The following is a 72,089-nucleotide window of genomic DNA, read 5'->3' on the forward strand; positions in this document are numbered from 1 at the left end:
GTTTTACTCCTAGGAGGCAGGTGAAAAACTGCTCGATCTCCTCCTGACTTAGAGTGAAGCACGCGGGAGGGTAGTCATTTCCGGTCTTCTTGGCCTTTTTGCCTTTGCGACGACTTTCTGTGTCCTGCTTCGCCTCATCATCATCATCATCATCATCATCATCATCATATATAGCGTGAAGCTCCTGCCTGATGCCCATTGATTTCAAGTCTGCCCTTGCTTTTGGCCCATCTTTGGTCCTCTCTGGCATGTTGAGCAGGGTACCAAGCAGACTCTCGCACACGTTCTTCGTGATATGCATGACATCAAGGCTGTGAGGCACACGGTGGATCTTCCAGTACGGCAAGTCCCAGAAAACAGACCTCGTTTTCCATACCTTCAGCAGCGGCTCTGGCGCCTTTCGCTTCTTTCCCGGCTCTGGCGCCTTTTGCTTCTTTCCCGGCAGTGGGCAGTCTTTCCAATTTTGAACAGCTTGTCTATTTCCTCCCTGGACTACCTGCCCCGCAAGATATCCGTAACCGAGATAGTCGTGCACTGTCGTGAGCAGTGCGGCTCTCATAGGGAAATATTCTTTCTCTGCGGCGCCCACATATTGGCTGGCGTTTTCCACAGCGTGTCAAGCTCCTCTTTCAGCAGCCCCAGATACAGATTGATGTCGTTCCCTGGTTGTTTCGGCCCTTCAATTAGCATACTCATGTGAATGTACTTCCTCTTCATGCACAACCAGGGGGGAAGGTTGTACATCCACACAAACACATGCCAGGTGCTATGTTTGCTTCTCTGGCTGCCAAACGGATTGACTCCATCGGTGCTCGCGCCCAGCACGATGTTCCTTGGATCGTTCCCAAATTCTGGGTATTCGAAGTTCAATGCTTGCCACTGGCTCGCATCCTTAGGGTGACTCAGCATCTTGTCTTTTTTATCTATCTCCGGATCATTTGCGTCATCTTCTCGCTTCTTCTCCTCCCTATCCGCGTGCCAACGCAGGAGCTTTGCTACCTTAGGATCCGCGAAATACCGCTGCAAACGAGGAGTGATCGGAAAGAACCACACCACTTTTCGAGGAGCTTTCTTCCTCTTCTTGTATCGAGTGACACCGCACACCGGACATATTGTAGACTCCGCGTGCTCGTCCCGATAAATGATGCAAATTTCATGCACACATGGTATTTCACGTGCGGTAAATCCAGAGGACACACGATTTTCTTCGCCTCCTCCAAACTGGTCGGGCACTTGTTCCCCTTGGGAAGACGTTCTGCCAGAATGACATGTTCTCGTCGAAGCATGCGTCGGTCATTTTGTGTTTTACCTTCATCTCCAGAGCCATGAGCGTTACTTTCAGGCGGGTATCCTCGGGCCTGCATCCTTCATACAACGGAGTAACCGCGTCTAACTCAAGTTGATCCATCTTGGCTTCCTCTCGGGCGGCAGCTCTTGCGTTATCCGTCTGCTTGAGAAGCAGCTCTTGAATATGAGGGTCCTGCACCCAGCCCATCGATGGTCCAACGTCGTCTGCTCCGCCGGCATCATCATCATGTCCTGCATCTTCTACATGATGACTGTGTACAGCATCACCGTCGTGATCATCTCCTAGGGATTCTTCGTCTTCTCGCCCCCCCGAGCCGCGGTGGTTGTCTTGCTGCCCTTCCTCATTTCTTGCCCGGCCCCCATGGACGACTTCGTAGTCATCTTCATCACCTTGCCACCGATAGCCATCCATGAAACCACGCAAGAGCAGGTGGTCCCGCACCTGCCCGGAATCCGGGTCCGCAATAAGGCTATTCAGCTTGCATCTTCGACACGGACATCTTATCTCCGTCTCGTTCTTTTGAAGCATCTCGGCCTTCACGGACCTCAAAAACCTATTCACGATGCCTTCGGTCATCGTGCGGACCATGGTCGCCTGCGGGGTAGAGCAAAACGATATTTTAGAACCAAGAAAAAATTTGGCATGACTTTCCCTAAAAATAGGACCAAAAAGAATGCTTAATGCCAAAATTCTCGCCGAAACGGAAATGAATCAACATTCCGGCAAAATATTGGCAACTATCGCATTTCAAATATCGGTACACCTCCAAACACAAACACATATGCAACACCACAAACATATGCAACACCACGAACATACATAGATCTAGCTAGGCCATAAAAAGTGCATGTGCACATTGTTTGTAGGGAGAACAACATAAATATAGCTTCCCCCCTTACTTACCTAGCAAAACAAGGTAACTTAACCACTTAATTTGAATGAATCTATGGTGGAAATGAGGTGAAAAAGAGGAGGCACCCGAGACAAGGAGGAGGCGGTGGAGAGAATGAAGTGGGGAGAAAGTGAGTGTGGGAGGAGAGGCTGTCCAAAATATCTTGTTGCTGCCCACTTACTAATGGCGCACCAGCAACAAATGCGCCATTAGTAATCCAGGGTACTAATGGCGCACCCCCTGGCGGTGCGCCATTAGAACTTTTGCAAAAAAAGGAATAAAAGCAATAATAAAAAAATAACATTAGTGGCGCACCTCCTGGATGGTGCGCCATTACTAGTTACAACTAGTAATGGCGCACCACCAGGGGATGCGCCATTAGTATGTTTGGACAGGCGCACTAGTTAAAAAAAAAATTTGGTACTAATGGCGCACCGTGGTCAGGGTGCGCCATTAGTAGTTTCAACACTAATGGCGCATCAGAGGGTGGTGCGCCATTAGTATATACTAATGGCGCACCACTTGTCTGGTGCGCCATTAGTGTTATTTCCATCTATAGCCCTTTTCCTAGTAGTGTTTAGACAACTTCTGCCCCCGAAAAACATCATACCATAACAACCCTACATGCTGTTTGTGGCTAGGTCTCATTATCACCACGATGGAGTAGCCGTATATTCGGCTCTCCTAGTTGTCTCTAACCTTAAAGATTATTCAACCTCTCCCTCTTGCGGTATCCTGCCCCTCCTTATATAAGTTAGAGGGGAGGGTTATATGTAGAGTCCTAGTCGGATTAAGACTTAGACTATTTTGACTTCTCATCACGTGCTTCTCTTCATGGGCTTCTTAACGTCTTGGGCTTTTTAACGTCTCGGGCTTACCATCTGGCTTATAATCTGTCGGCTTACAATCTGGCTTACAATCTGTCGGCTTACAATCTGACTTATAATCTGCCGGCTAATAATCTGGCTTATAACTGTTTGCCGACTTACCACTGTCTGCCGGGTTATGACTATATGCTGGCTTACCAATGAAATATCAAGTCCCAGCCGGGTCATAACTCCGACAGGGTCATACCGGGGTATATCCTCGACAGTTTTGGTATGATTTGAATGGAACTAACCGGGACTGACGCTGTTTTCAGCAGAACTACAGTGGTGTTGTTTTTTATGCAGAAATAAAAGTTCCCAGAATTGGACGAATTTTTTTGACTATTTTAATTGGAAGAAAAGAGACATAATGGAGCAAAGAACCACCAGAGGGGGCCCGCTGCTGCCCAGAAGACACCAGGGCACGCCAACCCCCCTAGCGCGCCCTGGTGGGTGGTGGACCCCCCGAGGCCCATCTTCACGTGATTCCCACGCTGAAAAATCCTATATATTCAGAAACCTCCGAAAGTTAACCAAGATCAGAAGTTCCGCCGCCGCAAGCCTCTATAGCCACGAAAAACGAATCTGGACCCTGTTTCGGCACCCTGCCGAAGGGCGAAATCATCACCGGAGACCATCTTCATCATTCCGGCAGCCACCATGATAAGGAGGGGGTAGTCCACCCTCGGAGCTGAGGGTTTGTACTAGTAGCTATGTGTTTAATCTCTCTTTTTCTCGTGTTCTTGATTTGGCATGATCTTGATGCATCGTGAGCTTTTTTAATATAGCTGGATCATATGGTGTTTCTCCCTCTCTATCTTGTTGTCATGAATTGAGTTTTCCCTTTAAGATTTCATTTTATCGGATTGAATACTTTTATGGATTTGAGAGCACTTGATGTATGTCTTGCTATGAATACCCATGGTGACAGTGGGGTATCGTATTGATTAACTCGATATATGTTTTGGCACTGAACTCGTGGATTCCCGAGGTGACACTAGGGTAATCTATGCATCGGGGTTGATGCACGTTTTCATCATTGTTTCTCCGGTAGAAATCTTGGGGCATTCTTTAAGGTTCTTTGTGTTGGATTGAGTATTATGATTCTGAAATTGTTTGATGCATATTGTATAATCAACTCATGGATACTTGGTGATATTGGAGTATCTAGGTGACATTAGAGTTGGCTGATGTGTATCATATTGTCGTGGAATTGTCACAGCAGATGTCCTAGTGAAAGGACTTAGTCATGGAGCCATCACAACTAGGAAGCTTAAAGGGGTTAATCGGGACGAAGGACACGAGGGTTTATACTGGTTCGGCCCCTTACGATTAAGGTAAAAGCCTAATCCAGTTCTTGGTGATATTGCTAGGGTTTCGATGACCAGGGAGCAAATACGCTAAGCCTGGCTCTTGATTTGATGTTACCTGCCCTAAGCCACCGCTGGGTCATCCCCTTATATACACGGGTTGACCTCCTGCGGCCTACAGAGTCCCGACCGGCTCATACAACGTGTCCGGCTCGGTGACTGATGTCTACTACACAACCTTCTTGTAGACGTTGTTGGGCCTCCAAGTGCAGAGGTTTGTAGGACAGTAGCAAATTTCCCTCAAGTGGACGACCTAAGGTTTATCAATCCGTAGGAGGCGTAGGATGAAGATGGTCTCTCTCAAGCAACCCTGCAACCAAATAACATAGAGTCTCTTGTGTCCCCAACACACCCAATACAATGGTAAATTGTATAGGTGCACTAGTTCGACGAAGAGATGGTGATACAAGTGCAATATGGATAGTAGATAATGGTTTTTGTAATCTGAAAATATAAAAACAGCAAGGTAACTAATGATAAAAGTGAGCACAAACGGTATTGCAATGCGTTGAAACAAGGCCTAGGGTTCATACTTTCACCAGTGCAAGTTCTCTCAACAATAATAACATAATTGGATCATATAACTATACCTCAACATGCAACAAAGAGTCACTCAAAAGACACTAATAGCAGAGAACAAATGAAAAGATTATTGTAGGGTACGAAATCACCTCAAAGTTATCCTTTCTGATCGGTCTATTCAAGAGTCCGTAGTAAAATAACACGAAGCTATTCTTTCCGTTCACTATCATAGAGTTCGTACTAGAATAACACCTTAAGACACAAATCAACCAAAACCCTAATGTCACCTAGATACTCTAATGTCACCTCAAGTATCCGTGGGTATGATTATACGATATGCATCACACAATCTCAGAAACATCTATTCAAACCAACACAAAGTACTTCAAAGAGTGCCCCAAAGTTTCTAGCAGAGAGTCAAGACGAAAACGTGTGCCAACCCCTATGGATAGGTTCATGGGTGGAACCCGCAAGTTGATCACCAAAACATACATCAAGTGGATCAATATAATACCCCATTGTCACCACGGGTATCCCACGCAAGACATACATCAAGTGTTCTCAAATCCTTAAAGACTCAATCCGATAAGATAACTTCAAAGGGAAAACTCAATCCATTACAAGAGAGTAGAGGGGGAGAAACATCATAAGATCCTGCTATAATAGCAAAGCTCGCGATACATCAATATCGTATCACCTCGAGAACACGAGAGAGAGAGAGAGAGAGATCAAACACATAGCTACTGGTACATACCCTCAGCCCCGAGGGAGAACTACACCCGATGGCCATCGGAGAGGGATTCCCCCTCTGGCAGGGTGCCGGAACGGGTCTAGATTGGTTTTTGGTGGCTACGAAGGCTTCTGGTGGCGGAACTCCCGATCTATACTGCTCCCCGAAGTTTTTAGGGTATATGGGTATATATGGGAGGTAGAAGTACGTCGGTGGATCTCCGGGCTGTCCACGAGGTAGGGGGGCGCGCCCAGGGGGGGTGGGCGCGCCCCCACCCTCGTGGGCAGCCCGGGACTCTCCTGGTCCATCTCCGATACTCTGTGGGCTTCTTCTGGTCCAAAAATAAGTTCCATGAAGTTTCAGGTCAATTGGAGTCCGTTTGATTTTCCTTTTCTGTGATACTCTAAAACAAGGAAAAAATAGAAACTGGCACTAGGCTCTAGGTTAATAAGTTAGTCCCAAAAATCATATAAAATAGCATATAAATGCATATAAAACATCCAAAGTTGATAATATAATAGGGAATAATCAACAATTATAGATACGTTGGAGACGTATCAACATCCCCAAGCTTATTTCCTACTCGTCCTCGAGTAGGTAAATGATAAAAACAGAATTTTTGATGTGGAATGCTACCTAACATATTTATCCACGTAGTTCTTTTTATTGTGGCAAGAATATTCAGATCCATAAGATTCAAGACAAAAGTTTAATATTGACATAAAAATAATAATACTTCAAGCATACTAACAAAGCAATTATGTCTTCTCAAAATAACATGGCCAAAGAAAGCTATCCCTACAAAATCATATAGTCTGGCTATGCTCCATCTTCACCACACAAAATATTTAAATCATGCACAACCCCGATGACAAGCCAAGAAATTGTTTCATACTTTTGATGTTCTCAAACTTTTCCAATCTTCACGCAATACATGAGCGTGAGCCATGGACATAGCACTATAGGTGGAATAGAATGGTGGTTGTGGAGAAAACAAAAAGGGAGAAGATGGTCTGACACCAACTAGGCGTATCAACGGGCTATGGAGATGCCCATCAATAGATATCAATGTGAGTGAGTAGGGATTGCCATGCAACGGATGCACTAGAGCTATAAGTGTATGGAAGCTCAAAAAGAAACTAAGTGGGTGTGCATCCAACTCGCGTGCTCACGAAGACCTAGGGCATTTTGAGGAAGCCCATCGTTGGAATATACAATCCAAGTTCTATAATGAAAATTTCCCACTAGTATATGAAAGTAACAACATAAGAGACTCTCTATCATGAAGATCATGGTGCTACTTTGAAGCACAAGTGTGGTAGAAGGATAGTAGCATTGTCCCTTCGCTCTTTTTCTCTCATTTTTAGGCCTTTTCTCTTTTTTTATGGCCTCTTTTTTTTAGTCTGGAGTCTCATCCCGACTTGTGGGGGAATCATAGTCTCCATCATCCTTTCCTCACTGGGGACAATACTCTAAAAATGATGATCATCACACTTTTATTTACTTACAACTCAATACTTAGAACAAAATATGACTCTATATGAATGCCTCCGGCGGTGTACCGGGATGTGCAATGACTCATGAGTGACATGTATGAAAGAATTATGAACAGTGTCCTTGCCACAAATACGATGTCATCTACATGATCATACAAAGCAATATGATAATGATGAAGCGTGTCATAATAACGGAATGGTGGAAAGTTGCATGGCAATATATCTTGAAATGGCTATGGAAATGCCATAATAGGTAGGTATGGTGGCTGTTTTGAGGAAGGTATATGGTGGGTTTAAGTTACCGATGAAAGTTGCGCGATACTAGAGAGGCTAGCAATGGTGGAAGGGTGAGAGTGCGTATAATCCATGGACTCAACATTAGTCATAAAGAACTCACATACTTATTGCAAAAATCTATTAGTTATCGACACAAAGTACTACACGCATGCTCCTAGGGGGATAGATTGGTAGGAAAATACCATCGCTCGTCCCCGACCGCCACTCATAAGGAAGACAATCAAGAAATAAATCATGCCTCGACTTCATCACATAACGATTCACCATACGTGCATGCTACGGGAATCACAAACTTCAACACAAGTATTTCTCAAATTAACAACTACTCAACTAGCATGACTCTAATATCACCATCTCCATATCTCCAAATAATTATCAAGTATCAAACTTCTCATAGTATTCAATGCACTTTATATGAAAGTTTTTATTATACCCATCTTGGATGCCCATCATATTAGGACTAAATTCATAACCAAAGCAAACTACCATGCTGTTTAGGACTCTCAAAATAATATAAGTGACGCATGAGAGTTCATCTATTTCTATAAAATAAAACCACCACCGTGCTCTAAAAATATATAAGTGAAGCACTAGAGCAAATGACAAAGTACTCCAAAAGATATAAGTGAAGCTCAATGAGTAGTCGAATAATTATGCAACTATGTGAAGACTCTCTAACATTTAATAATTTCAGATCTTGGTATTTTATTCAAACAGCAAGCAAAACTAAATAAAATAAAATGACGCTCCAAGCAAAACACATATCATGTGGTAAATAAAAATATAGCTCCAAGTAAAGTTACCGATGAACGAAGACGAAAGAGGGGATGCCTTCCGGGGCATCCCCAAGATTAGGCTCTTGGTTGTCCTTTAATATTACCTTGGGGTGCCTTGGGCATCCCCAAGCTTAGGCTCTTGCCACTCCTTATTCCATAATCCATCGAATCTTTACCCAAAACTTGAAAACTTCACAACACAAAACTTGACAGAAAACTCGTAAGCTCCGTTAGCGAAAGAAAACAAAACACCACTTCAAGGTACTATAATGAACTCATTATTGATTTATATTGGTGTTAAACCTACTGTATTCCAATTTCTCTATGGTTTATAAACTCTTTGACTACTCATAGATTCATCAAAATAAGCAAACAACATATAGAAAACAGAATCTGTCAAAAACAGAATAGTCTATAGTATTCTGGATCAAACGTATACTTCTGGAACTTCCAAAATTCTAAAATAAATTTATGGACGTGAGTAATTTATCTATTAATCATCTGAAAAAATAATTAACTAAATAGCACTTTCCAAATAAAAATGGCAGCAATTCTCGTGAGCGCTAAAGTTTCTATTTTTTACAGCAAGATTAAAAAGACTTTCCCCAAGTCTTCCCAATGGTTCTACTTGGCACAAGCACTAATTAAACACAAAAAACACAACCAAAACAGAGTCTAGATAATTTATTTATTACTAAACAGGAACAAAAATAAAATAACAAAAATAAAGTTGGGTTGCCTCCCAACAAGCGCTATTGTTTAACGCCCCTAGCTAGGCATGATGATTTCAATGATGCTCACATAAAAGATAAGAATTGTAACATAAAGAGAGCATCATAAAGAATATGACTAGCACATTTAAGTCTAACCCACTTCCTATGCATAGGGATTTTGTGAGCAAACAACTTGTGGGAACCATAATCAACTAGCATAGGAGGGCAAAACAAGGATAACTTCAAAACTTTAATCACATAGAGAGGAAACTTGATATTATTGCAATTCCTACAAGCATATGTTCCCCCCTCATAGTAAGTTTCAGTAGAATCATGAATGAATTTAACAATATAACCAGCACCTAAAGCATTCTTTTCATGATCTACAAGCATAGAAAATTTACTACTCTCCACATAGGCAAATCTATTCTCATCAATAGTAGTGGGAGCAAACTCAACGAAATAACTATCATACGAGGCATAATCCAATTGAAAATTAAAATCATGATGAAAAGTTTCATCGATATAATTATTCTTTATAGCATACAAGTCATCACAATAATCATCATAGATAGCAACTTTGTTCTGATAATCAATTGGAACCTCTTCAGAAATAGTGGATTCATCACAAAATAAAGTCATGACCTCTCCAAATCCACTTTCATCAATATAATCATCATAAATAGGAGGCATACTTTCATCATATTAAATTTTCTCATCAAAACTTGGGGGACAAAAAATATCATCTTCATCAAACATAGCATCCCCAAGCTTGTGGCTTTGCATATAATTAGCATCATGGATATTCAAGGAATTCATACTAACAACATTGCAATCATGCTCATCATTCAAATATTTAGTGCCAAACATTCTAATGCATTCTTCTTCTAGCACTTGAGCACAATTATCAGAATCCTTATTTTCATGATAGATACTAAAAATATGAAGCATATGAGGTACTCTCAATTCCATTTTTTGTAGTTTTCTTATATAGACTAAACTAGTGATAAAACAAGAAACAAAAAGATTCGATTGCAAGATCTAAAGATATACCTTCAAGCGCTAACCTCCCCGGCAACGGTGCCAGAAAAGAGCTTGATGTCTACTACACAACTTTGTTCTTGTAGATTTTTTTGGGCCTCCAAGTGCAGAGGTTCATAGGAAAATAGCAAATTTCCCTCAAGTGGATGACCTAAGGTTTATCAATCCACAGGAGGCGTAGGATGAAGATGGTCTCTCTCAAGAAACCTTGCAACCAAATAACAAAGAGTCTCTTGTGTCCCCAACACACCCAATACAATGGTAAATTGTATAGGTGCACTAGTTCGGTGAAGAGATGGTGATACAAGTGCAATATGGATAGTAGATAATGGTTTTTGTAATCTGAAAATATAAAAACAGCAAGGTAACTAATGATAAAAGTGAGCACAAACGGTATTGCAATGCGTTGAAACAAGGCGTAGGGTTCATACTTTCACTAGTGCAAGTTCTCTCAACAATAATAACATAATTGGATCATATAACTATCCCTCAACATGCAACAAAGAGTGACTCCAAAGACACTAATAGCGGAGAACAAACGAAAAGATAATGGTAGGGTACGAAACCACCACAAAGTTATCCTTTCTGATCGATCTATTCAAGAGTCCGTAGTAAAATAACACGAAGCTATTCTTTCCGTTCAATCTATCAAAGAGTTCGTACTAGAATAACACCTTAAGAAACAAATCAACCAAAACCCTAATGTCACCTAGATACTCCAATGTCACCTCAAGTATCCGTGGGTATGATTATACGATATGCATCACACAATCACAGATTCATCTATTCAAACCAACACAAAGTACTTCAAAGAGTGCCCCAAAGTTTCTACCGGAGAGTCAAGACGAAAATGTCTGCCAACCCCTATGCATAGGTTCATGGGCGGAACCCACAAGTTGATCACCAAAACATACATCAAGTGGATCAATAGAATACCCCATTGTCACCACGGGTATCCCACGCAAGACATACATCAAGTGTTCTCAAATCCTTAAAGACTCAATCCGATAAGATAACTTCAAAGGGAAAACTCAATCCATTACAAGAGAGTAGAGGGGGAGAAACATTATAAGATCCAACTATAATAGCAAAGCTCGCGATACATCAAGATCGTATCACCTCGAGAACACGAGAGAGAGAGAGAGAGATCAAACACATAGCTACTGGTACATACCCTCAGCCCCGAGGGAGAACTACGCCCTCCTCGTCATGGAGAGCACCGGGATGATGAAGATGGCCACCGTAGAGGGATTCCCCCTCTGGCAGGGTGCCAGAACGGGTCTAGATTGGTTTTCGGTGGCTACGGAGGCTTTTGGCGGCGGAACTCCCGATCTATTCTGCTCCCCGATGTTTTTAGGGTATATGGGTATATATGGGAGGAAGAAGTACGTCGGTGGATCTTTGGGCTGTCCACGAGGCAGGGGGGCACGCCCAGGGGGGTGGGCATGCTCCCACCCTCGTGGGCAGCCCAGGACTCTCCTGGTCCATCTCCGATACTCTGTGGGCTTCTTCTGGTCCAAAAATAAGTTCCGTGAAGTTTCAGGTCAATTGGACTCCATTTGATTTTCCTTTTGTGCGATACTCTAAAACAAGGAAAAAACAGAAACTGGCACTGGGCTCTAGGTTAATAGGTTAGTCCCAAAAATCATATAAAATAGCATGTAAATGCATATAAAACATCCAAAGTTGATAATATAATAGCATGGAACAATCAAAAATTATAGATACGTTGGAGACGTATCAGTGACATCTTTTACATGCCTTACTTTACAAGTCTTATTCATACATGGCGGTTTATAATTACGGGCCTTAAACCGCCTCTGGGCTTGGGCCTATTATAAGCCTAATCGTAAACCGTCAACTTGTATATTCTTTTAAACCGCCATTATAGTTGACCCGGCCCCTCCTGGGCGGGTCATTCCTGGTAGTCATATCCTCAACATTAGGCCCCAGGTTGATTTGAATTTTGTTCATGTCAATCTTCAACACTTAGAAATAATCCATCTACCACTGCTGTGAAAACCTTGTAACCCGCCATGACGTCACCTCCGAAATTTTTGGAATCTCGCCACGACGTCATCTCAATGGATCTTTATCTTAATGTCTTTCTGATAATCGAGGCGTCCATCTAGCTGGATAGCTTTCATTTGCGTTCCTCGTTTTTCACGCCTGCCTGTTCGCCTATCTCCTTATAAATAGGCACAACTGGTCTTCCTCCTTCCTCTTCTTCCTTCTCTCGCAACCCCTCTGTCGCTCGAACTCCTCCGCCACCGTAGCGCTCACCGTCGTCCTCAACCTTGGCCGCTGCATCACCCTGAGCTTGTCCAGAGAATGGCGGCGACCCTCTGCAGTAGATTTGCATCCGTAAGTTTTTGCCTTTCCGCACCTTAGATCTGCATTAGGGTTTGCAAATTCGTCTGTATTCTTCGCTGTTCATCATGGATTCTTCGTAGTTTCTCCACCGCATCCTCTTTTGATCCAAAAGAAGTATGGAACTCCTGTTGTAGCTGTTTCGCATCCATTTCGGATGCTAGTAGATCCCCTTTTCTTGCACAAGGGCCTCCTTAGAACTGATGAACTCTTATGCACTTGTTTTTTAGGTCTAGATTTATTTTCCTTTTTTGAACAATCTTGATCCAAAATAGTAGCAGCAGCCTGTGAAACTTGTTTATCTCAGTACTTAGCCATTTTTTTGTCGTTGGCCTCTTTTGAATATCTTTAGTCATGGCGGCTTATCCTGCCGGCTCATTTTTCCTTCATATATCATTAGCCCTTATTTAAGCCGCCATTATGCATCTGTATTGCAAACATTAACCTGTGATTCCACCATTTAATTTAAGCCGACAAATTACTTCCTTTTTAGCTTGTCCTCTCACCATGCCGCCAAAGACGACGACCGTTTGCAATTGGGTCCCTTCCACAGTCACTGACGCCACTCTGAAGGATTTCGTTACCATTGGATATTTACTAGAGAATAACATTATGTCTTACCGCGCTCCTGACCCGGCCGAAGAAATACCTTAGTCCAAGGATGGCGAAGTCATCGTTTTTACTGATCATATGAACCGGGGTTTTTCACCACCCGGCTCAAAATTCTTCAAAGATGTTCTGCATTTCTTCAAGCTTCATCCACAAGACCTTAGACCCAATTCCATATCAAACATCTGCAATTTTCAAGTTCTCTATGAGGTTTATCTTCAAGAAGAACCTACTGTTGAACTCTTCAGAGAGTATTTCTATTTGAACCACCAGAATGAATGTACCAACGACCCCAGTTTGGAACTTGGTGGAATCTCGATTCAGCGCCGACAGGGTGCTGTCTTTCCCTTAGTAGTCTTACCAAGCCATCCGAAGGATTGGAACCAAACTTGGTTTTATTACAAAGACACGTCGCCAGCTGATGAAAAACCAATGCCGGGTTATTGCACGTAGCGTGTTAACTCTATGTTTTTACTCCCTGACAAGCTTACTGCCGCTGAACGTAAGAAGCTCATCCCAACCATCAAAAGGATTCAAGCTTTGTTGGGAAACAACTTAACTGGAGTTGACTTGATCCGTTGTTGGATCGCATGGCGGGTCATCCCTCTGAGCTGCCCCTATGACTTGATGTATAACTATGCCGGAGGACCAGATGACCCTCTGCGTCATAGTTCTATACAACTGACTGAAGAGGCCATTGTTGAAATGTCAACCACCCTCGTAAACAGTAAATACAAGGACTGCAGTAAAGTTGGATTGAATCCATTCTGCAAACTTAACCCGGCATCAGAGGTAAATCCTCTTGACCCCCTTTTTTCTTCAATAGTTAAGTACTTGCATAACTTTTAACCTGCTATTTGCCTACAAGCCAAATCTGACTTTTGGAAGGCCAAATATGACCATGAAGCTGCCAAGAAGGCTAGAGCCGCCGCTAGAGCCACCAAGAAGACAACCCAAAAATCCAAGAAGAAAATAATTGATTCTAATATGTTCAAGCTGGATGATGTTTCTGAGCCGGAGGTAGCCCTTGACTCTCTTGGCCTGCTTTTTAACAACCTTATTGACACTGACTATTGCCAGGATGACACGGGGTCCAGCGAGGTAATAGAAGAAGATGTAACTATTTCCTCCGACACAGAACCTTTGCCAAGACAGAAACCTTGAATGGTAACCCGGAAAGTAAGGTTTTCACACCCTTTGGCTTATTTGGATCCTCATTTTCTTTTGAAAAAACAGCAACATGAGAGCCGCCATCAGGCCCGGACTAGTGACAACAATGAACTGCCCTCCGGCTTACCGAAAACTCCTCGGAAACGCCAGAATGAGGTTTCTTTCACTTTTGACTTTTGCTTTTGTCAATGAATCTACTTCCTTGCTCTTTTAAATTGTGATTTCACTTTTGCAGGAGGTCTCTCATTCTTCTAGTCATTCCTCACAAACCCAACTTCCGACTTTCAGGACTACCCCTGGGTAAAGATAATTATCCTTCTTCTGTATCTTTATGTCCATATCATTATATTGACTCATCAAATTCCTCTTAGCGGTCAAGCAAAACCCAAGAAAACTAGGGTGATTAAGCCGATTGAAAACCCGGACGCTACTGAACCGGCACTGCCAACTCCTGCATCGGGACAACCTGAAGCACCAGAAGACCCTGCTGTCAACATTCAAATAGATTCTCCTGAGCCGTTTGTTGACGAAACTGTTCTCAACCCATCTATTGTTGAACCGTCAAGCTCAGCTATCCCGCCGGTGACTTACGACAGTGATGTTTTAATCACTGGTAGTAGATTTGTTGAACCAGGCAATCCAACGGTACTGGCCAGACACTCCGCCAAGCAAGAGGCTTTGGAACAGCAGAAAGTTTGCTTTGACATCTCTCACTATGCTCACCTGAGCATTAGTGATGTGCTATCCGGCTATCTTAGTCACGTGCATTCTAGCCGTGACTCTGAAATTGAGATGGTCAAATAGCTGCAATTGAAATATGAGGTATGATCTCTGGCTTTCATTAACTTATATGCTCTGCTAGCCCCCCAAGTCTCCTGATTATGATAAATTTGAATGATCTATAGACTTGTGATATATGTTGACGTTCTGACCTAGATTTTTCCATGTCCGATTTAGAATGTTTAACCAGAGTTATCTGATTAACATAATTTCACCTGTAGTCCCCAAGGGCCGGCTTAATTCATCATGAATGAGCCGACACTTAACTTTATAACTGTCTTGAATCAGCCCAAACTAATATTGTTATTCGGCTCAAGATGAAAAACTTTCTGAATATCATGCATTAGCCCCCAAGTGCCAAGCGTTGTTACTTGTAAAACACTTGGGACTTTAATCACAGAAGAGTCATTTTTGCATTTAAAAATTGCTTTGGCAGACATTAGCCCCCAAGTGCCGAGTGGTGTTGTGTTGCAAAGCACTTGGGACTTTAATCATTATGACCTTTATTAGAAAATTTTTGACACACCTACGCATGTCTGTAGACCACCATAATTGAATTGGATTCTCAACTGACTGATGCGAAAACCCGGTTGGCGGCTCAAGAGACTGAGATAAAGAATGATGACTCCAAACTCCAGTTGAGCCTATCTGAAGCAGAGAAACTGAAGACCAATTTTGATGTAGAGAAAAAATCTTGGGCCGATGAAAAAACCTTGCTGATACAGCGTGCTGAGACAGCCGAAGCGGCTCTCAAGGAAGTTACCACGGAGCTCACCGGTTCAAAGAACCGTGTGTCTCAGATGGTCTCTGCGATCTTTGGTGAGTCTTTGTATTATTTACTTAAACTCTATTTTTGCCATAAGTATAAGCCACCTGCTTAACCTTTTTAAAATACTCATAGGTCCATGGAGCAGCAATCTAAGCCAAAACAGCTTGATAAAACTCAAGGCGGTTTACACCCTGGTGGAGCAACTGTACACTGGAGCTCAACGGGTGCTTGCCATTATTTCTCCAGCCAACCAAGGACCAAACCTCTTGAGTGATGTCTTGAAGAAGGTATCTATCTTACCCTCCAGATTCCAAGAGGTCAAGCGGGGTCTTGTGCAAGAGCCGGAGCTCCAACTGCTCTAAGCCGCTCCAAAGCCTGGGTGCCGGAGCTAGACCTGGCGGATGTAGCCAAGGGGTATCCCAGCTTTAAGGAAGACGGGACTCCGTTTGATCTAGAAGATTTTGCTGCTTGTGTGAGGGGAATCCATCCTCATGCTACCATCCTTGGCGACGAGACCAATATTTATAAGTATCAGCCGGGTTTTGATGTTGAGAATAAAAAGATGGCGACTCCTTCGTATAAAGTGACAGATCTCATCCCGCCGGTTCGCCAACACACCTTTGCCCCAGAAATTGACCTGGCTGGTCTAATTGATGATGAAGCTGAGTTTGTTGCTCTTTCTTGGCTTTGATTGGTCCAAGCCCAGTTTCCAACTAGTTGAGGAAGATGAACGGGCAAGGGACACTACAAAAAAATACACTTCCGTGATGATACGTGTTTGTCATAGTAGGTCGCTTTTTTATCATGCATGTACATCCATGACAAATTTATGACAGAATCAAGATAGTCATACCTGTGTTGTCGTAGAAGTGTTCCATGACATTACCAAAATTATCATCACAGAAGTGTCCACTTCCATGACGATAAATCGCGCATCACAGAAGTGCTTTCGTCAAGGGTGACCGACACGTGGCATCCACCTTAACGGAACGCCGTTAAGCTATCGGGTCGGGTTTTGGATCCGATAACCCGTTAATAGCCCCGACCAATGGGGATTTTCCACGTGTAAAATCATCATTGGCTGGAGGAAACACATGTCGGCTCATCGTTGGGACAGATGTCAACCACTCATTGGACGGAAGGCGCCTATGATACGTCGACACGTGGCACAGCCCAATAGAGGCCCATTCCTGTGAAAAGGCCGACCCGTTTGACTTGGTCAAAAGCTGGCAGGCCGGCCCATGGAAAGCCTGTTAACGGCCTGTTCAAATATAGCCCATTTACAACCCACTAACCCAAGGCTCGTTACGCCCTATCCGAATTAGGCCCAGTAGCGTCATCTGGGCCATCCAATATGGTTCCAGCCCGTTTTCACTTCTGGCCCATGTATGGCCCATGACGTCTTTCGGCCCATATGAGGCCCTATGTAACTCTTGGCCTACTAACGGCCCGTAATGAACAGTGTATCGCTTTACACCCATTAACGGCCCGTAATGAACAGTGTATCGCTTTACACCCATTATCGATGTCTTTCAACTTGAAGTTGAGACTCAAGAAGACGATCTGATTCAGGCAGCGAGTTCGAAGAGCTTGTGCCAGCAGTAGTGGCCAGTAACTCGAACACTACATCAAGACAGGACTTTTGGGTTCCCTCACTGTCGTCAAGATAGCTTTTATCAGCTTTCTTGGAGACCAACAGTGACGTCTCACTATCTTGAACCTTATCTGCATTACTTCCTTTACCATTGGATAATGCGGTACTGTTCTCCAATATTTTGTCCGCATTCTAAAAGAGAAACAAGCATACACATCACATGTTTACCATGTAGTATATGAAACTCATTTTGGTAAATGAGTTCAGTAGTAAAGTGGACAGGATAACAACATGAAACAAACATATATCTATGTACCATGGTCACTTTATGGTCTATATCATTCTAGTTTTTGTTGCCAAATCAAGATAGAGACATAGTTCAAATAATATTTGTTCAAGACAAAGCAGAATAGACATAATATAAGTGTGGGTAACTATAGAGCAATAACAACACTTGTAATGTGCATGACATGAGAACATAACTATTTATTCAATTGAAACTGAAATCAACATAGAGCAGGTTACAATAGCAAACCAGTTAAAGAAACAGGTTTAAAACTTACCTGTTGCGCCATTGGAGTTTCAATTCCATCCTTCAAATTTGAAAATAGTTGGTATGAGTAAATACAGTCATGCAAGGGCAAAGGAGTATGAACCATAGCTACAGAACTTGACCTGAGAACAAATCTTCTTCTCCTTTCAGCGTTGAGTTGGGATTCAGAGTGGTGGTCCTCGTGCTTTGGGCACTGCAGTTCCCTTACTAACTGCTCGTGTTTGGGTGCTCTGTGGTGGAGACGGTGCTGTGTCAACTGGAACTGGGTTACTATCTGCCGGGGTTGGGGTTAGAAGGGGTGTAGCTGGTTCTCTGTCCAACTGGGTAGGGGTACAATCTGCGAGAGTCTGGGTTATGTGTGGTGGATCTGGTCCTTGGGCAAGTACAACTGTGGTGCTATCTACATCAACTGGTAGCACTATCTTTTCTGAAGACCGTGTTGTTACTCCCTTAGATACTGCCATCACACTCTCCAATTCAAATGGCTGATAAACAAGAAAAGTAACTGAAAGTATAGACATTGCATGATAGACAGGTGCAATGGATAGCGGGGAATAAAAGTGGGCATGAAATAATTCATATTTATGTTGTCTAACCAAACAGGATAGCATGACACAATTTCACATATATGATGGCTAACTAAACAGGATAGCATGACACAATTTCACATTATGATGGCTAACTAAAAAAGATGGAAAGACATAGTTCAAAATATGAGACTATGTAAACAGGATGACATGACATAACTAGATAATGTGTTTATTAAATAGGTTGGCATGCCATAATTCACATACATTCACGGATAGAATGCCATAATTCAAAATATGATGGCTGTAAACACTAAACAGGATGAGATGATATAACTATATGATGTCTTTATTAAATGGGTTGCCATGCCATAATTCAGATAGATGATGTGTATGTACTATGTAAACATGATGGCATGATATAATTCAAATATATGATTTATATAGTAAGCAAGTAAGCAGATGGAAATCCATATATGATGTAGAAACTAAGCAATGCAAGACAACATGCATGACATGGGTAATATAACCCTGCCAAGTTTGAGCATAGACCTCAGGGGGAAAATAGGATTGGTCATCAGTCTCTAATCCTCCTCTGAGGAGCTCTCTGTAACCAGCAAGATGTCTACTTCAGCAGGTAGCATTGTCTGCTCTGAATACCTTGTTTTCACTCCAGATACTTCCATCACTGCTTCAAATGGCTGATGCACAGGAAGAGTAGTTGAATATACAAACGTTGTCGCCAAATGGAACACGTAATACAAAAAAATGATAGCATGATATAATTCACATACATGATGATTGGCTAAACAACATGGCATTGCATAATTCACATATATAATGCCTTTGCAACAAGATAGCATTGTATAATTCACATATATAATGTCTTACAACAAGATGGCAATGCATAATTCACATATATGGTAATTAGACACTGAAGAGGTGGCATTCACACAAAGCATGTCTAAACTAATCAAATGACATAGCAATGTGAGACACCATACGCACGATATGAGCAACATAACCCTGCCAAGTTAGAGCATACACCTCGGGGGGGGGGATAGGACTGGTCATCTGTCTCTGAATCCTCCTCTGAGGAGCTATCCGTAATCAGTGAGATATGCACTTCGTCAAATAGCATAGTCTGCTCTGAAGACCTTGTTTTCACTCCAGAATTTGCCATCACTGTGTCAAATGGCTGATGCACACGAAGAGCAGTTGAATGTAATAACATTGTTGACAAATGTAATATGTAACGAAAAAAAGGATGGCCTGATTTAATTTACATATAAGATGACTGGCTAAGCAGGATGGCATTGCAAAATTCACATATATGATGCCTGGCTAAAGAAGATGGCGTTGCATAATTCACATAAACGATGAATAAACTAAACAGATGGAATTCGCACAAAGGATGTATAAACTAAGAAGATGACATATTTGATGTATAAAGTAAGCAATGCAAGACACCATATGCATGATATAACCAACATCAGCATGCCAAGTTAGAGCGAAGACCTCAGGGGGTAAATAGGAGTTGTCTTCTCCTTCTGAATCCCCCTCAGAACAGATATCTTCCTCTCGATTACAATCCGAAATGCGTGGAGGGAGGGCTGCCTTTGCGCCTACCATGGAGCGACGTCTACATGAAATTTTATTGCCACACAAGGCTCGTCTCTTTTGCTCTACATGTTCAGTTCCATTGTTTACAATAATTGTCATGCATAGGAATAAAACATAGTGAGATTATGTAAGGAGTGCATGTAGAAATCCAGAGTGATGGTAGCAACCTGTGGATAGACCCCAAACCAATAATAGCAGGCAGATAATGGCTTTAGTTAAAAAATACAAATAATGGCTTCTTTACTGTTTGTTTCCCACCCAACATGAAACTCATAGTAGACACCGGAGATTAACCAGATAGTAGATAGATACTATTGATAGCGGCCCCGATATGTACCCCACAACCATTTAAAAACTCAAGTTTGACCATTAGTTTGGAGCTGACTCAGAGTCTAATCGGTGAACAGGACGATAAAGTAGCATGTAATATTAAGCGATGCATAACGTAAGCAGACATGAAAGAGTGCGACCTCTCTTGCGGACCCGTGTAGTCCTCAAGGTCATCTGCTTGGTTGATGATGGTAGTGCAGTTTTCATGGCTGCCAGCAGTGGGGAAGAAGATCTGTGGTGGCGAAAGACAGTCTGGAGGCCGGATCCCTGCTGTGTTGGACCCTTCTGTCGTTGGAGCAGCTGAGTTGGGGTGGACAATGGCGCAGCAAGAGCGGGACAAACCACACAAGGTTTTCTTGGACAACTATCTGTAAGAGAAGTAATTCTGTAAGGGCTCATTTGAATTGGAGGATTCCAACAATGCAGGGATAGGAAATAGACAGGAATAAGATAGGAATGCATGTGCAAAACAGAGAATTTAAAAACACAGGATTTCTGCCAATCTGGGTGTGTGATTCACAACAATTGGAAGATCACAGGATGCAAAGAAGCATGGTGAGATTAAGTCAAACCACAAGAAAATGTACGGTTATAATGCTATCATGCTACTATCTCTTAGTCTTGTGCTTCATGAATAGGAATTTGAAAAGGAGGACAAGTGAAAATTAAAATTCCTACGTTTTTTCTTTCAAGGAGACACTAAAGGAACAAATCCGTGTGCTCAGTGGACAATATACATAACATGTAGAGTAAAAAAGAGATGCAACAAGTGTACAACCTCTTTGGCGAAGCCATGTCGATATCAGCATGATTGGGTTGGCCGGTGAGGATGCTCCGGCTGACTTGGCTGTCGGAGGAGGGGAAGAAGATATTAGGCGTCTGGAGATGGAGCCCGGGGTACTGCTCCGCTGTGATGGAGGGTTTCGTCGTTGGAGCAGCTCCGGTGAGTTGTACGACGCCGAGGCTGAAGCAGGACAAGAGAGACAACGAACAACGTTAACCTGAGTGGAATTCTAATAGCACCTCCAATACATGACGTAAAATACATAACCACAAAGTGGTAGATGTAAAATACATCAGCCGCTCATCTCTGAACTTAACTGTCGAAACTGAATTTAACTGTTGAAACTGAACTTAACTGTCGAAATTGAACTTAACAGTCGAAACTAAATTTTGCTGTTGAAACTGAATTTTGCTGTCGAAACTGAACGCACTAGCAAGGTGAGGCTACACGTCGGTCGACTGACTTTTTCATCTCTGGTCAGTCGATTTTGCAGCCGTTGGATACGAAATCAAGGGCCTGCGGTTCATCTTCAACCTCCACCCCCTAGCTGGCCAAACAGCAGCCCCCGCCACCCGCGGCCGGCAGTGCGCCGCCCCGCCCACCCCGAAAACACTCCCCACCGCCGGTCCGCCGCCGCCCCGGCCATCCCTCTAGGCCCCCCCGTGCCGAGCTTTTTCTCTGGCGATCCCCACGCCACTGCCCCGCCAACGCCCCGCCACTGCCGGCGACCACCGCCCCCATCCTGAACCCTAAGATAGATACTGGGGTACCTCTCCGGTGAGCCCCCTCCCCGCTGTTGCTGGTTCTTCCTTCACCCCGGCGGCATCGGAGTGAAGTGTAGCTAAATCAGAGCAGCATCACAAGAAAGAGCAAGAGCGAGAGCAGCAGCGTGAGCAAGAGCAATAGCAAGAGCAGACCAGGCAGGGGACCGAGAGCAAGAGTAGAGCAGCAGCGCGAGCGAGAGCTAAAGCAGTAGCAGGTCCTACTGATGTGGACGTCGCCGCCGAGGGAGCGACACCGTGGAGGAAGTGGTCGGTGACGCCGCCATGGATGGAGCCGCACCGTGTCGGCTCGGGACCGAGCGCCGGCAGCACCGTGAGATCGAATCAAGAAGAAAATGCGGTGATTAGTGTACAACCTCTTTGGTGGCGCCGATTAGGCCGCAACTTCATCTGAGGAAACGGTGATGATGATGCTCTTCCGATGGTGCAGGTGAAGACGGTGGTGTGGGAATGGAGGTGGTGCGAAAGACGAGGGGAACGTCGGGGCAGCTCCTTAGAGGTGGAGGACAGGGTGGCTGAACCGGCGGGACGATGAGATCGACGACGGGTCCTCATTCGGTGAACCGTTCGGAGCAGGGTGTGGGGTTTCGTCGCGGGTTTTCGCGGCCTCAGTGTACGAATGGGTGGGCGGATGGGATGGCAGTGGGGAACCATGGCTTAGAGATGCGCTTGTCCGAAATGTGGGGTAAGTTACGAAAGTACCCCCACCGATTTGAGGCGGTTCTTTCGGTTCAGGGGTACCACGGGCATTTCACGTGTCGGGATTTCACAGGAGGTGGGAGTTTTCGCGCGTGTTGTAATTTCGGAATAGCAAGGCGCGGGTTGAGATGGAGGGAGTTGTCGGAGCACAATGAGACAAAGATATATCTTAAATATTTCAGGCTAACAAGGCACGGGTTGAAATTTCCGGACAAACCTAACGGGTACTGTACCAAATCAATGCGCCCTACAAATGCCATTCAAACCATTGAATTCATGTTATGTTCAATTAAAATATTTCGCTACGTGTATAATGCATGCAACCTACTACTCAAATGAATGTTTTAGTGGATTCCAAACGTATATACTACCGCTTCAATATGAACTAAATTTGAATTCGTTTCTCTATTTGAATACGATCTACAGTAATGATTGTTGTGAAGTCAAAGCATTTGAATTCGTTTCTCTGTTTTAATAAGATCTACAATCATCATTATTGTCAAGTTAAACCATCGTTTGTGTATTATCTTCACATCCACCACATGATTAGTCTTGAGTTACATATGAACTATGTGTACTATATGAACTCGAACTAGATTTTTTGAATCCACTTTATTTTGATTTCAAATCACATTACATTTCTAGCTCTAGCTAGATCTTCATAATCTAAACCATGTCTCATATGTATAATGTGTTTATCACATTATGTATGGTGCCCCGCCCCTACGCCTACAAGTATTTTCATGTGAGTTGCAAACACCACACATTACCACAAATTCAAATAAAATGTGAGAATGTTCGATATATAGTATTGTTTAGATTGTTCTATATTTAGTTGTAAGCTGCAAACGCCACACATTATCACAAATTCAAATAAAATGTGAGATTGTTTGATGTATAGTATGGTTTAGATTGTTCGACATTTAGCTGTGAGTTGCAAACACAATGCATTATCACATTATGGTATAACATGTGCACAACATGTGTATCACCGCTATATTCATGCATGCAATGTTTAAAACACTATGATCTCCTATTCAAATATATGAATCCGCTTTCATACCAAATTATGTTCTTTCTTAGTCTCTTACACCCACACAATCCTCTAACCTTTGTAGCTACCACTAACTTTCTCTCGTGCATGGACACGCCCTCCTCGCCCTCCCCCTCCCTCGGCATTCTATCCACCGGGCACATTCATTTTTTTCTTTAGGTCGTTCTCCCAGAGTCTCCACAACTCCTTTCCGACACACACCGATCGATAAACCTCTCCAGCGATGCCCACCTACAACATACAAACACACCTTCAATCTCCTCCTTTATGTGTCCTTGCCTCGTGTCTCTCATACGGTCAGACACACGTGTAAACTCTCGCCCCTCTTTTCATCGCTCTCACAACCGCACACTCCTCCCCCTATCTAGCTAGTAGTTGGGCCTCTCGCACCACCTCCTAGCTCCATTCTCTCTGTCTATCCGTCTCGCTGGGCCTTATTTGCCTCTAACAAATGGATGTACACCGACCGATCTCTCGCTATACATATAGCTAGCTGGGTCCTTATAACTCGTTTTTACCTACATGTCAATCGATATACCTCATTAGTTGTGTCTCTCCCTTCCTCCGACAAACAACAATTGATTTACGGATCTAGTTAGGTTTGCTTACCAAACACATGGTTCCCCTTCATCATCCATGGATGCGTCCCGACAGATCTATCACGCATAGGCACACACAGAAACACATCCCCACTCTTATTGATAACATTGCAGTTCCACCCTCAGTTTGTCTAGTAGGCCTCTCCCACCATCTTCGAGAAGCAACTCCATCACCCATCCAACACTCTACCCCTCTCCCTCCCTCTCCCTCCCTCTCTCTCTCCTCTCTCTCTCCCATCATATTTCCCGTCCTTCAGTTATGTATGGATGTCGACCGATCTCCCTCAAGACATAGCTGGGTCTCTCCCTCTTAACACATATACGAGTCGTTCTACCTCTATAGTTAGGCCTCTGCCTATCCCTCCCACCACCCCCTCCCCCCCACACACCGATACATCAACCACTCTAGTCATGTCTCCCTGCCACACACAAACTTGATGTGTGCCCTCTAACGTTCCGGTAGGCCAGTCGCCCTATATCTTTGACTTGTACACACACACAATTTCGATGGCTCTCTTCATCAATCTCGCACCCACCCACTTGATCCTCTCTTTGACTCTATCGATAGCTCTGACCCCTCCCTCTCTTCTCGTGGATTCCCGACCCTCTATGTATGATATGGATAGGCCTCAATTTCACACACATTGCATGCAAAATTTTGTTTGAGATGTCATCGACACATATTCCCACAAATAATTCACGAAATCAACCCCCACCCCACCCCCACCCCAAAACAAAAAACATTCACGAATGCGGTTTGTATCTCTCACACACACCCACGTAGGTGGGGGACGTGCATGAAGAGAAGAGGTGCATGCACGACGCACGTACTCCCGTCTCTTTCCCAACCACACCCGCGCGGGTACATGGTGGAGCTCATTTCTGTACAAAAAAGGCAGCCCACGTGGTAATTTGGCACGTGTACTGGTTGTCCACTTGGTGGAGGGAGTATCGTCTACCACGGGTGAACAAACAAATTGCGACTTGACGTGTTATGTTAAAAAAAGAGGCAAACCATGTGGGGCCTACCTTAGAGGCAAGGCTCTATACACTGGATTACTTTTGATGTGTCCCGTCAACTCGCAGAACGAGGAGAAGCTTGCTTAGTACACCGTCTCCCCCATACACGGGCGCGGTGGCTCGTAGGATGAGGTGAAGCTTGCTTACTACACCTTACGCCCGCTCCCTCGCCCATGCGCGCAGTGGCTCGCAGGACGAGGAGAAAAATTTACTACTCGCTCCGTTTACTCCTCGTCCCTACTACCTTGGTTATAGAGATTATATCATATTTTCTAGAATATATATGTCCTTTAGTAGATTTCAATATGAACTACTAGTACATACTCCAAACACTGATGTATATAGACGTATTTTAGAGTTTAGATTCACTCATTTTGCTCAGTATGTAGCACTCTCCCTCGCACCTCGACCCTCGCCCACGTGGTGGACATGCAGCAATTCATTCGGTCTCATATAGCCAGAACGATATATACTGCACTACCATTATTGCTCGACTTCCCGAAGAGGCGAAGAGCCAATCACAAGGTCAATATTTTGGAGATGCCAAGCGCAAGGTTATAGGAGAACGAGTAGTAGGTGCCGCGTCATTTATAAATAAAGTTTTTTTTCTTCAGTGGCACGTACGCAATATGATAGGTTCATATGGAGAGAAAAGGAAACCGCTCCACTATATACATAGTCAGGACCGGCTAGCCTACACGGTTGCTTGCTGGGGTTGCTCTCTTCACACTCTCTCGCACAAAACGACTGTGGCCATATCTCTAACATCCCGACGGATCACGTCCGCTTGGGGAAGGGGTGGATGCTTAGTGTAGATGCGGTGGCCGTCGCCGACGGTGAAAACCCATTGTCGGCATGTCCCGATCAGGGGTCCCCGCCGTTCTCTCTCACAAAGCCGGTGAGGTTGCCTTCGTCCCTTGCTCACTGCCGCAACGTGGGCAGTTGCCGCCTCCCGCCGCCCTCCTCAAGGTTGAGCTACGTCCCTCAGGTACAACTCCCTTTACAGCCGGCTTGCACCACCGCTCTAGCTGCCCACATCACTCCCTGTGGATATTTCTCTACTTCTTTGGCCCGCACATACCTCTACTGGCTTCTACATACTATATTTGTGATGAGTTTATGTCTCATCAACTAGTCCCAGTAATCTTATTCTAATCACGCTTGTTCAGTTTCTTTGCCACAGGGATGCTCATCTCGATTTTGGTGAAACTGCACAAAATGATCCGATGGTCAAAAGGTTTCAAACTTCATTTATTAGGAAGCTCGAACGTTGCCAGCAAATTGAAGCCTGGTCAGGGTTCACGGTTCAAGGGCTAGGGACTGCATGGATCATTTTTTTCTTTAGCTGCCTCTGTTCCAAAATAAGTGTCAACTTTAGTAGTAGTACAACTTTGTACTAAAGTTTGCACAAAGTTGATAAACTTATTTTGGAACGGAGGGAGTACATATTTGCTATGATCTGTCAATCAATGAGATGCAATAGCATGCATGTTAGTCTCCTTTGTATTTGATGAAATGTTGCAATGGTCAACCTTGGACGCAAGATACAAGTAACAGAAGCTGGAAGCTTCATAGCATTGTACAAATTTATCTCGCTAATAAATTACAATACGTACTATACTAGTACTCCCTCTGTTCCTAAATATAAGTCTTTGTAGAGATTTCACCATGAACCACATGCGGATGTATATAGATGCATTTTAAGTGTAGATTCATTCATTTTGTTCCGTATGTAGTGGAATCTCTACAAAGACTTATATCTACTAGTAATAGCTAGCCCCCACTACTAGAAATTCTCTATCCTCTCCTTGAGCCACGTCATCAAAATTGATGTAGCTGTTAGATGAAGTAAATCAGTCCATAATAGCCGTCTGATCTTGACGTTGAGAGGCTCCGCACAATGCCACATGCAAGCATGCAGAAATACCGTGCCACATGCATGTGAGTGGGTTTTAAATCACATCAACATGTCTTCATGCAAGCATGCACCGGTAGCATACGTGTAAGTGAGCTTTTAAGTCCCATTAACATGTCAAAAAGAAAAATATAATCCCATTATGCAGTAGGAGTTGGCTGATCTTTTTTCCTTACGTGGGATGATCTAAATGATGATGGGAGTTTATTTAGTTTGTCTACCACATTTGTCATGCAGTTATAGAGTTTTTTTTGTTCTATGAAATCGATAATTTTGCGCAGAGAGATATACCACTGTTCCGCGCCAATGCGCGGGGACTCATCTAGTAATATTTAGGAACGGGGGGAGTACTATATAAAGAGTTAGGTGTCGCACGGTGATAGTGTGAGGTTGGCCATGTAATCACTGAGCCTGCGTGTTTTCACTGCTCTTGCACGCCTTCGCTGTAAGAATGGAGAAAATTGTAATCTAGTAGTAGTAGTATACCTCCTTTCACCGAAAGCATGGGACATCCAGCAGTCCTATCACCTCAGTAATAAAGACCAATGAGCCGTCAAATCACATAGACCCAGCAGTAAGTTGGATGGACGAAGCAACCATCACTCTTGCGCTAGTGAGAGGTCACGTCCGCTCTGCCCGGGCATGAATGCGGAACCGATTCTTTGGAGCGGTGCTGGCCGTTTCGGGCCGGAAGCGCGCGCGGGCGATGGAGGGGCTTTGGGTGGGCCAGGCTGGTCAGGAGCGGGCGTGGCAGTTGTCCGCGTGTCCCTACCGGACACGCCCGGAAACGAGAGGATGCACCGACTCTCGCGGCTAAAATCGTACACTAAAAAACATCTCTCTGTAGGAGTAGGTCGATCTGTCGCTCTCTCTAACACACACATGGTGTTAAACACACACACACACACACACATGCACATGCACACACCTTGGTCCCGTTGCACCTTCTAACGTGACTTATTACACCTAGACGGAGGGAGTAGTAAGTATACGGGATATGGTGGCACACTGACTTAAGTCGAATACAAGTGCCCAAAATTTGTGTGCATGTTATAATAAGGATTCACTTAAAATAGTACGTGAGCAAACAGAGGGATCAATTGGACAGTGTTCCCGAGCAGTAGCGAGATGTGTGAGGTAAGATACACCGCTGGCGCTTTTAATTTTTCTTATTAATTTGTTTGTTTCACCCTCTGACTGGTGGGACCCAGCGTACTACATGGAGAGAGGTAAGGTGACTAAGGCTGCATTATTTCTGCACCACTGTGGATAGTCTTACCACCAAAGCCACATGACACGATTATGATTGAAATCCCAATGACTCCCACACACACACACAAAAACACGGCATGCTTGTCACACGAATGCAGAATGTATAAAAGGTTATTTCCCTCTCGTTGAACATAACGGGAGGGTTGTGTAGCTGGTTAGCCTGTTCGCTTACTCTCTCGCCCTCTCCCGTTGGAGCCTCAGCGCTTGTAGTTGCTCTCTTCACACTCTCTCGCCCTCTCCAGATCTAAACAAGACTTCGTTAGCCTCTCTCTCTCCCCTCACTACTGCTCAAACAGCCGGCAGGATCCATTCACCGGGAAGGGAAGGAGGCTTAACGCTTTCACCGTCGGTGAGGGGCTACCGGCGCAGCTGTTCACTTTCCACCCAGCGGCGGCGCGGGAGGGCCTCCGACCCCTTCTTCTTCTCCGCCGTCCCGTCACCCACCGAACCACGCCCCAAGAACCTTAAGGTATAATTTACTTACTCCACATGCATTGCTCTAGCTGCATGTATACCATGAATCTGGGACGTGGTTCAAAGAGGAAAGGAGTGGGGGAAAGTAGTGGGAAAAGTTGTATATAGCATGAATCTAGGACGTGGTTCAAAGAGGAAATGAAGGGGGAAAGTTGTATAGCATTAATCTAGGACGTGGTTCAAAGAGGAAAGGAATGGGGTAAAGTAGTGGGGAAAGTTGTATCGCATAAATCTAGGACGTGGTTCAAAGAGGAAAGGAAGGGCGAAAGTACTAGTTCAAAAAGGAAAGGAAGGGACAAGGCTGTAGAGTTTGATCTGGACTAGATTTGCTGCGCTCACATAGGGAAAGGCATCTGAAGATAACAAAACTGGGACCAACACAAATATGCTCCTTGGTTGCTTGTTCTTTGTTGCAACAGACTATGCATGACCACAGTACATCGGTAGATGCACATGGTGCTGGTGCGTCCACTGTCCCGTGCAACTCATTAGCTGTTGTTAATCTAAGGCCCTGTTTGGTTAAAAACTCCCTAGTCCCTACCTGCTGGGTTCCAGGGACTAAACATGGACTAGAGATTATTAAATGACATGCTAAAAGACCATGTTACCCCTAGTAATGAACTAATAGAGACAAGGTGCAATGCGTGGCAGGGGCAACTGTTGGAAAAAGTCCCATAAAGACTCCCTCGGGGTCTTCTTTCTTTAGTCCCAAATGCCCACTTTTAGTCCCTAAAAGTCCCTCCTCTTTGGTTTAGATGGGACTGACACGGAGTTTTTTTAGTCCCTACACCAAAATGTCCCTGTAAACAAACACCCTCTAATAATGCCGCTGGAAAATTGATGCAATGCCACAGTTAAAAGCAAATTACATGTTTAACAAATTTTATTGTTAATAATCTCTATGTTAATATTAATCAATGCCACCATTTGAGAAATGCTACTGTCTTGCTTTCTTTCCCATTTAGATAAGGTAGATGCTTCTTTTTGTTGGCTTCTGTGTCATCCACCGTTATTGACCACTAATTGTTTCCTTTGCACCTCTGTGTAAACAAGGTTATCTGCTTCACCTCGTTGCCATTGTGACCTTTTGTTGCACTGCACAAAACACTTTTGTTTTAAGAGTGTTTTGTGCAGTTCAACCAAAATGTCACACCGACAACGTTGCTTGATTGCTTGATCTTAGTGGAACTGCACAAGAGGAGATCTTACTTCCTATCCCTTAAGGAGAATTTGGTTCAGATCTTCTTCTTGTGAGTTGTTTGAATTCCGCATCATGAGAGGTCAGTACTAGCCTTCTTTCACATGATTCTGCAGTGTGCATTCATATGTTGTGCTACTTGTACGATAATGTTGCTTGATTTTAGTGAACTGCACAAATGAAGACAAGACTTCCAATCTGTATGTGCACCGTAATATCCCGTTGAGGTAAGATAAGGATATTTCATAACTGTTGGCCTGTATTTTGCCACTTTCATCAGAAAATTAAGTTTAGTACTATACTTGTGCTCCCTAATTGACATGCCAAATCTTACTGTCGGTGTCAAAACCGGCGGATCTCGGGTAGGGGGTCCCGAACTGTGCGTCTAGGCCGGATGGTAACAGGAGGCAGGGGACACGAAGTTTTACCCAGGTTCGGGCCCTCTTGATGGAGGTAAAACCCTATGTCCTGCTTGATTAATATTGATGATATGGGTAGTACAAGAGTAGATCTACCACGAGATCAGAGAGGCTAAACCCTAGAAGCTAGCCTATGGTATGATTGTATGTTGTGATTGTTGTCCTACGGACTAAAACCCTTCGGTTTATATAGACACCGGAGAGGGTTAGGGTTTCACAAGGTCGGTTACAAAGGAGGAGATATCCGTATTCGTATTTCCTAGCTTTCCTTCCACGCCAAGTAGAGTCCCATCCGGACACGAGACGAAGTCTTCAATCTTGTATCTTCATAGTCTAACAGTCCGGCCAATGGAGATAGTCCGGCTATCTGGAGACCCCTAATCCAGGACTCCCTCAGTAGCCCCTAAACCAGGCTTCAATGAGGATGAGTACGGCGTGCAGTATTGTCTTCGGCATTGCAAGGCGGGTTCCTTCTCCGAATATATCACAAAAGAATTTGAATATGAGGATAGTGTCCGACCCTGCAAAATAAGTTCCACATTCCACCGTAGAGAGAATAATATTTTCACTGATCTAATTTGCTGGCTTGTTTTGGCAGCATGACGTTACGTCATGGCCCGGTGATTATTCGAACCGTTTCTTTTAACCAGCCCCGCACATAACGTGAGGCAGTTTTTCGACACGTCTTGTCAAAGAAGAGATCGTGTCCCCTTATTACGGGATTCTCATCAATACGGGCGTGGGTAACCCAACCGCGCCATCAATTGCGGTGCTTGGGGGATAAGCGAGTTTTACCAGGAAAGTGGGGACGCTTAGTTTCGTCCGCCCATATAAAGGGATAAGGATTCACCTTTCTATCCACGCCTTCTTCCTCCTTTGCTCATCCATTTCCGCACACTCGAGCTCTAGCGCCCAAGTCCTCACTTCCACCTCAACCTTCTCCAACCATGTCCGGAGAGGGAGGCAAGTGGATGGTCTCCTCCATCACAAAGGGAGACATCAAGAAACCAAGAAGAGCCGGATACCTGCCCCACGACATCGCGCACCGGCTCCCAGATGAGGGGCAGCTCATCCCCACCCCTAGGCCCCACGAGAGGGTGGTATTCCTCACCCATTTCCTCCGTGGACTAGGATTCCCTCTCCATCCCTTCGTCCAGGGGCTCATGTTTTATTACGGCCTAGATTTCCACGATCTGGCCCCGAACTTCATCCTCAACATCTCGGCGTTTATCGTCATGTGCGAGGCCTTCCTCCGCATCAAGCCCCACTTCGGCTTATGGCTGAAGACCTTCAATGTCAAGCCGAAGGTGGTGGGCGGCCGCCAGGCGGAGTGCGGAGGCGCCATGGTGGGCAAGATACCCAACATAACATGGCTCGAGGGCTCCTTTGTGGAAACCATAAAGGGGTGGCAATCGGGGTGGTTCTATATCACCGAGCCGCGCGATCCCGCATGGGTAGCGGCCCCCGAGTTCCGATCTGGCTTCCCCATGCGGCTCACCTCCTGGAAAGAGAAGGGCCTGTCCTAGGGTTGTCAAGACCCCGACTCGATGTCACATCGACCTAGCCGGTAACACCTCATATCACTTTGCGGCCTCACGCACGGTATCCCCACGGGTGTCGCCTTACCTTTGCCCGGGACCGTTTGCGCCTTTTGGCTCACGTATATGATAGTGTCGCTAGCATCCATATGATAAGGAGCCCGAGCTGACATGACTAGTCGTTAACCCAAAGCGGCACAGACTTACAGGGACAGGCATCCATGACCCAGCTTCGAACGTGTCGGTCATAAGCAAGTGGGTCCGGGCTGTAGCACTGGGCTAGCAGGACTCCGGTAAACCGGGCTGTAGCGGGTTAACAGGACTCCGGTACTCAATGCGTGACATTTCCCCGAAGGGACAGACACCGGAACGAAGAAGGACACATGCCGGCCAGCCTAAGTGTTCCAGAGCAGTAGCAAGCTACCATGGCTCAGCGGTAACACTAGGAGACATTTCCCGGTAAGAGAGGCTACTAAAGATAAACAACTAGATAGTCAGATCCCACACATACCAAGCATTTCAATCATACACACAATATGCTCGATATGTGCAAATACAACAAGGCATCACAACATGACTCTACGACACAAGTACTTTATTTAAGGCTCAGAGAGCCATACATAACATACACAAAGGTACGGGTCTCACGACCCGGCATGCAAGTCATACAGTCATACAAACCAGCAGCGGAAGTAACTTGTCTGAGTACAGACAACTAGTAAAATAAAAGAGGCTTGGAAAGCCTATCTATACTACGTGGTCCTTCACAAGCTCAGGATCACCACCTGGGCCTTAGCCTACTCATTGATGTCAACGTCTATGTAGAACCCATCAGAAGGGGTTGCAGCGTCTTCTGTAAAAATATAAATTATAGCAACATGAGTACAAAGGTACTCAGCAAGACTTACATCAGATCCTACATACATGCATATTATCAAGAAGGGTTGGTGGAGTTATTGCAGCAAGCCAGCTTTGACTCTTGGCTAGACTATCCTACGATACTTCAACTTGAAATGGTTTTGCGCACATGAGTCCACTACTCACCACTTCAATACACTACCGAGGATCCGCCTCCGTCTTCCTACGGAAGAGCCATCCTCGGCACTCACACTTATCTTGAGGCTTTTAGTAGTTTCCATTTACTTGTCTATGAACTGTATAGGCAACCAAGTAGTCCTTTACCGCGGACGCGGCTATTCGAATAGATCATGATAACCCTGCAGGGGTGTACTTCTTCATACATGTTTCCACCACTTAGCGTCTGCACACGATATGTGCTCGGCAAACTTCAAGCGAAAGCCGACGTGGGTGTAGACCACGACCTACCTAAACACTTAAGCCTCTAGTCCAGGTTTATCGCCTATCCAGGTTCCATCCGCAGGGAGTCCGGCCGAGGTTTCCCATACGGCCCCGAACGATGTGAACAAGGTTCCCGAGATACCTAACGGGTATTCGGTACACCCGGCCACGTACCTACCGCATCACAGCCCACCCCTATGGTCAGCGCTGTCCACGGCCTCCAGTAGGCTACAAACACCAGAAACTACTTGCAACTCCTGGACAGAGAGCTAGGGTGAATAAGAAGTCGAGCGGGGTCATATTTCAGGGCCCAATGCATGGTAGTAACTGTATCTTAAATCACACATACAGATCTCAGTGCTTAAGGTCGGCTTCAATGAAACAACCCACCATGTACTCCTACATGGCCTCTCATCGATACCTTTACCAAATCGTGTTCACCACACCACTCTCATTACCGACATAATCATTTCACTCTAGCCCATCACCCAGATGAACCAGACCTGACACGACTCTAAGCATAGCAGGCATAGCAAGGTAGGAACAACACATACATATGGCTCATACAACTCCTACACATGCTAGTGGGTTTCATCTAGTTACTGTGGCAATGACAGGTCATGCAGAGGAAATGGGTTCAACTACCGTAGCACATAGCAGTTTGAAACGCGTTGTCTTAATGCAGTAAAAGAGAGCAGGAGCGAGAACATGGGATTGTATCGATATGATCAAATGGTTGGTTGCTTGCCTGATGGTTCGATGCACTGATACGGTTCTTCGTTAGGGTAATCACGGTACTCCTCGGAGGCAGAACCTGCCGCAAAGAACACCGATACACAACCATCACCAAACAATGTGCAACAATATTATGCATGCATGAAACATAGCAATATGAGTGTGTTGGGCTAATGCAACTAAGACCAGAGGGGTTTGAACCAATTTGAATCAAAGATTCAAATTTCAAACTCAAAACATGGCCTTTTAAAGTGCTTTTCCTTGTTCTGCATTAAACATCAAGTTAACTTGCTTAGTCATGCATGAAAATAGTACAGATGGATAGATTGGATTTTTCTGATCATTTTTCATATATAATTTGTCTGATTTGGAGTTACAGAATAAAAGTTATGAATTTTTGAAGTTTAAATTATATTCTGGAATTTCCTGATTTAATTTAAATCCAGAAATATATATATTGCGCCAGCATGACGTCAGCACGACGTCAGCGGTCAACTGCGGCTGGCTGGGGTCAAACCTGACGTGTGGGGTCCACACGTCAGTGACAGGGGGGTTTAACAGAGGTTAGTTTAATCCTAATTAAGGGTTAGTGGCGCTGGGGCCCACTGGTCAGTGTCAGGGGGGTTAATTAACAGTGATTAGCGCTAAGCTAACCACCTGGACGACGGGGCCCACGCGTCAGTGACTCTGGAGGGGTCAAACCCCAGGTCGAACAAGTCAAACCCGCCGGCGGTTAGTCACCGGCGAGGTCCACGGCGTACATGTGCCCCGGGTTTCCTCTGTGGTGCTCCAAACGGCGTGCGGCTAGGTGCGTTGGAAAGCTAGGTCGATGGCGCGTCGGGCGGTGGCCGTGGCTGGGCCTGGGGTGGCCGGAGTCGATGGCGGCGAGCTCGGCTGCGGCCGCCGGGGTTCGGTCGTGCACGGAAACATGGTTGGAGCTCGAAGGCGAGCGAAGCAAGGCGTTAGGGATGCTCTACGGGGCCTTACGAACTTGTTGGACTCGCCGGGGTGACCAAATGGTCACCGGAGCTGCGTCGACGGCGAGCTCGGCGACGGCGGAGGTTCGGCCGTGGTGGGAAACGGAGTTACGGCGCGGGAACGAGGGGGAGAAGAGAGGGAAACGGTGGCGGAGCTCACCGCGGTTGCAGCGGGCGTCGAAGCGGGCTCGGGGACGCACTGGAGACGGCGAATCGACGGCGATGGTGGTCGGAGCCCGAGGAAGAAGACGATGGCGACGACGGCTCCACAGGGCGTCCGGCGTCTTGTGGCTTGACGGAGAGCTTCAGGGCGAGGGGGCGGAGCTCCTGCGCGAGTCGGGAAGGCGAGGGGAGGCCGGTGGCGGCGGCTATGGCGAACGGCGGCGATGGGTGCGTTCGGACACGGGAGAGAGAGAGCGAGGGAGAGGAGAGGAAGAACCGGGGGAGAGTGAGAGAGTACGGGGGGGCGTGGCGTCGTTCCAGGCCATCCAGACGAGGAGGGGAGAGGCAGGCAGGCAGGCAAGCTGGTGGCGTGGCGCGGTGGCGCGCGCGCGCGCCGGGCACACTCCCCTCCCTCTGTCGAGGACGAAGACGACAGAGGAGGAGGCGGGCTGGGCCGCCTGCTGGCTGGGCCGGCCAGCTACTGCTGGGCTGCACAGGGAGGAGCCCCAGGTAAGCTTCTCCCTCTTTATTATTTTTGTTTTCTAATTTCTGCCATTTGTTTTGATTTAAAAAAAATATTAAATCATTTTATTACCTTATGCCAATTTTTGCAGGAGCTAGATATATTATTCTAGAGCTCCCCAACAGGTGGCATAATTTTTGGACATATATTAATATATATAACTAATATATTTCCAATGCAAATAGTTATGCATTAATTCCAAATGCCCAAAATAAATACCTATGAGCTCTTAAAAATATTGGTTTGATTTTTATCTCTGTCCAATATTTTCAGAGAGCAACATGAGCATTTTCTTGGACCCTTTTTGGAGAAATTTTTATTTTGGTCATTTTCAAAATGATTCTAAGGGTTTCACAAATCCCCATTTCAAGTTTCTGATGAAAGAGTAAACATGATGCAACACTCTAATGCATGACTAGCTAGGGTGTGACAACTCACCCCCACTCAAAAGGATCTCGTCCCGAGATTTGGGTTCCTCCGGGAAGAAGGCGGGATACTCGAGTCGAAGACGATCCTCCCTTTCCCAAGTTGCTTCATCCTCAGAATGGTGTGACCATTGTACTTTGAGAAACTTGATATTATGACATCGAGTGGTACGCTCGGCCTGATCGAGGATACGAATGGGGTACTCTCGATATGTAAGATTATCTTGGAGATCAAGCGTTTCGTAGTCTACTCCACGGATAGGATCCGAGAAGCAACGCCTGAGTTGAGAAACATGGAAGACATCGTGGACTCTGGAGAGGTGCGGAGGTAGTTCCAATTGGTAGGCAACTTCCCCTCGTTTGGCGAGAATGCGAAAAGGTCCAATGTAACGAGGAGCCAATTTGCCTTTGATACCGAAACGATGGGTTCCCTTCAGAGGGGTGACCCGAAGATAAGCCTTCTCGTCAACCTCGAAAGTCATAGCCTTATGTTTTCGGTCATATTGACTCTTTTGACGAGATTGGGCTGTTTTCAACTTTTCACGAACGATGCGAACTTGCTCTTCTGCTTCCTGAATCATATCCGGGCCAAAGAATTGTCTTTCCCCGGTCTCTGACCAGTTAAGGGGTGTTCGACACCGTCGTCCATAAAGAACTTCAAAAGGGGCCTTACCCAAGCTAGATTGATAGCTATTGTTGTAAGCGAATTCGGCAAATGGAAGGCACTTCTCCCAGTCCATTCCGAATGAGATAACAGAGGCTCGAAGCATGTCTTGTAGAATCTGGTTGACGCGTTCCACTTGACCACTCGACTGAGGGTGGAAGGCGGTGCTAAAGGAGAGACGGGTTCCCATAGCATTTTGGAAACTTTCCCAAAATCGAGAGGTGAAAAGACTTCCTCGATCCGAGTTAATTTCCAAAGGAACACCATGGAGGGACACTATTCGGGAGATGTATAAGTCTGCCAGCTGACTAGCGGTTATACTCTCACGAACAGGTAAGAAATGGGCTACTTTGGAAAGACGATCGACAACGACGAAAATAGCATTATTCCCTCTCTTGGTCCTGGGAAAACCGGTAATGAAATCCATACCAATTTTATCCCATTTCCATTCAGGAATAGCTAAGGGTTGGAGGGTGCCAGCAGGCCGTTGATGCTCTGCTTTTACACGGCGACAGACGTTGCAATTAGCAATATACTGAGCAATTTCTCTCTTCATCCTAGTCCACCAGAACCTCTGGCGTAGGTCCTGATACATCTTAGTATTACCGGGATGAATAGTGAGAGGAGATTCATGAGCCTCCTTAAGGATCAACTGCCGTAGATGCTGGTTCTTGGGAACCACTAGACGGTTCTCAAAGTACACAACACCATGATCATTTGTGGAGAAACAACTAGCACCTCCGCTAGCAATGTTCTCTTTGATTTTAGATATTCCCTTATCTCGCTTTTGGGCAGCAATGATTTGATCCGTAAGAGTAGGTTTTGCTACCAAGGTGGAAAGAAAACCTTGAGGAACAATGTGAAGGTTAAGCTTCCGAAATTCCTCATGGAGAAGCGGTTGACTTTGTTGTAACATCAGGTTGTTACAATAAGATTTACGACTTAGCGCATCAGCCATGACGTTGGCTTTTCCTGGGGTGTAAGTTATTCCTAAGTCGAAATCTGTGATCAACTCGACCCAACGTCTTTGCCTGAGATTCAAATCCGGTTGGGTGAAGATGTACTTCAGACTTTGGTGATCAGTGAATATTTCGCAACGATTACCGAGGAGGTAATGTCGCCAGGTTTTAAGTGCATAGACTACAGCTGCAAGCTCTAGATCATGAGTAGGATAATTCTCCTCATGTGGGTGCAATTGCCGTGAGGCGTAAGCAATTACGTGTCGATCTTGCATGAGAATACAGCCTAGTCCTTGTCGCGAGGCGTCGCAGTAGATAACAAAGTCCTTAGAGAAGTCTGGTGGTACCAGTATGGGAGCAGAAGTCAGGCGTCTTTTCAGTTCCTGAAAGCTGTGCTCACATTGTGGAGTCCATTCGAACTTCTTATCTTTCTTGAGGAGTTCGGTTAGAGGTTTAGCAACTTTGGAGAAGTTTTCGACAAAGCGACGGCAATAGCTCGCTAAGCCCAGAAAACTCCGAACTTGCTTGACCGATTCAGGTGGAGTCCAATTAAGGACGGCTTGAACTCGCTCAGGGTTAACAGCAATACCTTTACCAGATATTACATGACCCAGATAGGTCACTTCTGACAACCAAAATTCACATTTGGAAAACTTGGCATAAAGGCGGTGCTCTCGAAGTTTCTTCAACACTAGCCTTAGATGTTCGGCATGTTCCTCCTCGTTCTTGGAGTAGATGAGTATATCATCGAGGTAAACCACGACGAATTTATCCAAATACTCCATGAAGATTGAGTTCATTAACCGAGAAAAGGTGGCTGGAGCGTTGGTTAAACCGAAGGACATGACGGTGTACTCGTATTGGCCATAACGAGTAACAAAGGCCGTTTTAGGAATGTCCTCGTTTCTGATTTTGATTTGATGGTAGCCCAACCTCAAATCCATCTTGGAGAAGACTGAGGATCCAGCAAGCTGATCATACAGGTCGTTGATCCTGGGAAGCGGATATTTGTTCTTGATTGTGACCAAATTGACAGGTCGGTAATCTACAACCATCCGGTCCGTACCATCCTTCTTCTTGACGAATAGGACGGGGCAAGCCCACGGAGATGAGCTAGGTCGGATGAAACCCTTTTTCAAGGACTCATCGAGTTGTTTCTTAAGCTCGACTAGTTCTAGGGGTGCCATCTTATAGGGTCTTCTAGCAATCGGAACGGTTCCTGGGATGAGGTCTATTACGAACTCAACATCCCTGTCAGGTGGAACACCTGGCAATTCCTCCGGGAAGACATCCGGGAAGTCACGGACTACCGGAACGTCCTCAAGATCTGGCAAAGGGCTGGCGTTAAGAGAAAATAATTGTCGCTTGGCTATTCGGGTTAAGACATTGACTATCTTGCCCGAAGGGTGAGTGAGTTGAACAGTCCTAGAGAAGCAATCAATTTTGGCATGATGAGCTGACATCCAGTCCATACCCAAAATGATATTAATATCTGAAAATTTAAGGGCTATCAACGATGCAAGGAAAACAAGTCTGTCGACTTGGATTTCATTTCCATAACTTACCCTAGAGGTCTGCCATCTAGAACCAGGGGTAGAAATTTCCATAGTGGATGGCATGTCACAGAATGCGGTGTTATGCAAACGAGCATAGTTTTCAGATATAAATGAATGGGAGGCTCCTGTATCGAAAAGAACAGATGCCGGGTGGAAATTAACAAGAAGCGTACCGAGAACGACGTTGGGATCCTCTTGAGCTTCTTCGGCAGAGATACAGTTGACATGGCCACGTGAAGCGGTGGCCGGCTTGGCGTGGAACACTTTCCCTGTCGGCTTGCCACGGCCAACGGCTTTAGCAGATTGGTTGGGGTTGGTCTGGGGACACTCACGCATATAGTGACCAGATTCCCCACACTTGAAACAGGTCACGGAGCTGGCACGTGAAGGAGCATTGTTGGTTGGACCCCCATAGGGCTTGGCCGGTGCAGACTGTTGAACAGGGCGAGGCGCCTGGAAAGATGGCCTCGGTGTGAACCTGGGTGGCAGGGCGGTGTTGGGTACCCACACGCGGCGCTTCTGAGGACCAGCACCGGATGAGGAACCCATGTCACGGCCATGCTTGCGTGTTGCGTCATAGTCAGTCTGACCAGTTTCAGCACTGATGGCTTTGTTGACAAGTTTCTGAAAAGATGTGCCCTCATGCAGACGGAGGTCACGGCGAAGCTCAGGACTAAGTCCCTTACGGAACCTTGCTTGCTTCTTGGCATCAGTAGACACTTCCTCAGTTGCATATCGTGCGAGGTTACCAAACTCCCTGCTGTAAGCATCCACAGAAAGTCGGCCCTGAGTGAAACTGCAAAATTCCTCACGTTTACGGTCCATGAGACCCTCCGGAATGTGATGTTCACGGAAAGCCTCGCTGAATTCAGCCCAAGTAGTGACATGGCCCGCTGGGCGCATAGCTCCATAATTCTCCCACCATAGACTGGCGGGGCCTTCAAGATGATATGCAGCAAAGGTGACCTTGTCAGCCTCCGCTACCAGCGCGGAACGCAGTTTGTGAGAGATACTGCGAAGACAGTCATCAGCGTCGAGAGGCTCGACGGAGTGGTGGAACGTGGGTGGATGTAATTTGATAAAATCACTGAGTGACACCACGTTAGTCCTCTGATGGTGTGCCGTGTTCTGTTCAATACGCTCCAACAAACGGTTGGTCTCCCGCTTGTTTCTCTCAGCTTCCATCATAACCTCGGCTAAGGAAGGAGGATGAGGCAGATTTGCATCCCTGACTTCACTGCCTTCGGCCTGCTCTTGAGGAGCAGGGTTAGTGCGCGTGTTGACCATCCTAGGTAAACAAGACAATGATTTAATCAGGATGATAAAATTCCGACATAGGATATAAAATGTAAAGGATAACTCGAAATGCAAGATGATCATCCGTATGACATGGTAGATACAGAAACTGCTTCTTTATTCCATCATCATACACACCATATAGGGTTTAGTACAAGACCAAACAAAGTACTATTACGGTGAAAAGAGGATTACATCTCATCGGAGGCATTCCAAGCTCCTATACATTATTTTTCTACATCTCCGGAAAGAGTACAAACTAGGTCATATCCCACGAGTCACGCGGGACGATAGACGACACAGCTAGTGCGAACTAGTGATACTACCACTAACTCAGACCGATCCGTAGTAGTCCTCGTAGAAGTCACCTCCATAGCCTGGAAGCTCAACATGATCATCCGGAAACAGACGATCTCGCGGAGCTTGTGGACCATAGGGGCTAGGATGAGGTCTTGGACCAACAGACGGTGGCCTGCGGGGACCGCGAGGTGGGGTGATGCCTCCTACATCATGCCAACCCATCACGTCTGGCAGAGCAGATCTCACAGGATAGAGATCGCGCATATCCGAATATCCGGCTTGCACAGCCGGTGCGAACGAAGTCAATGTGGCCCAGTGGTCAGCACGGGTATTGAAGAGCTCTAACCTCAAGGCCCGATTTTCACGGTCCTTATCCTCGAGCATCTTAGCAGTGGTGCGAGTCCGTGAATCCTCCTGAGTGGGGTCAGCATAGATAGCCTGGAGATACCCTTGTGCTCCCGGAAGTGATCCTGGCATATACCGGAAATCAGAGTCCCGAAATAGACCAGACCTGACTCGCATGATGGTCATCATAGAGTAGGCGGCGTCCTGCACAGCCATCTCAATAGTAACCCCGAGTCCATAGGAGCAGTGAAGGGGCTCGGTGGACCCAGGATAAGATGGAAATATCCTGACAGTGCAGAGATACTGGCTTTGATTAAAGTCTCGGAATTGCTCTTCGACCGTGTATTCAGGATACCAGCGGTATCCAGCCTCAGTCATTACCCTGACCAACATGGCAGTATGGTCAGGTACATCTAGGCATCCAGTCAGGCGAACCACTTGATTGAGGTCGCGAGTGGCCATCTGAAAGCACAATCATAATGCAAAGGCATTAGAATTTCTAACAAAATTTCGGCAGCATAACAGCTGTAAATGCTCAAGAAGGATTTTGAGACATTTGACAAAGAATTTCATACACACTCAACATCATCATATCAAGTTCTGAGTCCATCCTAGCAACATCATGTGGTAATAGGATTGAACTAGGCTTGTATCCATCAAACCTATAAGGTACTACTGATTAGTAACGCGTGATCCTGATAGAGAGAATAGATCCTAATTCCTTAACCCCCGGTGGAAGAATAGACTGACTCAGATCAGAATGTCATTAGATAAAGGAGTAAAAAGAGCCTTACGTCCCAACCCACAAACAATTCCCCTACATATAACTAAAGAACTTCTAGACTCAACATCGACCAGTTTGGCTTGGAGAACCTACAGGCAGTCCGGCTCTGATGCCAACGCTGTCAGGACCCCGACTCGATGTCACATTGACCTAGCTGGTAACACCTCATATCACTTTGCGGCCTCACGCACGGTATCCCCACGGGTGTCGCCTTACCTTTGCCCGGGACCGTTTGCGCCTTTTGGCTCACGTATATGATAGTGTCGCTAGCATCCATATGATAAGGAGCCCGAGCTGACATGACTAGTCGTAAACCCAAAGCGGCACAGACTTACAGGGACAGGCATCCATGACCCAGCTTCGAACGTGTCGGTCATCAACAAGTGGGTCCGGGCTGTAGCACTGGGCTAGCAGGACTCCAGTAAACCGGGCTGTAGCGGGCTAACAGGACTCCGGTACTCAATGCGTGACATTTCCCCGAAGGGACAGACACCGGAACGAAGAAGGACACATGCCGGCCAGCCTAAGTGTTCCAGAGCAGTAGCAAGCTACCATGGCTCAGCGGTAACACTAGGAGACATTTCCCGGTAAGAGAGGCTACTAAAGATAAACAACTAGATAGTCAGATCCCACACATACCAAGCATTTCAATCATACACACAATATGCTCGATATGTGCAAATACAACAAGGCATCACAACATGACTCTACGACACAAGTACTTTATTTAAGGCTCAGAGAGCCATACATAACATACACAAAGGTACGGGTCTCACGACCCGGCATGCAAGTCATACAGTCATACAAACCAGCAGCGGAAGTAACTTGTCTGAGTACAGACAACTAGTAAAATAAAAGAGGCTTGGAAAGCCTAGCTATACTACGTGGTCCTTCACAAGCTCAGGATCACCACCTGGGCCTTAGCCTACTCATTGATGTCAACGTCTACGTAGAACCCATCAGAAGGGGTTGCAGCGTCTTCTGTAAAAATATAAATTATAGCAACATGAGTACAAAGGTACTCAGCAAGACTTACATCAGATCCTACATACATGCATATTATCAAGAAGGGTTGGTGGAGTTATTGCAGCAAGCCAGCTTTGACTCTTGGCTAGACTATCCTACGATACTTCAACTTGAAATGGTTTTGCGCACACGAGTCCACTACTCACCACTTCAATACACTACCGAGGATCCGCCTCCGTCTTCCTACGGAAGAGCCATCCTCGGCACTCACACTTATCTTGAGGCTTTTAGTAGTTTCCATTTACTTGTCTATGAACTGTATAGGCAACCAAGTAGTCCTTTACCGCGGACGCGGCTATTCGAATAGATCATGATAACCCTGCAGGGGTGTATTTCTTCATACATGTTTCCACCACTTAGCGTCTGCACACGATATGTGCTCGGCAGACTTCAAGCGAAAGCCGACGTGGGTGTAGACCACGACCTACCTAAACACTTAAGCCTCTAGTCCAGGTTTATCGCCTATCCAGGTTCCATCCGCAGGGAGTCCGGCCGAGGTTTCCCATACGTCCCCGAACGATGTGAACAAGGTTCCCGAGATACCTAACGGGTATTCGGTACACCCGGCCACGTACCTACCGCATCACAGCCCACCCCTACGGTCAGCGCTGTCCACGGCCTCCAGTAGGCTAAAAACACCAGAAACTACTTGCAACTCCTGGACAGAGAGCTAGGGTGAATAAGAAGTCGAGCAGGGTCATATTTCAGGGCCCAATGCATGGTAGTAACTGTATCTTAAATCACACATACAGATCTCAGTGCTTAAGGTCGGCTTCAATGAAACAACCCACCATGTACTCCTACATGGCCTCTCATCGATACCTTTACCAAATCGTGTTCACCACACCACTCTCATTACCGACATAATCATTTCACTCTAGCCCATCACCCAGATGAACCAGACCTGACACGACTCTAAGCATAGCAGGCATAGCAAGGTAGGAACAACACATACATATGGCTCATACAACTCCTACACATGCTAGTGGGTTTCATCTAGTTACTGTGGCAATGACAGGTCATGCAGAGGAAATGGGTTCAACTACCGTAGCACACAGCAGTTTGAAACGCGTTGTCTTAATGCAGTAAAAGAGAGCAGGAGCGAGAACATGGGATTGTATCGATATGATCAAATGGTTGGTTGCTTGCCTGATGGTTCGATGCACTGATACGGTTCTTCGTTAGGGTAATCACAGTACTCCTCGGAGGCAGAACCTGCCGCAAAGAACACCGATACACAACCATCACCAAACAATGTGCAACAATATGATGCATGCATGAAACATAGCAATATGAGTGTGTTGGGCTAATGCAACTAAGACCAGAGGGGTTTGAACCAATTTGAATCAAAGATTCAAATTTCAAACTCAAAACATGGCCTTTTAAAGTGCTTTTCCTTGTTCTGCATTAAACATCAAGTTAACTTGCTTAGTCATGCATGAAAATAGTACAGATGGATAGATTGGATTTTTCTGATCATTTTTCATATATAATTTATCTGATTTGGAGTTACAGAATAAAAGTTATGAATTTTTGAAGTTTAAATTATATTCTGGAATTTCCTAATTTAATTTAAATCCAGAAATATATATATTGCGCTAGCATGACGTCAGCACGACGTCAGCGGTCAACTGCGGCTGGCTGGGGTCAAACCTGACGTGTGGGGTCTACACGTCAGTGACAGGGGGGTTTAACAGAGGTTAGTTTAATCCTAATTAAGGGTTAGTGGCGCTGGGGCCCACTGGTCAGTGTCAGGGGGGTTAATTAACAGTGATTAGCGCTAAGCTAACCACCTGGACGACGGGGCCCACGCGTCAGTGACTCTGGGGGGGTCAAACCCCAGGTCGAACAAGTCAAACCCGCCGGCGGTTAGTCACCGGCGAGGTCCGCGGCGTACATGTGCCCCGGGTTTCCTCTGTGGTGCTCCAAACGGCGTGCGGCTAGGTGCGTTGGAAAGCTAGCTCGATGGCGCGTCGGGCGGTGGACGTGGCTGGGCCTGGGGTGGCCGGAGTCGACGGCAGCGAGCTCGGCTGCGGCCGCCGGGGTTCGGTCGTGCACGGAAACATGGTTGGAGCTCGAAGGCGAGCGAAGCAAGGCGCTAGGGATGCTCTACGGGGCCTTACGAACTTGTTGGACTCGCCGGGGTGACCAAATGGTCACCGGAGCTGCGTCGACAGCGAGCTCGGCGACGGCGGAGGTTCGGCCGTGGTGGGAAACGGAGTTACGACGGGGGAACGAGGGGGAGAAGAGAGGGAAACGGTGGCGGAGCTCACCGCGGTTGCAGCGGGCGTCGAAGCGGGCTCGGGGACGCACTGGAGACGGCGAATCGTCGGCGATGGTGGTCAGAGCCCGAGGAAGAAGACGATGGCGACGGCGGCTCCACAGGGCGTCCGGCGTCTTGTGGCTTGACAGAGAGCTTCAGGGCGAGGGGGCGGAGCTCCTGCGCGAGTCGGGAAGGCGAGGGGAGGCCGGTGGCGGCGGCTATGGCGAACGGCGGCGATGGGTGCGTTCGGACACGGGAGAGAGAGAGCGAGGGAGAGGAGAGGAAGAACCGGGGGAGAGTGAGAGAGTACGGGGGGCGTGGCGTCGTTCCAGGCCATCCAAACGAGGAGGGGAGAGGCAGGCAGGCAGGCGAGCTGGTGGCGTGGCGCGGTGGCGTGCGCGCGCGCCGGGCACACTCCCCTCCCTCTGTCGAGGACGAAGACGACAGAGGAGGAGGCGGGCTGGGCCGCCTGCTGGCTGGGCCGGCCAGCTACTGCTGGGCTGCACAGGGAGGAGCCCCAGGTAAGCTTCTCCCTCTTTATTATTTTTGTTTTCTAATTTCTGCCATTTGTTTTGATTTAAAAAAAATATTAAATCATTTTATTACCTTATGCCAATTTTTGCAGGAGCTAGATATATTATTCTAGAGCTCCCCAACAGGTGGCATAATTTTTGGACATATATTAATATATATAACTAATATATTTCCAATGCAAATAGTTATGCATTAATTCCAAATGCCCAAAATAAATACCTATGAGCTCTTAAAAATATTGGTTTGATTTTTATCTCTGTCCAATATTTTCAGAGAGCAACATGAGCATTTTCTTGGACCCTTTTTGGAGAAATTTTTATTTGGGTCATTTTCAAAATGATTCTGAGGGTTTCACAAATCCCCATTTCAAGTTTCTGATGAAAGAGTAAACATGATGCAACACTCTAATGCATGACTAGCTAGGGTGTGACAAGTGTAATTCGAAAGAGCTGACCGGACTCCAAACATGTATTCAAAACATGGTGGACAAGAAGCTCAAGCTTGTCAACATAGTCCAAGTTATGCTCATCCGCCGGATACTCCCGTGCCAACAACGGGAGTTCAACTTGTGGGACTTCAATCTGGCGCAGCACCGAACTCTGAACAGGCTCTTCGACATGACTCATGAAGACGCCTGGAGGGTGCTATTCAAAAGTGCCGAGGTCCCTCCCCCTATTACTGAGGATCGCGGATTCAGCGCGAAGCGCCAAGCCAGTGCGGTAAGCTGCTTTACCTTTCACAGGATACTTATTTTTTATATAGATTGACTCTATGCGGGATCTAAACTCCCGTACCTATGACAGGACTGGCAAAAGATGGCCGGACAGATCGACTGTCCGGCTCCTTTGCCCGAAGGCCCCGCAGACGCTCTTCTGGGGAAGATGTTGACTCCGGCCCCTTATAAGGTGTCGGAGAAGACCAAGAAGGGCAAGGGAGCTCGAAAGAGTTCCCGACGCCAGGCGTCATCGGACTCACCGTCGGATGACTCTGCGGCGCCCTCTTCCCCCGAAGACGAGGAAGAAGAAGAAGAAGCTCCCCCACCGACTGGGGGAGACAGAAAAAGGAAGGCCGCCCCAACTGGGGGGGGAGAAGGGTCCAAGAAGGGAAGGACTCTCCTTTCGGACAGCTCCACTGCCGCCGATGAAGGCGAAGACGAGTAGTTGCCCAGGGCCAAGCCCCCGGGGAGATCGTAAGTATTCGGATACCAAAGTAACCCATAAGATTCCTTGGTCGCACTGCTTTCCCTAATTGCCGAACATTATTATGCAGGCCGGCACGAGCCAATATCGAGGTATCATTGGACGGCTCCCTGGGCTCGTCGGACATGGATAGCGATCTAGTCCCGACCGCCACCTCCCCTCATCCTGTCGACGATGCCGAGGTGTTGTCTCAAGAGGCACCGGATCGAGGGGAGACAGTCCCGGAGGCGCCTCAAGGTGACCTTCCGGACTCCGGGAGCCGAGGGGACGGGGCCCCCGAGAGCTCCGAGTTCGGCCCTCAGCCGAACACCGCACCGGACCCTCTAGCGGTTCCGGGCTCGGGCAAGCGGCCTCCTTCTAAGAGGGGCAAAACGCCGGTGCCGTTGACCTCTGTCCATCCAGAGGCGCCGGACAACCTGCTGGAAGCGCTTCGCATCGCTTCCATCGACGAGGAGCACCGCACCATCATGAGTGCGGTGATCCAGAAGGTTCAGTCCACCAAGAGTGGATTGACTGAAGCCTGTGCCAGCCTTCTAACAGGCTCCGAGGTAAGTGTTTTAAAATGTAGTAGAAATATTACCGCATAGACAGTAGCCCCTGATGCTTTGTTCGGTGTTCACAAAGAAAAGCCGAACAGAGGATCAAATAATATCGTAGGAGTCTAATATAAGTATGTCAATATGCATATGCAGACTTCGCTACTGGCGTCTGCCGCACTAACTGCGGAGGTCGCCGTGCTGAAGCAGGACCTCGAGGGGTCCAAGAAAGAACTCGGCCTTGCCAAGAGGTAGCTCGAGGAGAACAAGGGTAAGTAATACCCCATCTATAGATATGTATATATAAAAAAGGACGCGATTGCAAAATGACAGGATCATTGTATGTTTGCCAGGGGCCACGACCGAGGTGGCGACCCTTAAGCAAGCACTGGCCAAGGTCGAAGATACAGCGGCCAAGGAGCGCACCAAGCGAGAGAAGCACGAGGCTCGGGTGGGCGAGGTGCAGCAAGAGCTCCAGGCTCTTGTGGCGAAGCACGGGGCGTTGGAGCTGGACTCCAAGACGCGGGAGTCTGAGCTTGCTGCGGCCCTCGAGAGTGTAAAAAGTGCCAAGGCCGAAGCCCAAAAGGCCCTCCAAGAGATCGACGCGATGAAGAAGATAGCGGCGGGTAAGGCTTTCTATATGAAAAGCAAGCATGTAAAAGTAAATTACCGATTACTTACCCGGATCCGAAGCTCTTCAGGAGCATTCGCAGATTTGCCCCGCAGTGTGTCTGATGCCGCACAATTTTACCAGGCCGAGGACGGAAGCTCGACGGAGAAGCTATTCTGGTCTCAGTATGCTGAGGCCGAACATCCGGTGCCAATGAGTGACCAGCTGAAGCAGATGGTCGAGCTACATAAGGCGGCCAATCAGGCCATGAAGATCTTTGTAGTCTGGTTGTGGCTTGGCGACGCCCTTCCGAACAGCTTCTTCGGCCTAGTGAGGCGGCTCGTGGATGCCTGCCCGCGGCTGGAGGTCGTCAAGCGATCTGTCTGCATTGAAGGTGCACGCCGGGCTTTCGCCCGTGTAAAAATGCAGTGGGTCAAGCTAGACGCTGTGAAGCTAATCAAGGAGGGGCCACCGGAGGGCAAGGAGCACCGCCACCCCGAGATGTACTACGAGGGTGTTCTGCCGGGTGCCCGTCTTATCGCGGATGAGTGTTCAAAAGATGTAATATTTGAATGAGACTTGCTCGTTTTATCCTGTATGTATGAAAACTTGTTTCATATGCGCTATGTAACGCTTGTTGGAATTTAAAATATTACCTTCGGTTTGGCTGTTTATCCAATCTGAGAGATGGCTAGTCCTCAGCTTCTGCCCCCATGCCACGAGTGCTAGGATGTTCGGGATAAACCTGAACACTCTTGTTCCCATGTTTGGGTCCTCCGAGGGAGGTGCTCAGCACAACGAACAAGGCAACCGGACTAATAATGCTTTATCACTCTCACTTAGCCATAGAATTCTATAATTTTAAATTTCAGCGAAGCCCCTGGTATTCGGAAGGCTGAATTTGTGGCGCGATACATGCCTGTAAGCCGGACAGGGCCGGCCCCTCGCCCTAAGCGGCATAAGTCTTTAGGGACTCGAAAAACCTCGCCGAACAGTGACCAGTCTCTCGCGTTATCATGGCAGTCAGTTTTAGCTTTATCTATTGAGGTGCTCAGCCCGGCAGAACTGGGGCACATTCGCAGTAGTTCTCCTAGCGCTACCTTAGCCGATAGAGCGGAACGTAAGGTACCAAAACATAGGAGCCGGGCAAACCCAACATTTGACCAAAGACATGATTCGGAGGTGATGCATATAATGCTATAAGTTCGGGGTGCCGCACTTGTGAAAGTGTTCGGACTTTTCACACCGCATTGTGGGGTACGTAAGCCCCTGGTGTATTGGTCGTACCAGAGTGTACGGTTGCAAGGTGATTAATGAACACACACACATAGATATATATATATATATATATATATATATATATATATATATATATATATAAATAACAAGAATGCAATAATAGTCGTAATGTCATGCATTGTTTATTGAAAAACTGTGTTAAAGCGGAGTGATACAGATAGTGCGATAAGCAAAGAGTAGGACTATGTCCCTTCCAAGGGTGAGTTGAGGAATGATATGAAATCTATAATCAACCTGGGAATTCTGTTGTATAACATAGCTGTCTGCCTCCTTGGTTGCTGCATCATGTGTTTGGCAATAGTGCTGCCGGACAGTGTTTCCGGAGATTAAGGTCCTGAAAGAAAAAGAAAAATAACCAAACGGGAGGCCCCTAGTGCGGTTTAGGCCGTGTTTTGGGGCTTGCCGCAGTTGTGCCCCCTCCCCACCTGAGCCCATGGTATTTTTAATGCGTAATTATGTACGCGCGGCACGAATATCGCCGTTGGGCTGGGGTTGGGGTGGCCGCCGTATTGCTACGCGAGCTCAGATCACGCCATGCGGTCTATTTGCCGATTGCCCCGAGCGGGCTTGAAGGTGCCCGGGCTTTGAAATGCCGAACTGTTTGATTTCCTTGAGAGGCTGCTTTGTGCTTCTGCTGCGAGGGCCGCGGTGTGCTCCTCTATTCGGAGGGAGCGCTCTGTGTTTCCATTGACTGTAATAACTCCGCGAGGTCCTGGCATCTTGAGCTTGAGGTATGCATAATGCGGTACCGCATTGAATCTAGCAAATGCGGTTCGCCCGAGCAGCGTCTGATAACCACTGCGGAACGGGACTATATCAAAGATTAACTCTTTGCTTCGGAAGTTATCCAGGGATCCGAAGACCACTTCCAGTGTGATTGAGCCTGTGCAATGGGCCTCTACACCTGGAATGACGCCCTTAAAGGTCATTTTTGTGGGTTTGATCCTTGAGGGGTCTATACCCATTTTGCACACTGTGTCCTGATAAAGCAGGTTCAGGCTGCTGCCGCCGTCCATAAGGACTCGAGTGAGGTGAAATCCGTCGATGATTGGGTCTAGGACCAGTGCGGCGAATCCTCCATGATGGATACTAGTGGGGTGGTCCCTGCGATCGAAGGTGATCGGACAGGAGGACCAAGGGTCGAACTTTGGGGCGACTGGCTCCAACGCATATACGTCCTTGAGCGCACGCTTCCGCTCCCACTTGGGATGTGGGTTGCGTATATCATGTTCACCGTCCGCACTTGCGAGGGAAACCTCTTCTGTCCTCCAGTGTGCGGCTGCTGGGGCTCCTCCTCATCATCGCTGTGTGGCCCCTTGTCCTTGTTTTCGGCAATTAACTTGTCGGCCTTCTTGAACACCCAAACAATCCCTGTTGGTGTGATTGGCTGGCTTATCTGCGGTGCCATGTATTTGACAGAGCGATCGAGTATACGGTCCAAGCTAGATGGACACGGCGTACTTTGTTTGAATGGCTTTTTCCGCTGACCGGGTTTAGAGCCTTTGAATCCGGCATTGACTGCCGTATCCTCAGTATTTTTGCTATTAATGTGGCGCTTATGCTTGTTGCGACATGACCTGCTATTGCCGTCCTTGGTATCTGAGGTACCATGGTTCTTTGATATGTTATTACTGCGAGCCAGCCAGCTGTCTTCTCCCACACAAAAGCGGGTCATGAGCATCGTGAGGGCTGCCATAGATTTTGGCTTTTCCTGACCAAGGTGCCGGGCTAGCCACTCGTCTCGGATGTTGTGCTTGAAAGCTGCTAAGGCCTCCGCATTTAGATAGTCGACGATTTGATTTTTCTTTGTAAGAAACCGGGTCCAGAATTGCCTGGCCGACTCTTCTGGCTTCTGAATTATGGGGCTCAATTCATCGGCGTCTGGTGGTCTCACATAAGTGCCCTGAAAGTTGTCGAGGAATGCGGCTTCCAGATCTTCCCAACAACTAATGGAGTCCGCTGGCAAGCTGTTAAGCCAATGACGCTATGGTCCTTTGAGCTTTAGTGGGAGGTATTTGATGGCATGTAAGTCATCGCCACGGGCCATGTGGATGTGGAGGAGGAAATCCTCAATCCATACTGCGGGATCTGTTGTGCCGTCGTATGATTCAATATTCATAGGTTTGAAACCTTCTAGGAATTGATGTTCCATTACTTCGTCTGTGAAGCATAAGGGGTGTGCGGCGCCTCTGTATTGGGCTATATCGCGACGCAGCTCAAATGGGTCTTGCCCGCTGTGTTCGGCCCGACCGGATTTGCTTTTACTATATCCGGCATGACGTGTGTCGTCTCGCAGAGTGGTGCACCCTCGTGATCCATAGCTTGATCTTGAATGCTTTTCCTTGTCCTCCAATATGTCTCGCAGGTCTGGCGTATCTCCCCATGCCTTTTTATTTGAATGGCGTTGGGGTGGAGGCTGAACTTTTCGCTGGAATGCCTCTCTATCATGGCCACGAGGTGGCCGATCACCCGTATCATACGCTTCTTCCTCCAGTCGGGGTAGTAACCTGCGCCTTGGGTAACTCTTGGAGGGGCGCTCGAGTTTATATTGCTTGGCCGCGAGGACTTCAGTCCATTTGTCAGCTAGCAGATCTTGATCAGCTTGAAGCTGCTGCTGCTTTTTCTTCAGGCTATTTGCCGTGGCCATAAGCCGGCGCTTGAAGCGCTCTTGTTCAACGGGATCCTCTGGTACGGCAAATTCATCATCGACGAGGCTTGCCTCGTCTTCGGAGGGGGCATGTGATCATCCTCCTCCTCTCCGTCTGCCGCTCTCTCAGGAGAGCTGGCTCCTTCATCCTCCTTCTCTAAATCTTGCTGGAGGGGATTGTTGTTGTGTTCAACACTATCCGGAGTGTTATTATCTCCTGTGCCGGTATCACCACTTTTGCTTTGGCGGGACTTAGAGCGGCGCTGCTGATGTCGGCGCTTGGGTTGCTTCTTGGAGGGGTCATCCTTCGCTAACTTGTCGCCATTGTCTTCGTTGGGTGTATCCACCATGTATATGTCATACGACGAGGTGGCTTTCCAGTGCCCTATAGGTGCTGATTCATGTTCGTCTCCTACATCGTCGTCCATACCGTCGATGTCTTTGGAGTTGAAGTCGAGCATGTCGGTAAAATCATCGACAGTGGCTATGAAGTGGGTGTTGGGTGGGCGTCGAATTTCTTCATCGTCCGCATCCCAATCATGTTGGCCATAATCCGGCCAGGGCTCTCTTGACAAAGAGAGAGACCTTAGTGAATTCAGGATGTCGCCAAAGGGCGAGTGCTGAAAGATATCCGCGGCGGTGAATTCCATGACCGGCGCCCAATCGAATTCGATTGGCAGGGGCGTGGATGGTTCAGAGTCAGAAAAAGAGTCCGGCACCTTGGAGTCACGGGCTGCGTAGAGGATTATGCTGGTGTTTGGCTCGATCGCCATTGAGACTGCAACCCCTGAGGCGGTGTCTAACCACCCATCCTCGATTGGCACAGTTGGCTCCGAGCTATGGGTCGGAGCTGATGCGGGCGCGGCCTCTGGGGTACTGTTTGGCGGTAGAGCTAGGTCATACCCATCACGACAGTATGGCGTGCCCGGCTGTGGCTCGAATTCGTCGAAGATCAAGTCTCCTCGGATGTCGGCCGTGTAGTTCAAACTTCCAAATCTGACCTGATGGCCAGGGGCGTAGCTTTCAATCTACTCCAGATGGCCAAGTGAATTAGCCCGCAGTGCAACGCCACCGAATACGAATATCTGTCCAGGGAGAAAAGTCTCACCCTGGACCGGATCGCTATTGATGATAGTAGGAGCCATCAAGCCAAACGGCGGCGACACATAGGATCTCTCAATGAAAGCACCAATGTCGGTGTCAAAACCGGCGGATCTTGGGTAGGGGGTCCCGAACTGTGCGTCTAGGCCGGATGGTAACAGGAGGTAGGGGACACGAAGTTTTACCCAGGTTCGGGCCCTCTTGATGGAGGTAAAACCCTACATCCTACTTGATTAATATTGATGATATGGGTAGTACAAGAGTAGATCTACCACGAGATCAGAGAGGCTAAACCCTAGAAGCTAGCCTATGGTATGATTGTATGTTGTGATTGTTGTCCTACGAACTAAAGCCCTTCGGTTTATATAGACACCGGAGAGGGTTAGGGTTACACAAGGTCAGTTACAAAGGAGGAGATATCCATATTCGTATTGCCTAGCTTGCCTTCCACGCCAAATAGAGTCCCATCCGGACACAAGACGAAGTCTTCAATCTTGTATCTTCATAGTCTAACAGTCCGGCCAATGGAGATAGTCCGGCTGTCCGGAGACCCCCTAATCCAGGACTCCCTCACTTACATTGAAGGCGAAGGTTGTTTGTTATTGAACCAAGTGATGAAGGGGAAGAACAGGGGGAAGAAAAACAAAAATCAACTCCCGGTGCTGTAATGAAGCACTGGAACTGTGATGACACAAGTAATGATATAGTTTTGCATCTTAATTTATTGCTATGGCTGGAACGAGCAATTGTTTTGCCACTGATTTGATGCCACTCTTAATGTAATATGTAATTATCTCTACTTGTGCAAACAGGGATCTTCTTTGAAGATACCATATATTTTAGTGGAACTGCACAAGAAGATGTTCGAAACATTAAACTAATCGAGGAGTATATAGTAAGCATGGCCACCACTGTAGATTGCAACAGATGGTTCCGGAGAATTGCTTCATCTATATGCTCTACACAATAAGCCTTCTGACAAAGGTTGGTACTCGCCCACTGATTTCATCCATATGATTGAGCTTTGTCATCTCTATTGGTGTTGTGCTACTGTTTAGATACTGTCATGAAAAAGTGGTATTGTCCTTGAGAAGTGCTTCATCTATGCTGTTTTAAATATTTCCTTTCCTTTTTTTCGAGCAAACAGTGATGCTACCATTTAGTAGTCCTCTTGTCTTTGCACAACAGGATCATCTTCCTCTGAATAAGAATATGGAGTACATGAAGTGACTAGTTCCGATTATGCCAGGATGAAGAAGCCCTGTCTATCTTATCATCAGGAGGAGCAGTTGAAGGATGGTTACATTACTCCCCACAAGACCAAACTAACTTCAGCTCAGAAGGACTGACAAAATCTCCATTTTTTTGCTGTGATGCGCGAGTACAATGTTGTTCTAGGATTCTTTCTGGTGAGTTCCATTTTTCTAAAAGTGTGCTCTACATGGACCATGTATGTGCCTGTTGAAACTGTCAATTCATAGTACAGTTTGCTCTATACTAATCACTTTTTTGTATTTGTGCAAACAAGGGTGCTCAACTTGATTTCAATGGGAACTGCACAAAATGTTCATGAATATATCGAATCATTCATTTCCACCACAAGAAAGGAGGTGCCGATAAGTTCAAGGCTTGCAACATATAAGGGCGAAATCATACAAGCTACGTGCGAATTTGGTTGATTTTGGTGGAACTACACAAAAAGAACAACTGGTTTATTTAGCACGAGGTGCCATGTCAATGTCCGAACTGATGGCAAACCCTGCCCATTCCACAATCGTAGGCATTTGATATTTTGGAATGGGACAACCTTGTCAAATATTGCTCATTGATTTTAGCAAGACATGCGTTTGATATTTTCGAATGGGACGCCATTGCTGTCAGCAGCGTCGATTAATTTTTTCTTTATTCTTTAGTTGTGAAATAAATATTGCCTCTGACATGTGAGTCACTGAGATGCATAATCATCGATTGTTTTGAATGTTCTCTATGAATTGCCAGGCCTGTGTGTTTGATTGCAATGTACAGAAATGCTAAAAACCTGCTCAAACTCTTTGTACTCCTTCTGTTCCTTTTTACGTCGCACATTGTGAAAGTGCATACTTTTTTGTATAAGTTTGGTCAAAGTAGAGATACTTTGACTGCAGACAAAACTTGTATGCAGACTAGAAAGGACCGGAGGGAGTACATGTGAAGCTGCTGGAAACGAGGTGATCACCCTGGGAATAATGATAGTACATATTGTTTTGCATGTTCATCCAATGCCAGTGATATAGGAATTCGAACTAATCGAAATAAATTCATTCATACACGGTCGGATTTCATATAAACATGCCAGATTTCATTACATTTCATACATTCTTCAACTAAAAAGGGGTGCGCTGGAGGTATAATTAATTAACCAAAGCTACCTACCTGTGTCCCGCTGAGCCGAACAGAAGCTTCAGTGACTTAACTGCAGGTGTAGTTGCGTAACTGGCATGTGGCCTGTTGGGCCCACGTGTCAGTCAGCCAACTGCACCAGCAGTTAAGTAGAAGCAGCGTTATTCTCCAGCAGAACTCCCCGACTCCACATCGCCGCCAAGAAGCTAACCGGCCGTCAATGGTCAACCCACTAGCTTGGCTTCAACACGAGGGTAGCAGCGATGGCCTTACTTGGATCCGAGCGGCGGCGACCTACCGTGTTCTACTCTTCCTCGTTTTCTGTGTGGCGCGACCTCGTTGGCAGCGGGGCGGGGCCTCGGCGGAGCCGGCGATGTTCTCTATCTCGTTGCCAGCGGGCGGCGCCTCAGCGGAGCGGTGGAAATCCTCCCCCGCGTTGCCGGTAGGGTGGGGCCTCGGCTGAGCCGGCGATGTCCTCTGCCTCGTTGTTGGCGGGACGGGGCCTCGATGGAGCCGGCAGTGTCCTCTGCCTCTTTGTTGGCGCCGCGGGGCCTCGGCAGAGTAGGGCCTCGTCGACGCCAGCGGAGCGAGGACTCGTCGGAGCCATCATTGTCCTCTGCCTCGTCCTTGGTCTCGCCAAACAGCGCCTCGCCTGCTTCATCGCCCTCTTTGCTAGTCTCTTTGTAGGCGGCCGCAGCCTCCGCCACCCGCATGCGGTCCCGCCATCGCTCGAGGCGATTGACGGTGTCCTGGACTAGGGGTACTCACCACGTCATCTCCCGATCTGTTAGATTGGGCCGAGGACCCCCATGGTCGTATACTCATGGGCCAGTTCGGACAGTTGCCGCATACATGGAAGATTCCACAAGACTTGGTGATCAAGACAAGGACTCCTCCCCACCAGCGTATTCAGCTAGGACTCTTGTTATTCTAGGCCTCTGGTACATTATATAAACCGAGGTCAGGTTAGTCGATGGACAACAATCATACTGTAGGCTAGATTCTAGGGTTTAGCCTCTCCGATCTCGTGGTAGATCAACTCTTGTAATACTCATATCATCAAGAATAAATCAAGCAGGACATATGGTTTTACCTCCATCAAGAGGGCCCGAACCTGGGTAAAACATCGTGTCCCCTGCCTCCTGTTCCCATCCGCCTTAGACGCATAGTTCGGAACCCACTACCCGAGATCCGCCGGTTTTGACACCGACATTGGTGCTTTCATTGAGAGTTCCGCTGTGTGTTCGGCAAAAGGTTGATGGGTCGCCTACAGATCAACTGCGACTTTGGCATCTTCGTCACCAGCTCGACTGAACACCTTGGTTCGACCAAGGACCGCGCCCTACCTCCGATCGTCATGTTCGGATGAGGGCCTTTATAAACATCAACTCCGATCTCTATCAAGATCATGGAGGAATCATCCAGGGAGCCCGGGGGCTCAACGTCAACATTGCCCTCGGGCGACCGTGCTGTTTTTCTGGACAACAAACTTGTGTCCGCCGCCACCGCCTCCTCAAGTGTCTTTTTAACGATTACTTCGGTAAAATTGTGCGGAATTGATTCTACAACAACCCTGGAAAATTTCGTCGAGTTCCGATGGAGGAATCTCTGGCAATCCACGATATACCGGAGCCCTGTCAAATTTGGACGGGAATCTGGACGAGTTTAGGGCGTGGTGTCCAGCTTCTAGCTCGGACGTCCTTTGGAAAATCCAACCGTTGATCGGCTGCGGAATTCCTATATCTACCACCTCTCAAAATTTCAGCTCGATCCGACCGTAAAAACTCCGGGAACCTTCCGATTAGTGCATCACTTTTCGGATCTGTTTTCTGCGCGAAACGAATCCGACCCGAGTTCGTCTTTTTTATGAACGGGATTTCGGACATCCCTTTTGAAGGAAGTTTTGTATGGGGTATTGTGTTTTGTTCCCGAACACATCCCACCAACTTTAAGATCTTTTGAACATGATCCTCAACATCATGCTGGTGTCAAACCAGTCCGGTAATATTGCTCCACGGCTGCCGACCTGCGCTAGACACGTCGTCACTTTGTTGAGCCGAGCTCAACTTCTTCGAATCATCATCTTGACAAGACGAACAAGAGTCCGAGATCGCGAAGGATAAATCATCACCAACATCGTTGCCCCATGGATTACACGGAGCGGGCATACCAGCATCGCCGCACGGTCGCTTCATCAAGCCGACATCGACCACGTCACTACCTGCATCAGCAGGGCCGCACTATTGCTTCTTCAAGCTGGTGTCCATCACGCCGACCTACTTCGACTCATCAGCTGTCATCGAGGCTTCGACTTCTCGGCTGGACCGGGGACTTCGCCATCTCTTCATCAACCTACTCCGGACACTTCAGCGTCACTAGCCGACCAGCTCCATCATGTTAGCTGGACTGAGGGCTTTGCCTCGGCGAGCCAACCTTTGCCAGCATTGCCATGCCGTCGTTTTATCGCCCATCAGGCAATGGGTGTGCCGATCGAGTCCCAATTTTGGGAATCACCTTCCTTCGGATTGCTACAACAAATAAACCAGGTGCTATTAATCCCAGTATTTTTTGCTTGTTTGGGTTCATTTTTCCCAAAGAATTATTACTCTGGCTTGTCCAACATATGTACACAGGTCTATCAAATGGTGGCTGCATTAACGACAGTCGCATGGTGGTTCGATCAGTCTCCGTACATAGTCCGGCGAATGCCGCATCTGGAACTCGGACCGACCTGTGAATTCAGGCTTTGCCACGCCTTTACCCCATCACGCCGACGCCCTGCATCGACATTGACTTCGGCGCCAGGCCATATTTCTTTTATTACTTACTTTGCATAAATTATTTATTACGCAACATTTTTTTATTATCATCATTATTATTATTATCTCCGGTTTGCACTATTTTTTGTGCACAGGAAAATGATCCGGGTTGGGCAGTATCGTCAACTCGGCGTACTGACATACCACGCCACCTCGGCTAGACGGGGGGCTTCTTCAACACTTCATTACCCCATGCCGGGGACTTCGGCATCACTCTGCCGGCCTGCATTGACCGTGCTATGTCACCATTTCGGCGTGTCGAGCTCTCCGCTCCGCCACCTCGGGACCGGCTTGGGGGATGGAACCTTGTCCCGCATCAAGCTCGGACCGTATCATCAATGCCGAACACATTAACCAGCTAAGTCACTTTCATGCTCAAAGTTTTAATTTTTAACTTGTGTTCGGTTCGACCAAGCATTATACTTTTTTGGAAAAAAGTTGCTTGTAAAAAATCTCCTTGTCAAAACTTTGTTTGTGACATGCAAATTCAAATACCCCGTTTATTTGGGGCTCCCTTGACGAAGCTTTTCCTCTTGCATATGATTATACTTGTATGGCTTCATTCCTTGTTCGTGTATCACGCCACAATATGCACCATATTGACATAAGCGATTTGCAAGCTGGGTTGTCTGGCTCCTGTGCTTACCCCTACGTTCTCGATTGTTCGGCTAGGGAGTAAAGGGAGCACCTCTACGATTGTCATGACCGGGTCATCCGAGCTCTGACCTCAGACTGGGTGAAGCCGAAAGCTAGCGCTCTTATTGTTTTCAATCATGGTCGACACACAACGGAACTCATGAGTACAAAAAATGTATTGCACAAGTCTAATAGTAATAATGAGCACCGAAGAAAGGTATCGGTGGGGGTACTATTTTCTTCGAAGATGCTTCTTACACTTTGTTAGTAATATAGCATAAGTTCCCTGAGCGCGCTTTGTGTGTTACAGCCTTATGGCCTAATTGCCTGGTCATCAGAAACACCATCGATACTCTCGACAGGCGGAGTACATGACACTTTTCGGCCCTTGGGCAAAGAGGGAGAAGCCGACGGTCGGTTAAGACACGTTTAAAGTTCGGGTGAACACAAATATGATACAAGTACTTCGGTACACACAATCATTATACATAAAATTCTTACCCAAGTCACTTGGGGGCTCTTAAAATTTATATATGAGCTGTAAATGTGTTTTCTTCTTGGTCGTTGTCAAAACACGACAGAAGCACAATTTTTTCTTTCTCTTCCAATTTTCGGACACTTGATCTTGTTCGGACGTCATGTTTTTACTGACTTTTTTTGGTTTTTCAAGCTTTTGGCACTTTTAAACTATTTGTGTGTTTTCAGCACAAGTCTCGCAGTGCAACGCCGGACACCTTTAGAGATTCGGCAAAAAACATTCTCGGATATTGCTATATATGCATCGGTGTCGAATTGTGTCTTCGGTCAATAGTTGGGTTGCCTGGCTCCTGTGCTTGCCTCCTACGTTCTGCTCTGTTCGGCTAGGTGTGCAAAGGGAGAACCACTGCGATTGTGCTTCCAGCTCACTTGGTTAAGCACCTCAGTGGAGAAAGCCGAAAACTGATTGTCACAATAAGCGTAATCTGGTCAGCAATCCGATGACTGTATTAAATGACGGGCCATTCATAACATTGGCCGAAGTGTTTACGGCTTGACCTCGATTGTCGCCGAACACTACCGGGGGCTAGTAACTGGCCTCCCAAACTAAAATCCTCAATATTTTGCTCTTACATTAGAGCTGAGGTTTCATGATCATGCTTAGCATGACAACCCAAAGAAAGGGATCGATAGCGGGACTATTTTCTTTGGAAGACATTTCTTATGCTAAACAGTAATATAACATATCTCTCTGCGTACCTTTGTTTATAAAACCGTATGGCCAGATTGCCTTGTTTGTCGTAAATCTTTGCCCTCATAAAGGCTTTATAAAGTAAGAAAAACACTCCTCGGCTACTGGCCGAGGAGGTGGAAGCCGATGGTCGGTCAATAAAGTTTTGTACAATGCGGATCCGAGCATTAAATGACATAAAGTACTTGGATACATAGAGTCATTACACATAATTTGTGCTTTTAATATGGATATCGATCCTTAATTCGGCCACCCATAGGCTTCGGGCTTATTATTTAAAAATATTAAAGGGGCACATCGATCCCCTGATCTGGTGTTGCCACCCGACCAGTGTCTCGGGGGCTACTGCATTGCCTGTCCAATGCAGAAAATTTTAAGTGCAATACAGTTGCCAAGGAGATTTTGATCCTCAGGTTGGTCGACCGCACCCAACCCGAGTCTCGAGGACTGAGCATGCCGCTTTTTGTGTCTCGAAGTATTCTGCCGAGCTAGGACTTGACCCTCAGGCTGATTTTGCAAATCAACCTGGGTCTCAGCGGCTACTGGGATCAGCGGTCTTACGTCATCCTTCAGGTGCATCTCGGGTTTTAAACCGATACACACCTTGAGGGCTACTGGCTATATATCTCGGTAGAGAATAAATTGCACCAATCAAAAATATTGGCAGAAAATCGGCCCACAGTCGGCGTGGTGCACCACCTCGGAAGCAGTCCGGCATAAAGCTCGGGCGCTAGTGGCTAGCTCCATAGAGGACATTTCCGGCATTAAGCTCGGCTAAACTCCTTCAACTTTTTTGAACCCAGGTGATATGACACCTCGAATATAGTCCGGCGTTGGAGCTTGGACACAGTCTGGCGTTGGAGCTTGGATATATTTTGGCGTTGGAGCTCGGATACATTTTGGCATTGGAGCTCGAAAGCAGTCCGACATTGCTGCTTGGCTGCAAAAAATACTTCGAATGCAGTCCGGCGTTAGAAATCGGATGCAAGAGGACACTGCCTCCCGGGAACAACTTCAAACCCGAGGTGTGGCATAAAAATAACAAGGCATTGATAAAGGCCGAAAACTTAAAGGGGCTCCTCGGATACCCGACGTGTAAACTCGTCGAATGCATTTCGGCAATCCTCAAGATCGAGGATGAGAAGATTTGTTGAACCAGTTTTCAAGACCAACAATCAAAGATGAAGAACAGTTCGGAAGAATCAAGGAGTGTCCCTAACTTGAAGAACAATTCAGGGGGCTACTGACGGTGTCCTGGACTAGGGGGTACCCACCACGTCATCTCCCGATCTGTTAGATTGGGCCGAGGACACCCATGGCCGTATACTCATGGGCCAGTTCGGACAGTTGCCGCATACATGGAAGATTCCACAAGACTTGGTGATCAAGACAAGGACTCCTCCCCACCGACGTATTCGGCTAGGACTCTTGTTATCCTAGGCCTCTGGTACATTATATAAACCGAGGCCAGGCTAGTTGATGGACAACAATCATACCATAGGCTAGCTTCTAGGGTTTAGCCTCTCCGATCTCGTGGTAGATCAACTCTTGTAATACTCATATCATCAAGAATAAATCAAGCAGGACATAGGGTTTTACCTCCATCAAGAGGGCCCGAACCTGGGTAAAACATCATGTCCCCTGCCTTCTGTTACCATCCGCCTTAGACGCACAGTTCGGGACCCCCTACCCGAGATCCGCCGGTTTTGACACCGACTCCGGTCCTTGCGGGCGGAGCGGTACGAGTCGAGCAGCGCCTCCTGCTCCGCCCGCTCCGCGGCGATCTGCTCCTCCGCCTACAGGTGCTCCTGGAGGAGATGGTGGTTGTAGGCGGCATCGGTCTGCGCCTCCCGGAACTGCTCCTGACGCATCTGCCTCACACTGTCCATATATTGGGCACGGGCCTCGCCGATGGTCATGGTGCAATGCACCGGCGGGGATGGCACGGAGGAGGGGGTTGGCGCCGGATCGTCGACTACCATGTTCTCCATTGGGACGTCGTCGTCCTCCGGCTGCCTGCCGGCCAGCCGGTCGGCAGCAATGGCTGCCATCTCTTTGTGGTCCGTCATTCGCCCATCCCGAAGAGCGCTGGAGTGCGAGGAAGCCATGGTGGGCAGTAGTGGTGTGGACAGGAGAAAGGGAACAGATGCGGATGACTGCGGCTATGGCCAGCGCAGCAGTTTATATAGCAATGGTGGGCGGGCGGAGGGATGGATGTGTGGCGCCGGAGTAGCCGCCTCAGCAACCGCGTATCATTAATGTGGCCGGCAGATGGACGGACGGACGACACTTGTGTCATTTGAAGGTGGAGCAATTGCCTGCACTGGGAAGCGAGGCGGGTGGTGCTGACTGTTTCGGGCGGAAAGCGCGCGCGGGTGAGGAGATGACTTTACTTGGAGAGGATGACAATGGGGACCCACCAGGTCCATAGCCTCACGTACGCAAGTGCCTCCTTATTATATATATATATATATATATATATATATGTATAAAACTATACTTCCTCCGTCTAGGTGAATTAGTCGTATTAGAAGGTGCATCACGACCTAGGTGCAAGCAGATTGGTGGAAAAGAAGAATATTTCTCTCTTCTAAACACAACATGTAATCAGAGCAGTTAAGAGGATGCCTTATTAGTTACCCATGCAGGCCATCGTAATTCATAGCATGCAAAGCACTTTTATTTCTTGCCTAATAACCGCATGGACGTGCTGCATGCATTGGTCCTTGTCCGAGCAAAAAAAGGGAGGAAAGGGGTTTCCACGGGAGACAACGAGGCAGAGGTGGAGGCGCTCGCTGGAGTTATTTATTTTGCTACCCCCTGGTTTCCTGACATCACGGTCCCACACCATTGTCAACCTATGTAGTACTAGTCAATAAATGAGAGAATTGCACAAGAAGCAGCCGACAGCTGGGACCAAGCAGCTCGAGCAATATTTGTGTTTTTGAGGTGTGAGCACTGCAGAGTTTTTCGATGTTTAGCCCAGATATTAATTTTTCTCCTCTGAACAACAACGAAAACATCGCTGCAGGTATTAACTGGGCGGGCTGTGGCCCGTCTAGCCCAGGCCAGATATCCAGCCCAGATATTAATTTTTTTCAAGCTGAAAATGGCTAGCCCAGCTATACTTTTTTTTGGAATACCCAGGCAAGGTTAAGTTGTTATTCTCCGCCCCGCTGGGCTGCAAATCTTTCCTAGGAGGGATGCATTAGGCCTAACAAGAAAATGGGCTTTAAGAAATAATAAATGGGATGTAATTATAAAAACTGGGCAGTAACTATAAAAAATGCACCAAACACGTGATTACTTTATAAAATATTATTTTTGGATATTGAAAATTTTAATTTCATTAATTGTTGCGAGTGCAATGTTTCATTGGATTTTTATGTAATATAAATTTATATTGAAATTGTATTTAATCTGACTAGAAATTTTGGGATAAAAATATTTCGGATCCCATCAAAATGTGGGAAATTTTATTGAATTCTGTTTTGAACGGTTGGTTGAAATGGGCTGTACTTTTAACAAACTGTAAATGGGCTGTAGTAAATTCCATTAGAATTCAAAAATGGGCTACACATTCTTACAAATCTCAAATGGGCTATAAGTTCTCTGCCACACACTTCTGGCCTTACTAAGTTGACGCGACCCTAAAAAAACAGAGTTGACGCATATGCAAGGCTTTGTCAACTTATAGTCAACACACGGTTCTAGCAGCCGTGGACGTTGGATGTCCATCCAACGGATGTCGTGCTTCTTCTTCAATCTCGGATATTCCAGCTTCACCCGCCCAAAAATGATCCCCCCCCTGACATCTGGGGCGCACCGTTTCGGAAGCTGACCCATGGGCCTACCAAGTTGACGTACCAAGGGCTTTGTCAACTTAGTCAATATAAACTATTCTAGCTGCAGTGACCGTACGACGTCCATCCAACGGCCGTAGTGCTTCTTCAACCTCTGGTCTTCTTGCTCCAGCCGACCAAAGCAGCGCCGGTCGTGCCGCCTGCTCCTGCCTCCTGTGGTCGGCTGTGTTGCCGTGGAGGCCTCACCGCCCCCTATTATTCCCACCGCTGGCCAGGCCCTACGGCAACGGCAGCCTCACACCGTAGCCGAACGAGTGAACCCTCATACTCCTCTCCGCGTGGGCATCCACTGCCGTGTCGTCACCGTCTCCGCGTCGTCCCCTTCCTAGGCCTCGTCGTCGTCCACCGCCCTGGTGCTCTTGGCACGGCGTGGTTAACATGGAAGGAATGACTTCCATCGGACGTGGACTGTATGTGGAGAGGCTGCCAGTTGGGTCCACGGCAGCAGCAAGGAAGTGCCTCCTTATTATGCGGAAAATAATGATTCCTCCACCTGACAGCAGGGACCCACCGGATGGGCCACCAGTATTTTGCAGAAAAAATCGTTTCCCCCTGACTGCTGGGACCCACCGGACAGGCCACCGTATTTCATGAAAAAACGTTACCCCCGCTGTCAGCTCGGACCCACCGAAAGTGCCTCCTTATTACACAAAAAAAATGAATACTCCCGGGCTAGCTGGGATCCACCTTGCTGGGAGGCTGACTTTTGGGCCTACTAAGTTGACGGGGACGAAGGGCTTTGTCAACTTAGTCAATATGAACAATTCTAGCTCCAGTGACCGTACGATGTCCATCCAACGTCCGTAGTGCTTCTTCAACCTCTGGTCTTCTTGCTCCAGCCGCCCAAAGCAGCGCCGGTCGTGCCGCATGCTCCTGCCTCCCGTGGCCGGCTGTGCTGCCGCAGAGGCCTCACCGCCCCCTACTATTCCCACCGCTGGCCAGGCCCTGCGGCGATGGTAGCCTCACACCGCAGCCGAACCAGTGAACCCTCATAGTCCTCTCCGCGCGGGCTTCCACTGCCGCGTCGTCCCCTTTCTAGGCCTCGCCGTCATCCACCGCCGTGGTGCTCTCCGCGCGGCGTGGTCAACATGGTCAAGGAACGACTTCCATCGGAAGAGTACTGTACGTGGAGAGGCTGACAGCTGGGTCCACAGCCATAGCCCAGTTTTTTTGTGATTTGCCAAGTAAGTCGCTTTGTCAGGCCTGTTGGGCTGCAAATCTTTCAAGACGAGGAGAGCTTTCATTCGGCTGGCCGAGAAAATGACCCATCAGTAATGAGAAATGGGTTGTACATTTCTAAAACACATCAAACCCACAATTAGTTTCAAATATCTTTTTTTATTTCAAGATTTTAAATTACATTAATTTTTATGCATGGATAATTTGTTGGATTTTATATTGATATACATTTATTTTTAAAATCAGGTTGAATGTGAGTCAAAATTTCGGGATTAAAAACAGTTCGGACCGCACCAAAATATGCAAAATTTCGTATAATTTTTTAACCGTTGCCACAATATGGGCTGTAATTCTAACAAAAAGAATATGGGCTCCAAAAAACCTTAAGAATTAGCAAATGGGCTATAAATTATTAGAAATAATGGCAGATGGGCTGTATGTTGTTTTCCACAGATTTGAGGCTTTCCTATAAAAAGGATTATGCACAAGCACTGACTGTTGGATGTCCATCCAACGGCCGTCGTGCTTCCTCAATCTCTGCTCTTCCTGCTCCAGCCACTCAAACAAGCGCCGACAGGACTGACTGCTCCCTCCTCCTCGCGGCCGGCTGTGCTTCCGCGCAGGCCTCACCGCCCCACTGGCCTAGCCATCCCTCTACTCACCCAAACCTGCTGTTATTCTCCGGCGACGGCAGACAAACCAGTAAACCCTCGTATAGTCGTACTCCCCTCCGCGTGGGAAACAACTGCTGAGCTTCCCTGCCTTCGTGTCGTCCCCTTCCTAGGCCTCGCCGTCGTCCACCGCCCTGGTGCTCTCGGCGTGGCATGGTCAGCGTGGTCAAGGAACGACTTCCATCGGACGTGGACTTTATGTTGAGAGGCTGACAGCTGGGTCCACGACCGCAGCAAGGAAGTGCCTCCTTATTACACGGAAAATAATGATTCCTCCACCTGACAGCTGGGACCCACCGGACGGGCCACTGTATTTTGCGAAAAAACGTTTCCCCCTGACTGCTGGGACCCACTAGCTACATCTTCGCACGCAAGGAAGTGCATCCGGGCAAAAAAAAAACGATTCACCCCCTGATTGCTGGGACCCACCAGCTACATCTTCGGGACAGTCGGGACCCACCTGGTCGAAGCGTACGTAGCGTTGTCATTCTGGTCGCGAATGTGTACGTACATACTGGTCGATGTAGAGGCGCGCACATGTCGTAGTGGAGGCGCGCACGTGTCGTAGTAGAGGCGTGCACGTAGCATGTACACGTACGTACAGCGGCCAGGGTGCAAGAAAGAAAATACGGCCACGTATGTGTACATACGGGTGGGGTCTCGAACGCCTACTCGCGCATTCATACGGCCAGGGCTACATGGCTGGGTCGGAATGGAGAAACAGTGTCGTCGTCGTGTTCATGGGGAGGCAACGTAATGCGTCGTGTTCATGGGGAGGAAATGGAATGCATGGGAGGCAATCGGCTAGGTCAAAACGGAATGCGTGGTCGTGTTCATCGGGAGGGCTTGGACGGAACAGGTGATGGAAACGAGGCCTGGCATACCGCACAACGGAGGAAACAGACCTCCTACATTTGGAACGGGGTCCTGTTGATCGGGAGGGGTATGGCATACCGCAAAACGGAGGAAACGGACCTCCTACGGTCGAAACGGGGGTCCTGTTCATCAGGAGGGGTGTGGCGTACCGTAAAACGGACGAAACAGACTTGTGTTGTGGCGCTACGGTCGAAACGGGGGTCCTGTTCATCGGGAGGGGTGTGGCGTACCGCAAAACGAGACTCCACGGGATACTGTTCATCTCCACTGTCGACCCCCTCCAGCCTCCACGAGCTACTGTTCATCCACCGTCGACCTCCTCCAGCCTGCACCTGCGACTGTTCATCCACGGGCTCCTGTTCATCCAGCCTCCACCGCGCGCTACTCCACCGGCTACTGTTCAACCAGCCCCCTCCACGGGCTCCTGTTCAACCACCCCTCCACGGGCTACTGTTCATTCTGCCCTCCACCATCTACTGTTCATCCTGCCCTCCACGGGGTGGTCCTGTTCATCCAGCCCTCCACGGGGTCCTATTCATCCAGCCCTAACCATCTCGATCGATCGGGGTCCTGTTCATCCAGAGGCAACACCACGAGTTCCTATTCATCCACCCCCACCGAGAACTGTTCATCCACCCCTCTCCCGCCGCAACGCTCACCGTTCATCCAGAGGCAGCATCGATCGGCTTCAGTTAGCAGCAGTAGCGAAGGAATCACTCGATCGGGTTCAGTTAACAGCCATCGATCGATCGCTCGGGTTCAGTAATGCGTAGCCTACAGTGCAATCGCTCGGGTTCAGTTAGAGCCCAACGCCTCGCTCGGGCTCAGTTAGAGCCAACGCCTCGCACACACGCGCGTACATGTACGAGAGAAATGCGCATCGCTCGGCCCCGATCTCCCACCGTAACCGGGAACTCCCCGAAATTTTCCTCGCCCTCGCTTCTACCATGGTTTTTTCCATCATGGACGGCCCAAAGAATGTCATGCAGCTGCGTCTCCGGCCCGCCCAGGACGAAAAGCCCATTTTCTGTCATGATTTTTTGTCACAGAAGTAGGAGCCCACCACATCTATGATGATACCGGGTTCTGTCACAATTATCGTCATAGAAGTGTCATATGTATGAAATTTTTTTTTTCGTTCGGCCCAAAATGTCACGGATGTGTCTTTTTTTGTAGTGGGAGGAGTCGTAACCATCCAAATAATCCAGATTTAATGAACCGGCCTTAGCTTAACATCTACTTAGGAGAAAAACAGTTTTAACCTTTTGGGCTCCCAAAGCCTTGTAATAGGCTAGCTTCAAACCGCATGTGCTGGCTATGCCGTTGTGCATATCATATTGCGTACGATATTTTTATCCGTCATGTCAATATATGCTTTATATCCTTTATCATATTTGTAGTGTTTAAATCTGTTCCTGTATGTAAAAGATGAGAAACTGTCCTGGCGCGCGGTTTGTCGCTGGAAGGGTCAAAACACCCAGTACATAACTATGAAATTACCATAGTGGAATAATCAGGGCTAGATGTAAATATAAATAAGGCTGGAAATCCTTTGATTAAATAAAAACACAGATAAGTCTGTTTATGAACGATAATGTCATACCTGTGTTCTTTGATTCTGGACTGCCGGCTTATGTGACCCGGACAGTAAGGGTGACAACCCAATATTTTTAGAAGTCAATACTTCCATATGACTGATGACTGTTATACATTGGCAACTTATTGTCAAAGAACCAAGCCGTTTTAAATTTAAACCATACTTACAGTTAGATTCTTGACAACAAAAAACCAGTAAAACAAAAGAGCATCTTTCAAACAATGTAAATCAAGCATCAAGAAAAAATTGGAGGCTTTTGATTTGAATACGATCAGTAAACCGGACCAAAGGGGTTAAGCTAGGATTCGAATACGATCATGTAGCCCCCGGTGGCTTTGGCGTTGCATCGATCAAGAGGGTACCGACATCTATGTTCTCTTTGGTTTGAATACGACCTATGTTTGAACAAGAAGCCCCCAAATGACCTTGAGAGTTTTTAACGATGCTGATTCGAATATGATCAACGTCGGACCCAAAAGGGGTTGAACTATGATTCGAATACGATCAGGAAGCCCTCTAGTGAGTTTGGTAGTGTGCCGATCAAAAGGGTACTGACAGCTATGTTCTCTTTGGTTCAAATACGACCTATATTTGAATAGGAAGCCCCCTAGTGACCATAAGGTTTAACGGCTAGATTCAAATACGATCATGAGCCGGACCGAGAGGGTTAAGCTAGATTCGAATACGATCAGCCCCCAACTGGTCGTTTAATAATTAGAATAATAAAAATATGTGATCATTGAGGATGAAAAGGACAGAGGTCCTGCTTTATTACTTATCATAATATATACAACGTCAAAGTATGTACATTATGAGAGCCGGTGGCTCAAGTATAGTAAGGCCGAAGATGAGTGATATTCCATGGCCGGCGGGTCTCCTCCTCTGATTTACGTGAGTCTTTGTGCTCTTGAATATCAATAAGGTAGTATGACCCGTTGTTCAAGTTTTTGCTGACCACAAAGGGTCCTTCCCAAGGTGGGGATAGGTTGTGCGCATCAAACTGATCTTGTATGAGCCAGAGCACCAAGTCACCTTCTTGAAAGGTTCTGGATTTAACCCGGTGGCTGTGATAACGGCACATGTCCTGTTGGTAAATCGCTGACCGGGCCACTGCCAAATCTCGCTCTTCATCTAATAAGTCAAGCGCATCCTGACAGGCTTGTTTGTTATCAGCTTCAACATAAGCCGCCACGCGGGGCGAGTCATGAGAATGTCACTAGGCAGGACTGCTTCTGCTCCATAAACTATGAAGAAAGGTGTATAACCCGTAGACCTGTTAGGGGTGGTATTGATGCTCCATAGTACCGAGGGTAACTCTTCTACCCAACAACTCGGCATCCGTTGTAACGGAACCATAAGCCGGGGCTTGAGACCTTTTAAGATTTCCTGATTTTCTCTCTCAGCTTGACCATTGGATTGGGGGTGAGCTACTAACGAAACATCAAGCCGGATATGCTCACGTTGACAAAATTCCTCCATAGCACCTTTGGACAGATTAGTACCATTGTCAGTTATAGTGCTGTGTGGAAAGCCAAAACGAAAGATCGCCTTTTTCATGAACTGAACCGCTGTGGCTACATCACACTTACTAACCGGCTCTGCCTCAACCCATTTTGTGAATTTGTCAACTGCCACCAAAAGATGTGTCTTTTTATCTTTGGATCTTTTGAAAGGTCCAATCATATCGAGCCCCCAAACTGCAAACGGCCAAGTAATTGGAATCATCCGCAATTCTTGAACCGTCACGTGCGCCCGTCGCACAAATTTCTGACAACCATCACACCTACTGACCAAATCCACCGCATCAGCATGAGTCGTCAGCCAGTAAAAACCATGACGGAAGTGTCGGCGTTCTGGGAATGGGGGTCCCTAGACTTGCCTGCCTGCGGCCTGCTGCGTGGTTGAGACTGTTGGAAATATGCCCTAGAGGCAATAATAAATTTGTTATTATTATATTATATTTCATTGTTCATGATAATGGTTTATTATCCATGCTAGAATTGTATTGATAGGAAACTCAGATACATGTGTGGATACATAGACAACACCATGTCCCTAGTAAGCCTCTACGACTAGCTCGTTGATCAATAAATGGTTACGGTTTCCTGATCATGGACATTGGATGTCGTTGATAACGGGATCACATCATTAGGAGAATGATGTGATGGACAAGACCCAATCCTAAGCCTAGCACAAGATCGTGTAGTTCGTATGCTAAAGCTTTTCTAATGTCAAGTATCATTTCCTTAGACCATGAGATTGTGCAACTCCCGGATACCGTAGGAGTGCTTTGGGTGTGGCAAACGTCACAACGTAACTAGGTGGCTATAAAGGTGCACTACGGGTATCTCCAAAAGTGTCTGTTGGGTTTGCACGAATCGAGACTGGGATTTGTCACTCCGTGTAATGGAGAGGTATCTCTGGGCCCACTCGGTAGGACATCATCATAATGTGCACAATGTGACCAAGGAGTTGATCACGGGATGATGTGTTACGGAACGAGTAAAGAGACTTGCCGGTAACGAGATTGAACATGGTATCGGGATACCGACGATCGAATCTCGGGCAAGTATCGTATCGATAGACAAAGGGAATTGTACACGGGATTGATTGAATCCTTGACATCATGGTTCATCCGATGAGATCATCGTGGAGCATGTGGGAGCCAACATGGGTATCCAGATCCCGCTGTTGGTTATTCACCGGAGAGTTGTCTCGGCCATGTCTGCATGACTCCCGAGCCCATAGGGTCTACACACTTAAGGTTCGATGATGCTAGGGTTATAGGGAAAGTATGTACATGGTTACCGAATGTTGTTCAGAGTCCCGGATGAGATCCCGGACGTCACGAGGAGTTCCGGAATGGTCCGGAGGTAAAGATTGATATATAGGAAGTATGGTTTTGGCCACCGGAAGTCTTCTAGGCATCACCGGTAGTGTACCGGGACCACCGGAGGGGTCCGGGGGTCCACCGGGAGGGGCCACGGGCCCCGGAGGCATACATGGGCCAAGTGTGAGAAGGGACCAGCCCCTAGGTGGGCTGTGGCACCTCCCCACAAAGGCCCATGTGCCTAGAGAGAAGAGGGGGCAAACCCTAAGGGCAGATGGGCCCTAACGCCCATGCCTGGTGCGCCTCCCTCTCCCCCCCCACTTGGCTGCCACCCCTAGGGTGGAAATCCTAGATGGGGGCACAGCCCTCCCTCTTCCCCTATATATAGTGGAGGCAAAGGGGCAGCCCAATACACGAAGTTCTTCCCCTATTGGCGCAGCCCTACCCCTCTCCCTCCTCATCTCTCGTAGTGCTTGGCGAAGCCCTGCTGGAGTCCCGCGCTCCTCCACCACCACCACCACCACGCCGTCGTGCTACTGCTGGACGGAGTCTTCCCAACCTCTCCTTCTCCCCTTGCTGGATCAAGGCATGGGAGACGTCACCGGGCTGCACATGTGTTGAACGCGGAGGCGCCGTTGTTCGGCGCTTAGATCGGAATCAACCGCGATCTGAATCGCTGC

This window comes from Triticum dicoccoides, chromosome 1A (assembly GCF_002162155.2).
Source record: "Triticum dicoccoides isolate Atlit2015 ecotype Zavitan chromosome 1A, WEW_v2.0, whole genome shotgun sequence".
In the NCBI taxonomy this organism is placed as follows: Eukaryota; Viridiplantae; Streptophyta; class Magnoliopsida; order Poales; family Poaceae; genus Triticum; species Triticum dicoccoides.